The 62,927-nt window shown below is 57.0% G+C and overlaps 9 protein-coding genes across 65 annotated transcripts in view; 6 read left to right on the forward strand and 3 right to left on the reverse strand.

Moving 5' to 3' along the window:
- The window catches only part of ZBTB32 (zinc finger and BTB domain containing 32), a 12,483-nt gene extending 10,226 nt beyond the window's left edge, over window positions 1-2,257 (forward strand). For 2 of the 7 annotated variants that reach the window (XM_055240040.2, XM_063614121.1), the window contains exons 2-6: window positions 1-716; window positions 967-1,040; window positions 1,149-1,217; window positions 1,343-1,507; window positions 1,688-2,257. The exon at window positions 1-716 is cut by the window's left edge. In XM_055240040.2, the coding sequence (XP_055096015.1) occupies window positions 1-716; window positions 967-1,040; window positions 1,149-1,217; window positions 1,343-1,507; window positions 1,688-1,962 (1,299 nt within the window). In that variant the 3' untranslated portion in view covers window positions 1,963-2,257. Of the gene's footprint in view, window positions 717-966; window positions 1,218-1,342; window positions 1,508-1,687 lie in introns of all 7 variants that reach the window. The other 5 variants (XM_055240039.2, XM_055240038.2, XM_063614122.1 and 2 more) reach the window with 3 other exon arrangements.
- A 943-nt stretch (window positions 2,258-3,200) lies between these two features.
- KMT2B (lysine methyltransferase 2B) lies at window positions 3,201-24,117 on the forward strand. The gene is made up of 37 exons (XM_055236604.1): window positions 3,201-3,580; window positions 4,669-4,741; window positions 4,984-7,004; window positions 7,553-7,666; window positions 7,762-7,912; window positions 8,189-8,468; window positions 8,641-8,696; window positions 8,933-9,208; window positions 9,838-9,932; window positions 10,190-10,288; window positions 10,421-10,534; window positions 10,680-10,826; window positions 10,924-11,019; window positions 11,441-11,558; window positions 12,349-12,462; window positions 12,631-12,815; window positions 12,891-12,980; window positions 13,074-13,178; window positions 13,291-13,364; window positions 13,968-14,083; window positions 14,179-14,270; window positions 14,352-14,489; window positions 15,206-15,364; window positions 15,596-15,716; window positions 15,792-15,870; window positions 15,961-16,121; window positions 17,157-17,381; window positions 17,461-18,754; window positions 18,843-18,932; window positions 19,009-19,118; window positions 21,933-22,070; window positions 22,155-22,229; window positions 22,329-22,506; window positions 22,879-22,986; window positions 23,098-23,181; window positions 23,301-23,430; window positions 23,521-24,117. Exons 1-37 carry the CDS (start codon window positions 3,218-3,220, stop codon window positions 23,794-23,796), a joined length of 8,145 nt encoding a protein of 2,714 aa, XP_055092579.1. The 5' UTR covers window positions 3,201-3,217; the 3' UTR covers window positions 23,797-24,117.
- Window positions 24,118-24,488: 371 nt separating this feature from the next.
- IGFLR1 (IGF like family receptor 1) lies at window positions 24,489-28,039 on the reverse strand. Of its 9 annotated transcripts, none has more exons than XM_055236605.2 (5): window positions 27,946-28,038; window positions 26,564-26,763; window positions 25,924-26,108; window positions 24,951-25,329; window positions 24,489-24,865 (listed from the first exon to the last, which is right to left on the reverse strand). In XM_055236605.2, exons 2-5 carry the CDS (start codon window positions 26,718-26,720, stop codon window positions 24,519-24,521), a joined length of 1,068 nt encoding a protein of 355 aa, XP_055092580.1. In that variant the 5' UTR covers window positions 26,721-26,763; window positions 27,946-28,038; the 3' UTR covers window positions 24,489-24,518. The 9 variants fall into 9 exon arrangements, with proteins under 9 accessions (XP_055092580.1, XP_055092581.1, XP_055092583.1 ...); XM_055236606.2 differs by having other exon boundaries at window positions 26,564-26,768; window positions 27,946-28,036; XM_055236608.2 differs by having other exon boundaries at window positions 26,564-26,768; window positions 27,940-28,019.
- A 37-nt stretch (window positions 28,040-28,076) lies between these two features.
- On the reverse strand, window positions 28,077-31,009 carry U2AF1L4 (U2 small nuclear RNA auxiliary factor 1 like 4). 13 transcript variants are annotated; one of them, XM_055236896.2, is made up of 9 exons: window positions 30,887-31,009; window positions 30,664-30,751; window positions 30,165-30,231; window positions 30,033-30,082; window positions 29,865-29,963; window positions 29,554-29,687; window positions 29,351-29,446; window positions 28,728-28,942; window positions 28,077-28,353 (listed from the first exon to the last, which is right to left on the reverse strand). In XM_055236896.2, exons 1-9 carry the CDS (start codon window positions 30,928-30,930, stop codon window positions 28,148-28,150), a joined length of 999 nt encoding a protein of 332 aa, XP_055092871.1. In that variant the 5' UTR covers window positions 30,931-31,009; the 3' UTR covers window positions 28,077-28,147. The 13 variants fall into 13 exon arrangements, with proteins under 13 accessions (XP_055092871.1, XP_063470198.1, XP_055092879.1 ...); XM_063614128.1 differs by having other exon boundaries at window positions 30,664-30,726; window positions 30,887-30,957; XM_055236904.2 differs by lacking the exon at window positions 28,728-28,942 and having other exon boundaries at window positions 30,887-31,008.
- On the forward strand, window positions 30,644-32,508 carry PSENEN (presenilin enhancer, gamma-secretase subunit). Of its 5 annotated transcripts, XM_055236914.1 has the most exons (6): window positions 30,644-30,774; window positions 31,074-31,200; window positions 31,335-31,575; window positions 31,923-32,027; window positions 32,212-32,374; window positions 32,416-32,508. In XM_055236914.1, the coding sequence occupies exons 3-5, from the start codon at window positions 31,431-31,433 to the stop codon at window positions 32,349-32,351; spliced, it is 390 nt and encodes a 129-aa protein (XP_055092889.1). In that variant the 5' UTR covers window positions 30,644-30,774; window positions 31,074-31,200; window positions 31,335-31,430; the 3' UTR covers window positions 32,352-32,374; window positions 32,416-32,508. The 5 variants fall into 5 exon arrangements, with proteins under 5 accessions (XP_055092889.1, XP_055092888.1, XP_055092891.1 ...); XM_055236913.1 differs by having other exon boundaries at window positions 32,212-32,508; XM_055236916.1 differs by having other exon boundaries at window positions 31,335-31,491; window positions 32,212-32,508.
- Window positions 32,509-33,686: 1,178 nt separating this feature from the next.
- LIN37 (lin-37 DREAM MuvB core complex component) lies at window positions 33,687-39,977 on the forward strand. Of its 3 annotated transcripts, XM_063614131.1 has the most exons (10): window positions 33,687-33,850; window positions 34,012-34,241; window positions 37,649-37,724; window positions 37,907-37,957; window positions 38,277-38,306; window positions 38,387-38,472; window positions 38,560-38,726; window positions 39,477-39,617; window positions 39,706-39,779; window positions 39,853-39,977. In XM_063614131.1, the coding sequence occupies exons 2-10, from the start codon at window positions 34,208-34,210 to the stop codon at window positions 39,932-39,934; spliced, it is 741 nt and encodes a 246-aa protein (XP_063470201.1). In that variant the 5' UTR covers window positions 33,687-33,850; window positions 34,012-34,207; the 3' UTR covers window positions 39,935-39,977. The 3 variants fall into 3 exon arrangements, with proteins under 3 accessions (XP_063470201.1, XP_055092883.1, XP_063470202.1); XM_055236908.2 differs by having other exon boundaries at window positions 33,846-34,241; XM_063614132.1 differs by lacking the exons at window positions 33,687-33,850; window positions 34,012-34,241 and adding an exon at window positions 34,278-34,469.
- A 48-nt stretch (window positions 39,978-40,025) lies between these two features.
- HSPB6 (heat shock protein family B (small) member 6) lies at window positions 40,026-43,350 on the reverse strand. The gene is made up of 3 exons (XM_055236912.2): window positions 42,267-43,350; window positions 41,228-41,350; window positions 40,026-41,139 (listed from the first exon to the last, which is right to left on the reverse strand). The coding sequence occupies exons 1-3, from the start codon at window positions 42,462-42,464 to the stop codon at window positions 40,978-40,980; spliced, it is 483 nt and encodes a 160-aa protein (XP_055092887.1). The 5' UTR covers window positions 42,465-43,350; the 3' UTR covers window positions 40,026-40,977.
- Window positions 43,351-43,610: 260 nt separating this feature from the next.
- Window positions 43,611-57,424, forward strand: PROSER3 (proline and serine rich 3). 13 transcript variants are annotated; one of them, XM_055237562.2, is made up of 11 exons: window positions 43,611-43,678; window positions 44,814-44,910; window positions 45,227-45,429; window positions 47,434-47,561; window positions 47,669-47,772; window positions 50,215-50,297; window positions 50,395-50,537; window positions 52,000-52,328; window positions 52,441-53,455; window positions 53,545-53,626; window positions 53,794-57,424. In XM_055237562.2, exons 1-11 carry the CDS (start codon window positions 43,668-43,670, stop codon window positions 53,933-53,935), a joined length of 2,337 nt encoding a protein of 778 aa, XP_055093537.1. In that variant the 5' UTR covers window positions 43,611-43,667; the 3' UTR covers window positions 53,936-57,424. The 13 variants fall into 13 exon arrangements, with proteins under 13 accessions (XP_055093537.1, XP_055093541.1, XP_055093550.1 ...); XM_055237566.2 differs by having other exon boundaries at window positions 52,138-52,328; XM_055237575.2 differs by having other exon boundaries at window positions 52,138-52,328; window positions 53,194-53,455.
- Window positions 57,425-60,869: 3,445 nt separating this feature from the next.
- ARHGAP33 (Rho GTPase activating protein 33) overlaps window positions 60,870-62,927 on the forward strand; it is a 13,312-nt gene continuing 11,254 nt past the window's right edge. For 4 of the 13 annotated variants that reach the window (XM_063615056.1, XM_063615057.1, XM_055237445.2 and 1 more), the window contains exon 1: window positions 60,897-61,049. In XM_063615056.1, the coding sequence (XP_063471126.1) occupies window positions 61,044-61,049 (6 nt within the window). In that variant the 5' untranslated portion in view covers window positions 60,897-61,043. Of the gene's footprint in view, window positions 61,050-61,287; window positions 61,873-62,927 lie in introns of those variants that run through there. The other 9 variants (XM_063615058.1, XM_063615053.1, XM_063615054.1 and 6 more) reach the window with 6 other exon arrangements.

A 62,927-nucleotide genomic window follows, 5' to 3' on the forward strand; every position in this document is an offset into this window, starting at 1 on the left:
CGCAGGGGCCAGTGGGCTCTGGGAGAAGGCATCAGCCCTTCTACCTTTGCCCAGCTCCTGAACTTTGTGTATGGGGAGAGTGTAGAGCTGCAGCTTGGGGAGCTAAGGCCCCTTCAGGAGGCGGCGAGGGCCTTGGGAGTGCAGTCCCTGGAAGAGGCATGCTGGAGGGCTCGAGGGGACAGGGCTAAAAAGCCAGATCCAGGCCTGAAGAAACATCAGGAGGAGCCAGAGAAACCCTCAAGGAATCCTGAGAGAGAACTGGGGGACCCTGGAGAGAAGCAGAACCCAGAGCAGGTTTCTAGAACTGATGGGAGAGAACAGGAGATGTTGCACAAGCACTTGCCACCAACAGGCAGCCCCGAGATGGCAGGAGCAACGCAGGAGGCTCAGCAGGAACAGACCAGGTCAAAGGAGAAACGCCTCCAAGCCCCTGTTGGCCAAAAGGGAGCAGATGGGAAGCACGGAGTGCTCATGCGGTTGAGGGAAAATCCAGGGGGCTCTGAAGAAAGTCTGCGCGAGCTCCCTGGCCCCCTTCCCCCAGCAGGCTCCCAGCAAACCAGCATCACCCCTAGGCCCTCGTGGGCTGAGGCCCCTTGGTTGGTGGGGGGCCAGCCTGCCCTGTGGAGCATCCTGCTGATGCCGCCCAGATATGGCATTCCCTTCTACCATAGCACCCCCACCACTGGAGCCTGGCAGGAGGTCTGGCGGGGCCAGAGGTGAGTGGAGGGGTCTAGTGCTCGGCCTCCAGGCTGGGAGGGCGTGGCCCAGGAGGTGCAGCCCTGCTGGGTGGAAGGGCACCGCGTCTCTACTGCACAGTTCCTGAGCTGGGGATGAGACAAGAAGCTGCTGCCACAGGGCATGCCAAAGCCCAGCCCCCGGGGGGAGGACTTGGGATACCCCCTCTTCAGGAAGGGGCCAGGCTCCCAGGTTTAGCCAAGGCTGTAACTCTTCCCCATCCCATCCCAGGATCCCACTGTCCCTAAATGCCCCCAAAGGGCTCTGGAGCCAGAACCAGTTGGCCTCCTCCAGCCCCACCCCAGGTAAGCCCCTCACTGTCCTGCATACACCTGTAACACGGTGTCTTCTCTGGGGAGAGGCTCCAGGAGTCCAGCCTGAGCAGGGCCCCTACCTCCCACTGTTCCCTCCAGGTTCCCTCCCCCAGGGCCCCGGACAGCTCAGCCCTGGGGAGATGGAAGAGTCTGATCAGGGGCACACAGGTGAGTCGGGCGGGGGCACTCGTGCCTCAGCCCCACTGTAGCCCTTGATTTCCTGCCTGAATGGTACAGTGAGTTGGCACTGGGATTCCTAGCCCTGCCCTCCTTTGCCTTCTCTGTCCCCACAGGCGCACTTGCAACCTGTGTGGGTCATGAGGACAAGGCAGGCTGCCCACCTCGCCCGCACCCTTCCCCGGCCCCTCCTGCTCGGTCTCGGCCCTATGTGTGCTCTGTCTGTGGAAAGAGGTTTTCACTCAAGCATCAGATGGAGACGCACTACCGAGTCCACACAGGTATGGGCGCCCTGCCCTGTGTGAACTGTCGGTTTTCTTCCCAACTCCGCTCCTGAGTCTCCACCTGCGTGCCCGGTTCCCGCGCAATCCCCTAGCCCCGTGGCCCGATCCACCCCTAACTTGGCCAGCTTTCGCCCCCTTCTTCCTAACTTCACTGGCCTCCCCTTCCGACCGCTCTAGGAGAGAAGCCCTTCTCCTGTAGCCTTTGTCCTCAGCGCTCCCGGGACTTCTCGGCCATGACCAAGCACCTGCGGACACACGGGGCCGCTCCGTACCGCTGCCCCCTGTGCGGGGCCGGCTGTCCCAGCCTGGCCTCCATGCAGGCGCACATGCGCGGTCACTCGCCCAGCCAACTCCCGCCCGGATGGACCATCCGCTCCACCTTCCTCTACTCCTCCTCGAGGCCGTCTCGGCCCTCGACCTCTCCCCGTTGTCCTTCTTCCTCTACCACCTGACGGGGTGTCGGTAGCGTCTTAGCCAAGAGTCCAATTAAGAACGAAAAGCGGGCCGGCTCGGCTTCTGACCTGGTACCGCTGCTACGGCGGCCTAGCAAATTCCGCCCCAGAGGCGCCCCAGGAAGGGCGCTGAGTGCCCTCTCCTGGACGATCGCGGGTCGCAGAAGCACAGGCCCGCGAGCCCTACAGGGTGAGGACACTGAAGTGTGCAGAAGCGAAGGTTAACAGTAGGGGGGATTGTCGATCTTATCACCATAATAAAGAGTTTCCTGTGCCCTCCCTTCAGGACTAGAAAGCCGAGTTTAGTCTGTGCACACCCCCGCCCACGCCCCTTGTCCTGTAGCGGCCCCTGGTGGCCCTGCGTCCGCCGTCCAGCAGGGTGGACACTTCCACCCCCGAGGCGCCCCGTCCTCCCCAGGAGGCAGCCGGCCGCGAGGACTCGGTGTCCGGGCACACCTCGCGGCATGCCCGGACCTGGGCTGGTGGGGGCTGTGCGATCGCAAGTCACTCGCCCCTTCCACTGCAATCCACGGCGCGCGGAGTCTGATCTGGGAACGCACCGCCCGGGCGACAGAGGAACGCGTGCTCCGACCCTGCTTTCGGCCACCCGCCTCCTCCCCGAGACCGCGGCCTCTCCGGCGTCTTCCCTCCACACAGTGCCGAGCCGCCGCCAGGTCGCGCCTGGAACCCAGATTAACTATGCTTTCCACCGCTCCTTCTCCAGCCCACGCCTCCTGCAGCCGCGAACTGCATTTCCCAGGGCCTCGGGGGGGTCCCGGGGCCCGAGCCCGCGGCACCCTGGGAGTGGTAGTCCATGCGGGCCGCCGGCCTAGCCAAGAACAATGGGAGGAGCCTGGGGCTAGGACCACACCTCCCGGAGACCCGGCAACCCGCTTTCCGGGTCCTGGCCGGGAACCCCGCAGTCTCGGCCCTAGCGCCCTGGCTGCCGGCAGAAGAAGCCAAGCCTCCGGACTACATTTCCCGGAGGCCCCCGCGGCTCTCCCCTCTGCGGCCGCGACGCGGGGTCTGTGCTCCCCAGGCGCGGTCCGAGGGCGCCGGCCGGCCGCGGACTCCCTCTCCCGTGGTGCCCTGCGCGTGGCCGGCCCGGCCCCCGGCCTCCGGCGGCCCCGCGGCGGCGCTGGTTGTTGTCGTGCGCCGCGGCCGCCCCGCCCCGCCCCCGCTCTCTCCCCTCCCCCCGGCCCTGCGCACGGGCCGCCCCTCCCCCCGCCTCCCCGGCCCCTCTCACGGTGCCAAGATGGCGGCGGCGGCGGGCGGCGGCAGTTGCCCCGGGCCTGGCTCCGCGCGGGGCCGCTTCCCGGGCCGGCCGCGGGGCGCCGGCGGGGGCGGGGGCCGCGGCGGACGGGGCAACGGGGCCGAAAGAGTGCGGGTAGCTCTGCGGCGCGGCAGTGGCGCGACGGGGCCGGGCGGAGCCGAGCCCGGGGAGGACACGGCCCTGCTCCGTTTGCTGGGGCTCCGCCGGGGCCTGCGCCGGCTCCGCCGCCTGTGGGCCGGCCCGCGAGTCCAGCGGGGCCGGGGCCGGGGTCGGGGCCGGGGCTGGGGCCCGAGTCGAGGCTGCGTGCCGGAGGAGGAGAGCAGTGACGGGGAATCCGACGAGGAGGTGAGGCGGTCGGAGGCGTCCCCGGCGCCGGGTGGGGCGGAGGCCGGGGCTTCCAGGGGTCTGGGTTGCCCCGGGGGCGGCGTGGGCAGGCGGGGTCCTTAGGGTTCCTTCGGAGAGACGGGGCACGGAGGGAGAGCGGCTGCATGCAGCTTCCGGGGGAAAGGGCCTCTGGAAGTGGGTAGAGAAGCCCCGGCTGCAGCTGGGCACTCGCGCCCGATGTCGGTCCCGCTGAAGTGTCTTGGGCCGATCCTTTTCGGCAGCTGGCAAAGCTAGGGCGGTGGAGGTTTGGGCAAGGAGGCAGTGGGGACTGCATGCCCAGCCAGTCGTGGTTGACAGCGGCAGCGTGGCCTTGGCAGACAGGTTGGAGCTGTCTGGGCTCTTACCTGTGGGCCGCCCCGCCGGGCCTCGCAACCTCCTGGTTTCTCCAGGGCCCCAGTTCCTCTTGGCATCTCGGGTGGAGTGGTGAAGGGCTTCCTCTTGGGGCTCGGGTTGAACAGGAGTGGGATGAAGGCCGGGACTGGGCACTCTAGCAGGTCAGAGCTCAGCTCAGGATTTCTCCCCCAGCCTTTCAGAACAGGCAGGAAGGTGTGGGTTGCGTTACCCTGGACGGTTAATAACAATTTGAGGGCTCGCAGTGGAGCCTGTACGAAAGCCATCTGATGCCCTCCCCGCCCCTCCACTTGCGGGTCCCTGTTCCCAACTTAATTCAGAAATAAATTGTGGCCGGAAAAGGTGTCAGTGGAGGTCCCACTTTGGTCTGAGTTGGACTCTGAAGGAATCTGAGTATGGAGCCTGCTGCCTTTCCTGAGGAGACCCTGTCGTCTTCTCTCCTGGGCCAGTGAACCATGGCTTTGGCTGTGCTGGTGTGGTCCGGCACTGGGGATCGGAGTTCGAAATACCTGGCGCCTCCATCCCTAGGGAGAGACCCTGTCTTCCACTACCCATGACCTTTGAGTCGTTTTCGTTCTTTTTAAATAGACAGGGGTATGCTAAGTGGGAACTGGGGATATTCCTCGATACCTCAGGTGGAACGAGGGCTTTGGCACTGACTGCTGTTTCTCCCCTCCACCCCTGGTCCCCTAAATCAGGAGTTTCAGGGTTTTCATTCAGATGAAGATGTGGCCCCCAGTTCCCTGCGCTCTGCGCTGCGATCCCAGCGAGGTGAGTGACGGGGGAACTCCACCTCTGTAGTGTCACAGGAATTAATCCTCGCCCTTCGTGTCAGCTCTTCCCTGTTCAACTAGCCTCTGTCAGTTGCCGAATGTGTTCTGTGTTCAGAGTCCAAGCTAGTCTGGGCAGCGGGGGAAACACACAAGCAAGACTTAGTCCCTGCCCTCCTGGAGCGCCTTCCTCTGTCTGCAGGGCTGGCTTGATCCATCTTCCCACAACTATTCTCCTTTTAGGTCGAGCGCCCCGAGGTCGGGGTCGCAAGCATAAGACGACCCCCCTTCCTCCTCCTCGCCTAGCAGATGTGGCTCCTACCCCCCCAAAGACCCCTGCCCGGAAACGGGGTGAGGAAGGCACAGAACGGATGGTGCAGGCACTGACTGAACTTCTCCGGCGGGCCCAGGCACCCCCAGCACCCCGGAACCGGTCATGTGAGCCCTCAACCCCCCGGCGGTCTCGGGGACGGCCCCCAGGACGGCCAGCAGGCCCCTGCAGGAGGAAGCAGCAAGCAGTAGTGGTGGCAGAAGCAGCTGTGACAATTCCCAAACCTGAGCCCCCACCTCCTATGGTTCCAGTGAAACACCAGACTGGCAGCTGGAAGTGCAAGGAGGGGCCCGGTCCAGGACCTGGAACCCCCAGGCGTGGAGGACAGTCAAGCCGCGGAGGCCGTGGAGGCAGGGGCCGCGGCCGAGGTGGTGGGCTCCCCTTTGTGATCAAGTTTGTTTCAAGGGCCAAAAAAGTAAAGATGGGACAATTGTCCTTGGGACTCGAATCAGGTCAGGGTCAAGGTCAACATGAGGAAAGTTGGCAGGATGCCCCCCAAAGAAGAGTTGGATCTGGACAGGGAGGGAGCCCTTGCTGGAAAAAGCAGGAACAGAAGCTGGATGACGAGGGAGAAGAGAAGAAAGAAAAAGAAAAAGATGAGGAGGAGGGAGAAGAGAAGGAAGAAAGAGCTGTAGCTGAGGAGATGATGCCAGCCACAGAAAAGGAAGAGGCAAAGCTGCCACCACCGCCTCTGACTCCTCCAGCCCCTTCACCTCCTCCACCCCTCCCACCCCCTTCGACATCTCCTCCACCCCCACTCTGCCCTCCACCACCACCCCCAGTGTCCCCACCACCTCTACCATCCACTCCACCACCTCCTGCCCAAGAGGAGCAGGAAGAATCCCCGCCTCCTGTGGTCCCAGCTACGTGCTCCAGGAAGAGGGGTCGGCCTCCCCTGACTCCCAGCCAGCGGGCGGAGCGGGAAGCTGCTCGGGCAGGGCCAGAGGGCACCTCTCCTCCCACTCCAACCCCCAGCACCGCCACGGGAGGCCCTCCGGAAGACAGTCCCACCGTGGCCCCCAAAAGCACCACCTTCCTGAAGAATATCCGGCAGTTTATTATGCCTGTGGTGAGTGCCCGCTCCTCCCGTGTCATCAAGACACCCCGGCGATTTATGGATGAAGACCCCCCCAAACCCCCAAAGGTGGAGGTCTCACCTGTCCTGCGACCTCCCATCACCACCTCCCCACCTGTTCCCCAGGAGCCAGCACCAGTCCCCTCTCCACCACGTGCCCCAACTCCTCCGTCTACCCCAGTCCCACTCCCTGAGAAGAGACGGTCCATCCTAAGGGAACCCACATTTCGCTGGACCTCACTGACCCGGGAGCTGCCCCCTCCTCCCCCAGCCCCTCCACCTCCCCCGGCCCCCTCCCCACCCCCTGCTCCTGCCACCTCCTCCCGGAGGCCCCTACTCCTTCGGGCCCCTCAGTTTACCCCAAGCGAAGCCCACCTGAAGATCTACGAATCGGTGCTTACTCCTCCTCCTCTTGGGGCTCCTGAAGCCCCTGAGCCAGAGCCTCCTCCTGCCGATGACTCTCCAGCTGAGCCTGAGCCTCGGGCAGTGGGCCGCACCAACCACCTCAGCCTGCCTCGATTCGCCCCTGTGGTCGCCACTCCTGTTAAGGCCGAGGTGTCGCCTTACGGGGCTCCAGCTCTGAGCAACGGGCCACAGACACAGGCTCAGCTACTGCAGCCCCTGCAGGCCTTGCAAACCCAGCTCCTGCCCCAGGCGCTACCGCCACCACAGCCACAGCTGCAGCCACCGCCATCACCACGGCAGATGCCTCCCCTGGAAAAAGCCCGGATTCCGGGCCTGGGTTCCTTGCCGCTGTCTGGGGTGGAGGAGAAGATGTTCAGCCTCCTCAAGAGAGCCAAAGTGCAGCTATTCAAGATCGACCAGCAGCAGCAGCAGAAGGTGGCAGCTTCCATGCCGGTGAGTGTGGTCCCTGGGCCCAGCAGCACACCCAGCCATCCAGCCTCCATTCTTTGCAGCCCCCTAACCTCCCGCCTCCCTGGACACTTTCCAGCATTGCGGGGAACCCTCAGATCTCGCCTTTCGTGATGCCTCACCTTCCTTTGTTCCTCCCCAGCCCTGGCCCTTCTCTGTGCTAGTTTCCTGTCCCTATCTTTCTTTTTTTTTTTTTTTTTGAGACCGAGTCTCACTTTGTCCAGGCTGGAGTGCAGTGGCGTGATCTCGGCTCATTGCAGCCTTCGCCTCCCGGGTTCAAGAGATTCTCCTGCCTCAGTCTCTCGAGTAGCTGGGACTACAGGTGCCCATCACCACGCCTGGCTAATTTTTGTATTTTTAGTAGAGACAGGGTTTCACCACATTGGCCAGGCTGGTCTTGAACTCCTGACCTCGTGATCTGCCCGTCTCGGCCTCCCAAAGTGCTGGGATTACAGGCATCAGCCACCACACCCAGCTCCCTGTCCCTGTCTTTCTTCACTGTCCAGCCCCTGACCCTGTTTATTCCCTGCCAGCTGAGCCCTGGAGGGCAGATGGAGGAGGTGGCCGGGGCTGTCAAGCAGATCTCCGACAGAGGCCCTGTCCGGTCTGAAGATGAGTCGGTGGAAGCTAAGAGAGAGCGGCCCTCAGTATGCATCGGGAGGAGGGCCCTGAAGAAGACTGGTGGGAGGAGCAGGGCTGCGGGAGCGCAAGCTGCCCACACACACTCCTATTTCTCCCCCAGGGTCCCGAGTCCCCTGTGCAAGGTCCCCGCATCAAACACGTGTGCCGTCATGCTGCTGTGGCCCTGGGTCAGGCCCGGGCCATGGTTCCCGAAGATGTCCCTCGCCTCAGTGCCCTCCCTCTCCGGGATCGGCAGGACCTCGCCACAGAGGGTAGGTGGGGAGACTGGACAGCCATGTCAGGTTTGGGGATGACCCCACACTTGGGTGACATGCACCAAGAGCCTAGGAGAGAGGGAGCCAAGTCAGGTGCTCAGGGGTTAGGTGGCAAGTGGGCTGGAGTGCTAGGTCCTAGAGCAACTTCGTTTGGGGGCACCAGGAACCAGGCACTGTGAGAAAGCAAGAGCCAGATTGTGGGAAAGCAGGGAAGTGAGGTAGAAGCCTCGTGGCTTTGTGGCTCCATCCCCTCCTCCCTGCCTGCTGCAATAGATACATCATCGGCGTCCGAGACTGAGAGTGTCCCGTCACGGTCCCGGCGGGGAAAGGTGGAGGCAGCAGGCCCTGGGGGAGAATCAGAGCCCACAGGGTCTGGAGGGACCCTGGCCCACACACCCCGGCGCTCACTGCCCTCCCATCACGGCAAGAAGATGCGGATGGCTCGATGTGGACACTGTCGGGGCTGCCTACGTGTGCAGGACTGTGGGTCATGTGTCAACTGCCTAGACAAGCCCAAGTTTGGGGGCCCCAACACCAAGAAGCAGTGCTGTGTGTGAGTAGCTGGGGCGTGGCCTCGTTCCCGTGGTTGTTGGTCCCCTAGGCGTCCTGTCTTGCTTCTCTTCTGCCTGGCCAGAGCAGTGGGGTTGGCATTCTTGTGGAGAGCTTCCTCTCTTCCCCCAGACCACCAGTCCCCTACCCTGGTGACGTGCTGCTCCCCTCCCCAGATACCGGAAGTGTGACAAAATAGAGGCTCGGAAGATGGAACGACTGGCTAAAAAAGGTGACGAGCTTTAAGGAGCATTTCTTCTCAAAACCATATTAGAGTTTGTGCTGTGGAGGGAGCTGTGTTTCTTTGCTCTCCTCCCTTGCAGCTCACCCTCTCTGTCTTCTCCGTTGTGTGCTTTCATAGCTCCCGCGTTCATTCCCTGCCCTGCTTCTTTCTGGCTTCTCTCCCAGCGTCCAGTGTCCCGTGTCCCTGGCTGAGCTCAAATCCTACTAAGTCCCCTGTTCCCGCAGGCCGGACGATAGTGAAGACGCTGTTGCCCTGGGATTCCGATGAATCTCCTGAGGCCTCCCCTGGTCCTCCAGGCCCACGCCGGGGGGCGGGAGCTGGGGGGCCCCGGGAGGAGGTGGTGGCCCCCCCAGGGCCCGAGGAGCAGGACTCCCTCCTGCAGCGCAAGTCAGCCCGGCGCTGCGTCAAACAGCGACCCTCCTATGATATCTTCGAGGATTCGGATGACTCGGAGCCCGGGGGCCCCCCTGCTCCTCGGCGTCGGACCCCCCGAGAAAATGGTGCGAACTGCTTAATGCTTTCCCTGTTGATCATGTATTTAGTCTTGTGTCTTTTGTGTAGGAGGGGCAAGGCACCCAGACCCAGGGCTCTGTCAGTCTGATAGAGAAGGTGGCTGAGGGCAGAGGAGGAGGCAGTTTTTAGGTGGATGTACAGAACTGGCCTATGAGGTTCTCAGTCAGCCTAATGAGTGAGACTTAAGGGTCATCCTAGGCCTGGTGCAGTGGCTCACACTTGTAATCCCAGCGCTTTTGGGAGGCCAAGGTGGGAGGATCACTTGAGCCCAGGAGTTCAAGACCAGCCTGGGCAACATAGTGGGACCCCATCCCTATAAAAGCAAAAGTTAGTTGTATATGGTGGCACGCATCTGTGGTCTCAGCTACTCAGGAGGCTGAGGCAGGAGGATCGTCTGAGCCTGGGAGTTCAAGGCTGCAGTGGGCTATGGGTCACGCTACTGCATTCCAGTCTGGGCAACAGAGCGAGACCCTGCCTCAAAAAACAAGAAAAAGAATCGTCTTGGCAGGTCTTGGTTAGTTAAAGAAGGCCCTGGGAATCCAGGTAACATTTGGGGTTGTAGAAGAAGAGGGGCGTGGAAGGGGAGTGACCTCACTGCTCATTGTGTCTTGCCTAGAGCTGCCACTGCCAGAACCTGAGGAGCAGAGCCGGCCCCGCAAACCCACCCTGCAGCCTGTGTTGCAGCTCAAGGCCCGAAGGCGCCTGGACAAGGTCAGCACGGCCCGCTCCGAGAGCCCCTTCCCTCCAGGAGCTACCTGGCAAGTCAGAGTGACAGACACACCAGAGTGTCGTGGTGTGTCCACACGAGAGGACAGGCCCTGAGGGATGAGGCGGGCCTTGCCTGTCTGGAAAGCAAAGGGGTCTGGATCAGGGTCTGGGTCCAGTAGGCTGGCGGAAGGGCGGTGAGGAGAGGAGTCTGCATCGCAGCCAGACTGGCAGCTCTGAACTCCCCTACCTTCCCTCCCCAGGATGCTTTGGCCCCTGGCCCCTTTGCTTCTTTTCCCAATGGCTGGACTGGAAAGCAGAAGTCTCCCGATGGTGTGCACCGCGTCCGTGTGGATTTTAAGGTATGGCATTGAGTGGGGCGAGTCACAGAGCCTCTGGTTGGAAGAACCTCAATGACTGTGTCATCGAGAAGCCAGGTGGGTCTGCCTTGTATGCCTGGTGGCCCTCTGATCCTTCTTCCTCTCTTCCCCCAGGAGGATTGTGATTTAGAGAACGTGTGGCTGATGGGGGGCCTGAGCGTGCTCACCTCTGTGCCAGGGGGCCCCCCGATGGTGTGCTTGCTGTGTGCCAGCAAAGGACTCCACGAGGTTAGATCTCCGCCTTTCTTCACAGACCCCCAGATCTCTGTCGGTCCCCATGGCCTGATTCCTTGGGCCCTCTCAGCTGGGTCTCATCCCTTGGCCCTCTGGCCTCATGCTGTGCCCATCATTCACTCCCCTACCCTGTCCCCAGCTGGTGTTCTGCCAAGTCTGCTGTGACCCATTCCATCCATTCTGCCTGGAGGAGGCCGAGCGGCCCCTGCCCCAGCATCACGACACCTGGTGCTGCCGTCGCTGCAAATTCTGCCATGTCTGTGGACGCAAAGGCCGTGGATCCAAGGTTTGGGCCCAAGGGCCGGCCAGGGTGGGTGGAGACCTGAAGGTGAGGGCCTCCCTGTGCCAGCAGGTTTCGCCATCTCTGTCTCCACATCCAACAGCACCTCCTGGAGTGTGAGCGCTGCCGCCATGCTTACCACCCGGCCTGTCTGGGGCCCAGCTATCCAACACGGGCCACACGCAAACGGCGCCACTGGGTGAGAGATGAGGTTCACCCCCTTGCTTTGTCTCTAATGACTATCACCACCACCCTCAAACTTGCTCTAGGCTGGGGCTCTCAGGAGGAGCAGGGGTTGGGGCTCCTCTTAAGAATTTGATTAGTAATATTTTTTCTTCAAAAATTTCACATAGGTCAGATTTATATTCAGAATTTGTATGGAGTGGTTTTAGGGGCTTATGAATCTCACGTTCCATGGGCTCAGAATCCCCTGCTGTAGCCTGATGTCCTCTCCTGCCCACCTCATGTTCGTCCTCCGTGTCTGTCCTGCGTGTTTTCTCCTCTTACCCATCCCTCCTTGCCTGCTTCCTGCATATCCCCAATTCCTCCTCACCCGTCTCCCGCTCATGTTGCTCCAGTCCAGTGCCTGGCTTTCCCCTAACATCGCCCTGCTCCCCCAGATCTGTTCAGCCTGTGTGCGCTGTAAGAGCTGTGGGGCAACTCCAGGCAAGAACTGGGACGTCGAGTGGTCTGGAGATTACAGCCTCTGCCCCAGGTGCACCCAGCTATATGAGAAAGGTGGGGACCGGGCAGGGGAACTGGATGCTGGGGGCCACGGGGGAATGGCCAGGCTCTTCTACAGGCTTCAGCACAGACCCTCTTTTCTCATGGCTTTCCACCTTCTAGTTATGGGACTATCTCTGCAACTCAGGGAACTCTTCCACAGGAGTCCATCCAGTATGTAAAACGGACACATAGCCCCTCTGAGGGTGGTGGGAGTGGAAGGCGTGGGACCCCACTATCTTGGTGTCTGAGGTACTTGCTGGAACCTCACGTCTCCACTGAGCAGTTTGGAAGACTTATTCAGGCAGCACATTAGCAAGGCCCCATGTTCTGCAGAGTCTGAAAAGAGGCCTCATCCTAAGGCCAAGCACAGTGGCTCAAGCCTGTAATCCTAACACTTTGGAAGGCCGAGGCAGGTGGATCACCTGAGGTGAGGAGTTCGAGATCAGCCTGGCCAACATGGTGTGAAACCCCATCTGTACTACAAATACAAAAATTAGCCAGGCATGATGGCGGACACCTGTAATCTCAGCTACTCGGGAGTCTGAGGCAGGAGAATCGCTTGAACCCAGGAGGCAGAGGTTGCAGTGAGCGGAGATCTTGCCACTGCACTCCAGCCTGGGTGACAGAGCAAGACTCTGTCTCAAAAAAAAAAAAAGCCTCATCCTCAAGGAGCTGTTAGAGACTGGTAGGGGCCCAAAACGGGCATAACGGAGGCAGCTAAGATACTGCTAATCCCTGAACAGAGACGCTTAGGGCTGAGTGGGAGCTCCAGCACCTCTGACTCCTTCTCCCCTTCCTCTAGGAAACTACTGCCCGATCTGCACACGCTGCTATGAAGACAACGACTATGAGAGCAAGATGATGCAGTGCGCTCAGTGTGATCACTGGGTGCATGCCAAGTGCGAGGGGCTCTCAGGTGAGTCAGTGGAGCACCCGGGCTGCAGCCTCAACCCTGTGGGGACACCTACCCCCACCACAGGCCCCAAGAGGACTGGTGGGCTAAGGGTCTTTGCTGGCCTAGGGGCTGCTGGGAGCCCTCACATCCTCTGAAACCACTTTTCCCTTTCCCACTTGGCTATCCTAGATGAAGACTACGAGATCCTTTCAGGACTGCCAGACTCGGTGCTGTACACCTGCGGACCATGTGCTGGGGCAGCGCAGCCTCGCTGGCGAGAGGCTCTCAGTGGGGCCCTCCAGGGGGGCCTGCGCCAGGTGCTCCAGGGCCTGCTGAGCTCCAAGGTGGCGGGCCCACTGCTGCTCTGCACCCAGGTCTGGAGGGCCCTGGAGGCAGGATGGGCCGGGGCCAGGCCCACCCCCAGCCCTGCTAACTTCCCCGCTTTGCAGTGTGGGCTGGATGGGAAGCAACTGCACCCAGGACCCTGCAGCCTGCAAGCTGTGAGTCAGCGCTTCGAGGATGGCCACTACAAGTCTGTGGTGAGTGGTACACCAGGAGGAGCAGGTGGGTGGCAGGAGGAGAGGGCTGGGGTTGCACAGAGGGGACTCAGTCTCTGACAAACCCCCTTACAGCACAGCTTCATGGAGGACATGGTGGGCATCCTCATGCGGCACTCGGAGGAGGGAGAGACCCCGGAGCGCCGGGCTGGAGGCCAGATGAAGGGGCTCCTGCTGAAGGTGGGCTCTTCCGGGGACGCTTGTGGGGTGGGGGAGTGGGACCTTCAGACCCTGCCCTTGCCAGCTCTCCTGGGGAAGCCGGCTCTTCTCATCCTGTTAACCCACTCCCCAGCTGCTAGAATCTGCGTTCGGCTGGTTCGACGCCCACGACCCCAAGTATTGGCGACGGAGTACCCGGCTGCCAAAGTGAGCAAGGCTGGGTAGCAGGAGGGAAGCCGGGGAGTGAGGGCAAGGCCAGGGCATGCAGGGGCCACACTGGGCTGAGAAGAGATGAGCAGACGTAGGGTCTGGAGCAGAGCTGGAGAGGAGGGTGGTAGAACCCGGGTGAGATTCCGTGGTGGTTCTAGACTAGCAAAGCTTTGTTTCTGCTTCGCGCAGGGCAATGCTGGGGACAAAGCAGTGAGCGAGTCAGATTGGGCTCTGCTTAAAGAGCTCATTGTGGAGCCAGGCAGGCACTGAAGACCCAGATGGTCAGGGCAGTGATGGAGAATACCAGGGGGCGGTGGGGGCCCGGAGGGGGTACCTGCTGGAGCCCTGGTGTCAGGGAAGGCTTCCTGAAAGAGATGACATCGGAGCAGAGCTGAGGAGGAAGAGTATTCCAGGCATAAGGAGCAGCATTTCATATGTCCAAGGTGGCACAAGAGGGCCTGGCTTATTTGGTGGACTGAGAGAAATTCCACATAGAGAGGGAGTAGCGGGTGTCATGGCGAGTTCAGGCTGGTTTGTGGATGGGCCCCCGTTCAGCTGCCCTTGTTGGGCACATCAGCTGCTAACCCTGCCTGTCCACAGCGGAGTCCTTCCCAATGCGGTGTTGCCCCCATCCCTGGATCATGTCTATGCGCAGTGGAGACAGCAGGAACCAGAGACCCCAGAATCAGGGCAGCCTCCAGGGGATCCGTCAGCAGGTACTGGGAAGTGGGGGGCCAGAAGCCAGGGCCCTGTGTTGGTGGCCTGGCTCTGGATGCTGATTCTTAGACCTCCCTTCACATTTCCTCTCCAGCATTCCAGGGCAAGGATCCGTCTGCCTTCTCACACCTGGAGGACCCCCGTCAGTGTGCACTCTGCCTCAAATACGGGGATGCAGACTCCAAGGTGAGGGCTGCTGTGTGACGTGCTAGGTTGTGGGGCCTGTTCCCTGGCCCCCCACGTCATGCCACTCCTCTCCTGCCCCAGGAGGCAGGGCGGCTCTTGTACATCGGGCAGAACGAGTGGACACACGTCAACTGTGCCATCTGGTCGGCGGAAGTCTTCGAGGAAAACGACGGCTCCCTCAAGAATGTGCATGCTGCTGTGGCCCGAGGGAGGCAGATGGTGAGGGCGTGGGCCCAGAGAGGTGGGCAGCCCTCTGGCTCTCGGGGAGGCCTCCTCCGGTGCAGACAGCTCTTACTTCACATTCCCTACCTGGCATCCTTTCACTGCCAGGCCGAGGTCTCTTGGTTGCCCTGGGACGTTGATGCTGATGGCAGCTTTTTCCTATGTGGGCCCTCTGGCCGTAATCTGGGCCTGAAGTGTGGGAGTCTAAAAGTGAGAAGAGTGCCCGTTGATTGAACCTGGGCTGCATGCTTTCCATGCTGGGTGGCGTTGAGCTCTCACTACATCCCCATGAGGTTAGAATTCCCCCACTCCTCAGAGTGGTGCCTGGGCCAGGTACAGAGAGACCTCAAGCACTCTCGGGCGTTGGGATGGTAGAGATTTCCACTGCGGGAGTATCTGTGAGAATGAAAATAACACAACCTCTGCCTGAAAACTGTGTGACAAAGACGATCACACTAATGCCATCAGCAAGCATTAGTTGTCATTCTCGCTTCAAAGAACGAGAGAGAGTGTGGTGTGCACCTGGGCCTGGATGCAGCTGGGGAGAGGCTGCACCTGGGCCTGGATGCGGCTGGGGAGAGGCTGTGCTTGGGGAGAGCCTTTGCCGTGCCAGGTGCCAGGCTAGACAAGGACCCATGCAGACTCAGTGACAGTGGTGCCTGGCGCCCAGCCCCAGCCCTGGCTTCTCCCCTGAGCCACCCTCCCCTACGCAGCGCTGCGAGCTCTGCCTGAAGCCTGGCGCCACGGTGGGCTGCTGCCTGTCCTCCTGCCTCAGCAACTTCCACTTCATGTGTGCCCGGGCCAGCTACTGCATCTTCCAGGACGACAAGAAAGTCTTCTGCCAGAAACACACTGATCTCCTGGATGGCAAGGTGGGCCAGAACTGTGGGGCACACAGCTCCTTCCCCACCTCTCTTCCTGTTCACTTAGGGACCCCCGTGGCCCCCAGGCCTGGCCCTACTGCCTCTCAGTGTCTCCTCATCTGTTTTCCCAGAGGCCTTTAGGCCAAGCCCCTGACTGCTCAGACTTCGCTTATAGAGTTATCTCTGGCATCCACCTTCCCCACCAATGCAGCCACCTCACTTTGCCACCCCCTCTTCCAGGAAATCGTGAACCCCGATGGTTTTGATGTTCTCCGCCGAGTCTATGTGGACTTCGAGGGCATCAACTTCAAGCGGAAGTTCTTGACGGGGCTTGAACCCGATGCCATCAATGTGCTCATTGGTAAGCTGCCTGCTCTCCACCCTGTCCTGCTGCCCTGTCCTGCCTGCCTCTCCTGACCTCCGCTTTGCACCACAGGCTCCATCCGCATTGACTCCCTGGGTACTCTGTCTGATCTCTCGGACTGCGAGGGACGGCTCTTCCCCATTGGCTACCAGTGAGCGGTCGGGGTGATCCGTGGGGCCAGGGGACTCCATAGCTGGATCCCATTTCCCAAGCATCCTAACCGTCTTGTCCCACACGCCAGGTGCTCCCGTCTGTACTGGAGCACAGTGGATGCTCGGAGGCGCTGCTGGTATCGGTGCCGAATTCTGGAGTATCGGCCATGGGGGCCGAGGGAAGAGCCAGCTCACCTGGAGGCTGCAGAGGAGAACCAGACCATTGTGCACAGCCCCGCCCCTTCCTCAGGTGTGGCTTTGGCTCTGTCTTCTTCCTGAATACCGCTCTCCCTAAACAAAACCTACAGATCTCTCTTCCCCGCTCCCTTTTGGAAAGTCCAGGAGGCTTGCTCTTGCTTCATTTGCTGTAATGGCAGCTCGCTTACTGGCGTGCCTTGTGTGCCAGGGGCTGTGCCCGGCTTTTCATGGGAAGTGAGGTGGGGAGAGCGGCACGCTGCCTACTTGAAGGGGGTACCAGCTTTTGGACGACTGCAGGGAGCAGAGCACTTAACAGCTCCCTAACCTGGGGCTCTGTGCTCATGTAGTGCTCTCCAGTGTTGCCATACTACACCTTGAAGGGGACAGTGGCTGAACACAGTAACATGGTAGGGAAGCTGGAATTGGAACTGGATCTGCCCAGCTCCCAAACCAGCCCCCTTACAGCCACTCTGGCGGTGGGATGTGGCTGAGAGCTGGATGGCACAGGGCAAAGAATGGGCTTGGACATGGGAGAGAGGTTGTTGTGGGCAGAGCAGGAGGCGGAAGAGATTTGGATGGTAGGAAGGGCTTTATTCCAGGTTGGAGCATGACAAGAATTGGACAGAGGAGGAGGGTACACCCATCCCGTCGGAAACCAGGGAGTTTTGGGTGGAGGAGGGAGATCAGTTTGCAGAGGTTGGGTGGAGCCAGATAATGGAGAGCTGCCGGGCCGGGGCAGGCGGGAGCATCTGATGTGGCAGGGATGCACCAGGCAGGTAAGAAAGTGGTAGGACAGGCCATGCTGGAGGGAGGGCATTTCCCCATGGCGTGCAAAGCCTGCAGCAGAGGCAAAGAGGAGATGGCAAGGAATGAGTGGGGAGAGGCCCTGAAGGCCCCGTGGCCCAGGTGTGTGCAAGTTTTGCTGACTCCACGGTGGGCTTGGCCTGGGTGGTCACTGGAAACTGGGGCCTGTTGTGACTGGGTCAGGGTCGGGGGCCTGGGAGGCATAGTGGCTCAGGACGAGGGCATGTGGGCAGGCTTTGGTGCAGAGCCCCTACCACCCCAGTGCCGTTTCTCACCTCTTCAGAGCCCCCAGGTGGTGAGGACCCCCCACTGGACACAGATGTTCTTGTCCCTGGAGCTCCTGAGCGCCACTCGCCCATTCAGAACCTGGACCCTCCACTGCGGCCAGATTCAGGCAGCGCCCCTCCAGCCCCCCGTTCTTTCTCGGGGGCTCGAATCAAAGTGCCCAACTACTCGCCATCCCGGAGGCCCTTGGGGGGTGTCTCCTTTGGCCCCCTGCCCTCCCCTGGTGAGCACCGGGCATGTGGGGGTTGGGGATGGAGCCGGGGAGGTGGGAGCTGCTGGTAACACCGACCCTCCCCCCACAGGAAGTCCATCTTCACTGACCCACCACATCCCCACAGTGGGAGACCCGGACTTCCCAGCTCCCCCCAGACGTTCCCGTCGTCCTAGCCCTTTGGCCCCCAGGCCGCCTGCATCACGGCGGGCCTCCCCTCCTCTAAAAACCTCCCCTCAGCTCAGGGTGCCCCCTCCTACCTCAGTCGTCACAGCCCTCACACCTACCTCAGGGGAGCTGGCTCCCCCTGGCCCGGCCCCATCTCCACCACCCCCTGAAGACCTGGGCCCAGACTTCGAGGACATGGAGGTGGTGTCAGGACTGAGTGCTGCTGACCTGGACTTCGCGGCCAGCCTGCTGGGGACTGAGCCCTTCCAGGAAGAGATTGTAGCCGCTGGGGCCATGGGGAGCAGCCACGGGGGCCCAGGGGACAGCTCCGAGGAGGAGTCCAGCCCCACCTCCCGCTACATCCACTTCCCTGTGACTGTGGTGTCCGCCCCTGGTCTGGCCCCCAGCGCCACCCCTGGAGCCCCCCGCATTGAACAGCTGGACGGCGTGGACGACGGCACTGACAGCGAGGCCGAGGCGGTGCAGCAGCCTCGGGGCCAGGGCACTCCTCCTTCGGGGCCAGGAGTAGTCCGGGCAGGGGTCCTTGGGGCTGCAGGGGACAGGGCCCGGCCTCCTGAGGACCTGCCATCAGAAATTGTGGATTTTGTGTTGAAGAACCTAGGGGGACCTGGGGATGGAGGTGCTGGCCCTAGAGAGGAGTCGCTTCCCCCAGCGCCTCCCCTGGCTAATGGCAGCCAGCCCCCCCAAGGCCTGTCCGTCAGCCCAGCTGACCCCACCCGCACATTTGCCTGGCTCCCAGGGGCCCCGGGGGTCCGGGTGTTAAGCCTTGGCCCTGCCCCTGAGCCCCCCAAACCCGCCACATCCAAAATCATCCTTGTCAACAAGCTGGGGCAAGTATTTGTGAAGATGGCTGGGGAGGGTGAGCCTGTTCCACCCCCAGTGAAGCAGCCACCTTTGCCCCCCACCATTTCCCCTACTGCTCCCACCTCCTGGACTCTGCCCCCAGGCCCCCTCCTCGGCGTGCTGCCTGTGGTCGGGGTGGTCCGCCCTGCCCCACCCCCGCCGCCCCCTCCCCTGACGCTGGTGCTCAGCAGTGGGCCAGCCAGCCCGCCCCGCCAGGCCATCCGCGTCAAGAGGGTGTCCACTTTCTCCGGCCGGTCCCTGCCAGCACCTCCCCCATACAAAGCCCCCCGGCTGGATGAAGATGGAGAGGCCTCAGAGGATACCCCCCAGGTTCCGGGGCTTGGCAGTGGCGGGTGAGTGCGGGTGCTGAGGCTGGTAGAGCAGGCAAGGGGGCGGATGGGTGGGAGATGCGGCTCATCCTTCTTGGGCTCGCCCTCCCAGGTTTAGCCGTGTGAGGATGAAAACCCCCACAGTGCGCGGGGTCCTTGACCTGGATCGGCCTGGGGAGCCCGCTGGGGAAGAAAGTCCTGGGTGAGTGGCCAGGCCCCTCTCCCTGGAGGGTCTGGGACCTCTGTCCTTCCCCTTCCTGACAGGTCTCTTCTCGCAGGCCTCTCCAGGAACGGTCCCCTTTGCTGCCACTTCCGGAAGTTGGTCCTCCCCAGGTCCCCGATGGTCCCCCAGATCTGCTGCTTGAGTCCCAGTGGCACCACTATTCAGGTAGGGACCGGCCTTGCCCTCTCCCTCCTTGCCTGTGCTTGGCTCAGCTGGGTGACTCACAGATGCAAAATCAGTCCTCTTTGAAAACCAGTATCTACTCCCGGGGGCCAAGCCTGAGGCTCGGTGCTAGAGTTAGAGATGACCTTGGGGAGCCTCTGGCCTTGTGGGAGAAACAGACATGGAAATGACATTTCGCCTCTTCGTGGGATCCTCTTAAGGGTCTTTGTCCAGCATGCCCAAGAGCCTGGGGGAGGGCCTCAGAGCCTAGCCTGCCAGGAGCTAAGAGTTAGCTTCCTAGAGTAGCCAAAGGTGAAGTTCTAGGATCATCCAGAGAGAATGCAGCCCAGCTAGCACCCAGATGAGGGTCAGGGACAGTGGGAAGATCAGAAGAGTGGTGTCCCAGAGGCCCAGGGAAGGGAGTCGTCACATCTCAGCTGCGACAGAGACTGCCGGGCCTGTGGAGTCTAGGGTTGGTGTCCAGTGAGAGCAGTTGGCACAGGGTGGGGTGTTGTGTCAGAGTCCAGAATTGAGACCATGGTTGAGGAAGGCAAAACAGCCCAGGCACTTGGCCAGAGTTCAGCTAAGGATCAGGAGCGGGAGGTGGGCTAGCAGCGTGGAGATGCTTGGTGTGAGGACCGAGACAGCGGAGCCATGGGTGGCGGGGAAGGGCAGGCTGGGATGGAAAAGGCAGTGGGAAGAGGCCTCGTGGCTGGTTTTGAACTGGTGACCTCTGAGGTAAAGGAGAGGAGGGGAAGCAGGTGTTTATGCAGAAACTGTAATACACGGGGTGGAGGCCCCTGGAGGAGGCTTGGCTGATGGACTCCTTGAAGCTGGCGGTGGAGTGGTGGAGTTTTCTGTTGGTCCCTGAGGGCAGTGGCTAGGGAAGTGGCTGCGGCCAGGTAAGCTGGTGGTTGAGCAGCCTGAGGCTGGGATTTTGTGGTGGCCCAATCCTGTCCAGATGTTTGGATTTTCTCATGACACAGAGCTCAGTTGCTGAGCGGGGAAGCAGAGTGACATGGATTGAGAGTGCTTAACTCAGAGGCTGCTTATGTCTCAGAGATGACATGAGAATATGGCAGTGGCCTTGGGAGGTCCCTGTCCTTAGGGATCAGACCACATTTTGGTGCGGGACACAGACACATTAGCAAGGGCAGGTTAGAGTGGGCACTGAGAAAGCGAGCAGTGAGAGCACCTGCCAGGGTTCCTGTGGTCAGTCCTGCCGTGTTCGGGAAACAGTGGAGGTGAGGGTTGGGGGACACGGGGAAGAAGTTGTCAGAGGTGGACTCTGGGGCACTGAGGCCTGGAGAGGACAGGAATAACACGGCAGGAGTGTTGCTTTAGAGTCTCCCTTGGGGCAGGGGAGGTGGGGCAGGGTGGCCTGGAGAGGTGACATCGGGAGAGTGTGGCCATGTGGGTTTTGCCTCTCCTAAAGCCTGTTCCACTCAAGCTTTTGTGCCCCCAACCCCCAGTGGTCAGTCCCCAGCCCACACCTGCTTGAGCAGCAACAGCGTTTGGTGTAGCGGATCCCTCCTGCCGTGAAGCATTGTCTTCCTGGCTTCCAAGGCTGCTCCTGCTCTCACCTCTGGTCTTGCCTCCTTGCCCACAGCTGTCAGTCTAGATGTGTCCTGGGGCCCTGGCCTTGACTTCTCTGTATGCTCACTCCCAAGGGCTCCCTTCCTGCTTGGTGGCTGTCCTCCCGTCTGTGTTCTGATTGTCTCCACATTGCTCTCTCCAGCCTAGACCCTGTCCCTGAACTGTGGCCTCCTCCATCCCGTCCTGCTGCCTGCCCACCACCTCCACCAGCAGGTTGCAGGGGGAGGTTTCTCAGAGGCTTCTCAAAGTCAGCGTGTCCCAAACTGAGCCCTCCACCCGCACGCCAAACCCATTCTTCTTTTGCCTTCGCTGTCTCAGTCCATGGAAGTTTTATCCTTCCAGGTGTTCAAGCCCAGCATTATCCCAACCCCCAGCCCCCTTCTTCACATCCACATCTACGTCAGCACGTCTGTCTGCCCTGTTTAATCTGTTAACCCTCGAGAAATCCCCTAAATAGCTCATAACATACAGTGTACTTGGCTCTGTGCATTTGAGCCTATATAATAATATATTTGTAGCTGGGCACAGTGGCTCACGCCTGTAATCCCAGCACTTCGGGAGGCTGAGGCAGGCGGATCACCTGAGGTCAGCCTGGCCATCATGGTGAAACCCCATCTGTACTGAAAATACAAATTAGCCAGGCATGGTGGTGGGCGCCTTTAATCTCAGCTACTCGGGAGACTGAGGCAGGAGAATTGCTTGAATCTGAGAGGCAGAGGTTGCAGTGAGCCGAGATCGCGCCATTGCATTCCAGCCTGGGCGACAGAACGAGACTCTGTCTCACAAAATGATAATTTTATATTTGTAACAGTTACAGAAATTTGCTGCATCTAAAAAAAATAGATGTGCAAAATACAATTCTCTGGTATTTTAAATTTTGTGTGAGAAACAGAATAATGACAGGTAGATGGGATGTATGGTATACTGGGTTTGAGTGAGCCATAGGTGTGTCCTGCAGAGCCAAAAGGCCCCAAGCCTCTGTGGAATGCTCTTGTACCCGAGAAGTCCTGCAGAAGAGGAGCCGCAGGCTCCTTAGGGGAAGAAATGTCCATTCTGCAGGGCTCACTGGGTAACTGGAGCAGAAGGAGGGCCATTAGACCCTAGTATCTGTGTCTGCGCCTAGGGGTGGAGAGAGTGGTGTCTGCTGGGAGCACAGCGGGGCTCAGGGGCTTTTGAGTCCAGGAAGGGTGATCTTCACTCCAACCTGCTTCTTGGGACCAGGTGAGGCTTCGAGCTCTGAGGAAGAGCCTCCATCCCCAGATGATAAAGAGAACCAGGCCCCGAAACGGACTGGCCCACATCTGCGCTTCGAGATCAGCAGTGAGGATGGGTTCAGCGTGGAGGCAGAGAGCTTGGAGGGTGAGTGGGGGTGGTGCAGTGGCAGGAGGGAGAGTGTCCGTAAAACACCATCCTGACTCAGCTCTGGCTCTGCTGTCTCCCCAGGGGCATGGAGAACTCTGATCGAGAAAGTGCAAGAGGCCCGAGGGCATGCCCGACTCAGACATCTCTCCTTTAGTGGTAAGGGGTGGGCCCCACAGGGGGCGGGGAGCTGGATGTCTCCCCGAGGGCACCATGGGCCCTGCACATGACAGGTGTGTCCTCAACATCTCTCCTCAGGAATGAGTGGGGCAAGACTCCTGGGCATCCACCATGATGCTGTCATCTTCCTGGCCGAGCAGCTCCCTGGAGCCCAGCGTTGCCAGCACTATAAGTTCCGTTACCACCAGCAGGGAGAGGGCCAGGAAGAGCCGCCCCTGAATCCCCACGGGGCTGCTCGGGCAGAGGTCTATCTCCGGTGAGAGGTCTGGGGTGTGATGCCTGGGTCAGGGCGCCCCTATGAGAGCTCTTGAGGGTGGGAGTTAACTGTAGAGATTGAAAACTGAGGCCTGGGGAGGAGACACTAGGTCACTTCAAGAGTTATTTCTAGAGTTAGCCAGGCTCGGTGGCTCACGCCTGTAATCCCGCCACTTTGGGAGGCCGAGGCAGGAGGATCGCATGAGCCCAGGAGTTCGAGACCAGCGTGGGCAACATGGCAAAACCCCCTCTCTAAAATAAAAATTTTAAAGAGTTCTTTCTAGAGCTGACATCAGAAGAATGAACCCCACCCATTTCCCTGTTAGCTCTGTCTTCAATAGTATATTCCTCCTTCCCCTGCTGCCACCTGCAGGAAGTGCACCTTTGACATGTTCAACTTCCTGGCCTCCCAGCACCGAGTGCTCCCTGAGGGGGCCACCTGTGATGAGGAGGAGGATGAGGTGCAGCTCAGGTCAACCAGGTATGGAGTGTGAGCTGGGGGGCAGGTGGTGGTCTGGAAGGGTCTTAGTGAGCAGGGGTGAGAGAGGTCATTCTGAGCACCAGCCTGGGTGACACTGCTGTCCCTCACCAGACGTGCCACCAGCCTGGAGCTGCCCATGGCCATGCGCTTTCGTCACCTTAAGAAGACGTCCAAAGAAGCTGTGGGTGTCTACAGGTGAGTGGGGTTGGGGGGGAGGATGCCCCTTGGGTGGACGGACAGGTGCACTGGGTAGGGGGTACTGTCTGGTTTCTGTCCCCCTCCCCCCTGAGTTCCCTGTTCGTCCTGCCCTGCAGATCAGCCATCCACGGGCGAGGCCTGTTCTGTAAGCGCAACATTGACGCGGGGGAGATGGTCATCGAGTACTCTGGCATCGTCATCCGCTCGGTGCTGACTGACAAGCGGGAGAAGTTCTACGATGGGAAGGTGGGCTCCCAGTGGCTGTGGGAAGACAGTGGGTGAAGCGAGCCTGTCCACGGGGACAGAGCACCTGATCTCCCCACCTCATCCCTGCAGGGCATCGGGTGCTATATGTTCCGCATGGATGACTTTGATGTAGTGGACGCCACAATGCATGGCAATGCCGCCCGCTTCATCAACCACTCCTGTGAGCCCAACTGCTTCTCTCGGGTCATCCACGTGGAAGGCCAGAAACACATTGTTATCTTCGCCCTGCGCCGCATCCTGCGTGGTGAGGAGCTCACCTACGACTACAAGTTCCCCATCGAGGATGCCAGCAACAAGCTGCCCTGCAACTGTGGCGCCAAGCGCTGCCGTCGGTTCCTTAACTGAGGCCGTGGCCACCCACCACGACCCCTCACACCTCCTGCTGCCGTCGCTGCCATCTTGCCCCTAGCCTGGGGGCTCCCTAGCCCCTCCCAGAGCATCTCACCCCCACCCTCATGTTCAGGGTGGATGTGGGCATGCAGGCATCAAGGGCCCTGCCTCCACCCCTCCAGCCCACCCAGCAATCGCCCTCTTTCTGCCCTGGGGGCCCAGGATGTAGATATTGTACAAAGGTTTCTAAATCCCTTCTTTTCTATGCACTTTTTTATTTAAGAGGTGGGGTCCCAGGTGGGAACCCCCCCACAATAAAGTCTGTCAATGTTTGGAGAGGTGGTATTCCCATTTGTAGGCTATGGGGGCAGGTAGGAACCCCACTTCTACACACCGACCCATCATGACCCAAGGAAGTTCATCAGCCTCATCAGGTAGGTGAGGCCATCATTCAGAATTAGAAGTCAGTCGTGGGGTCTGTTAGGGCTTCAGAACAACACAACACAGCAAATGTCTGTAGCAGGGTTGTTTCCCAGAGGGGATTCTGGTGGCCCAGAGGCACCTGGGGTCAGCCCTCCCACATGTGGCCCTGTGTGTATGTTGGAATAGGCCCTTCTAGGGCGAAGAGCAGTGAGGATATCTGTTGGGTCTTTGCCCAATTAGGATTGTACTTCAAGAAGTACTTCAGTGCTAATTGTATACTGGGCTTAGTAGTCAGCAAAGTTCTTTATTGAGTGTTAAGCCCAGCAAACCCCAGATGAGCCAAGCTTGGACAGCACCCGCAATGCGTCTGCCCGCCCTAGCTGGGCGAGGTGTGTGCCAAGCTGGCCCAGAGAGGCAGAGGGCTCCCTTGCCACCACCATCTCAATCAGAGCCCGCAGCGGCGAGCAACTCGGCCTCAGCGAATAGGCAAAGGTGGACCAGGCAGCAGGCAGCCCATATCTGGCGGCCAGGTGTCGAGTAGTGCCATGCGCCATGCCCCCACCTGGCCCAGGCTCAGGGTCCAGCAGCACAATCAGCTCTTCCAGCACCTCCAGCTCATCCAGGAGGCGAGACAGGGGCTGTGACGCCAGACTGGGCAGTTCTGGAAGAAAGAGGGGAAGGGTAAAGGGGAGGAAGAGTGGGCGTCCAGTCCACCTTCCCTGCCCCGGGGCTCCTCCAGGACTAACCCCTGCTCAGGAGTGGAAGTAGAGAGGCCTCCTTCCATGTGTCGCCTGTCTCCAGGGCGCCTGGGGAGGACAGATGCGAGGAGGAAGGGGTGTGGGTGTTGGGGACTCCGCAGACCAAGCCAGGATAGGGATAGGGGTCGGCTTTCTCCTTGGGCCGGCAGAGGTACCAGAGCAGAATAAACAGGAGGATCGCTGTCACCGCCAAGGTCAGGAGCAGGACCAGCACCAAGAGCGGAAGGAAATTCGGCAAGGCCTGCTGAGGGACAGGCTCAGGGGTCCTCCAGGCAATGGAACTTGCTGGTGAGCTGCGCTCCTGGAAGCTAGGGGCGCCTGGGTTTCCAGGTGTGAGGGGGCAGTGCCCCTTGGCAGGGACCGGCCTCTGGGGATAACGGGTTGGAGTAAAGCTGGAGGCCACACTCCACTCCTTCCCGCTCCCAAACCTCCCAACTTTATATCCTTTAATGGGGCCACATCCCATCTGATACGGTATCTGATAAGGTAGTTGGGCCCCGCAAGGCCCAACTACCTTTTTTTTTTTTTTTTTGAGACGGAGTCTCGCTGTGTCACTCAGGCTGGAGTGCTAGAGTGCAGTGGCGCGATCTCAGCTCACTGCAGGCTCCGTCTCCCGGGTTCAAGCCATTCTCCTGCCTCAGCCTCTCCGAGTAGCTGGGATTACAGGCGCCCGCCACTACGCCCGGCTAATTTTTTATATTTTTAGTAGAGATGGGGTTTCACCGTGGTCTCGATCTCCTGACCTCGTGATCCGCCCGCCTCGGCCTCCCAAAGTGCTGGGATTACAGGCGTGAGCCACCGCGCCCAGCCCAACTATCTTAACCTAGGACCTCCCGACCCCTGCAGGCCAGCCACCTCCCGAAACCACGGCCCCACCCCTTACGTGGGGCTGCGCCGGCTCCCTACATCTAGGCCCCCCACCTCCGGCACGCCCTTGCCCGGCCGGGAGTCCCATCCGCACCTCTCTGCAGCGCCACGGGGTTCTGCCCCCGCCCGCGGCGGGAGTGGGGGTCACGGCTCCGCCGCTGCAGGGGCTACATAGCTCCGCGCCGTCGGGGTTGCACTGCCCAGAAGAACACTCTCGGAACGGGGGCGTTACGAAATCGCCGTGGTCATTGAGTCCGCAGTTTTCCCGGAACTCATAGTCTAGCGGGAAAGCTGCGCTCCAGTGCGGCCGCCTAGCCAGCCCCTGCGCAGGCAACGCCCTCTCCCTTCGCCCTATCCCAGCGTGCCCCGCCCCTTCAGGACGCTTCCAGCCTATCAGCGTGCGCCCCGCTCTTGTCACTTTTCTCCGGGCTCGCGTTTTCACCCCCCGCCTGCTCTGCACGAAGCTCCGCCCACTCCCGGTTTCTCTACATAAAGCCCATCCCTTCCACGCGGTCCCTATCCCGCCTCTCCAGCCATATCCCTTCGCTGTTGCCCTACAGTAGCCTGCACTATCTGCACAGGCTCTGCCTGCCATCCCTGTCTGATCTGCATAAGGCCCACCGCTAAGACCCCTAAGCAAGCCTCCCTGGCCAGTAGCCCACAGACATCGCCCCTTCTCCGCTCCCTATCACCTGCAAGCTCCGCCAAAGCAAGGCTCGGTCTCGGATTCTCACCCGGGCAGGGGGGCGGCCCGAAGCGCTGCAGGCAGCTGCTGCAACACTTGTTGTCTGGGTTCCAGTATTCAAGGCGGCCGCAGTACTGGGAGGCTTCCGGCGGTGGCGCCAGGGCCAGAAGCAGCAAGGCCGTCAGGAGGCATCGTCCAGGCCCCATCTGGGGGGCCGTGATAGCGGGACTTCCAAACACAGCGCCTCTGCTACACTTTCCGGGGAAATCGGGCAGAAGAAAGGACGCGGTGATGTGGGGGAACAAAATTCTCACGCCTCTTCGGAAGCCGGGAATCTACCCCCAGCCCTCATCCCCCAACTGAGCGGGTTATCAGAGAAGCCCACAAAGCCACAAGGGGACTAAGAGAGAGGGCTGCGGATCTAGATTGCAAGAATGCATATCCCACCTCTGCCATTTCCTCACCCACCCACCCACCCTCCCTTTCCCATCCCTAAAATGAGACAATAATAGCACCTGTCTCATAGGGTTATTGTGGAGAATTAGAACCGTTATTAGAAGTAAAGCAGGGGCTGGGTGTGGTGGCTCATGCCTCTAATCCCAACACTTTGGGAGGCCAAGACAGGAGGATCACTTGAGCCCAGGAGTTCGAGAGATCAGCCTGGACAACAAAATGAAACCCCGTCTCTACAAAAAAAAAAAACAGCACAGCACTTTGCCAAGTGCAGTGGCTCCCGTCTGTAGTCCCTGCTACTAGGGAGGCCAAAGTGGGAGGATTGCTTGAGCCACGAATTACAGACCAGCCTGGGCAACACAGCAAGACTTCATCTCTAAAAACAAAACCAAAAAAACTGGCCGCCACGCGCGGTGGCTCACGCCTGTAATCCCAACACTTTGGGAGGCCCAGGTGGGTGGATCAACTGAGGTCAGTAGTTCAAAACCAGCCTGGTCTACATGATGAAATACTGTCTCTATTAAAAATACAAAATTAGCCGGGCGTGGTAGCACATGCCTGTAAATCCCAGCTACTTGGGAGGCTGAGACAGGAGAATTGCTTGAACCTGGGAAGTGGAGGCTACAGTGAGCTAAGATCGTGCCATTGCACTACAGCCTGGGCAACAAGAATGAAACTCCTTAAAAAATACAAAAACAAAAACAAACTAAAGTGCTGAAAACAGCACCTCGCATATAGTAAACTCAGAGTTTAAGTGTAAGGCATTACTAACTCCCATCTCAATTCGGCAGGCATGGAGGAGCCAGCCCCATACTGGCTGGAGACCACCTCCCAGCACCTCACTTCACCTTTGAATCCTAATCTCCGTGGGGCTAGGACTCCTCCCACCTGCCACAACCGAGTCTCTCCCCCTTGAATAAGCCTCAGATGGAGGTGCTAAGGTTTTCAGCACAAAGGTGTCCCCCACCCTACCAGTACCGTTAGGGTCCTGGGTCCCAAGCTGGCCGTGCCAAGTTCCTCAGCTGAAGTTGTGGCCGGGACCCAGTCTTGTTTCCCCTTTTCGTCACATGTGTGGGTGGAGGGAAATGCCAAACCACAGCAAAAACAAGTTGATGCCGAAGCGAAACACGCAGCTTTATTAAGACAGGGGCAGTAGAAGAAGGTCTCTATGCTGAACAGATTACATTACGGAGCCCAGGAGCCTGGGAAGGATGGGGCAGGAGAGTGAAGGGGGCTTTGAGGAGAGGTCCTGCCAGGAACATCTGTCCCTGTCGGGGGTGAAGGGTAAGGGGGCCAGGGCCTCAGAAGCAGCCATGCTGGTGATCAGAGGAACGCCGATGGTTCCTCTCTCGGGGACGGTGGCCAGTATGGAACCTCGGGGGCGACCTGGGAATAGGAGTGTTGAGAGTTAGGTTAGAACCCTGAGGAGTGGTGCAGAGATCCTGCAGGCCTGCCTCTCTGCTCTGGGATGAGGCAGGAGGGTGCTGAAATAACTAGAGTTCTAAGACATGACCTCAGTGGCCAGTATCAGAGATACTCAGTGGCCAGTATCAGGGGTACTCAGTGGCCAATATCAGGGGTGGCAATCCAGGCTGGTCGTGGATTAGGGGTTCAGGCTGGTTTGGGGATTGGGACTTAGGTACTGGTCTCCAGATGGGGCTCAGAACTACTCTCAGGGTATAAGAGTCTTGGGAATGACCGGGCACGGTGGTTCACACCTGTAATCCCCACACTTTGGGAGGCTGAGATGGGTGGATTACCTGAGGTCCGGAGTTCGAGACCAGCCTGGCCAACATGGTGAAACCCATCTCTACTAAAGATACAAAAATTAGCCAGGCGTGGTGGCAGGTGCCTGTAATCCCAGTTACTTGGAAGGCTGAGAAAGGAGAATTGCTTGAACCTAGGAGGCAGAGGTTGCAGCGAGCCAAGACCGTGCCTTTGCACTCCAGCCTGGGGAAGAAGAGCAAAACTCTGCCTAAAAAAAAAAAAAGAGTCAGTCGGGAGTGGTCGCTCACGCCTGTAATCCCAGCACTTTGGGAGGGTGAGGCAGGTGGATCACGAGGTTATGAGTTCAGACCAGCCTGGCCAAGATGGTGAAACCCCATCTCTACTAAAAATACAAAAATTAGCCGGGCATGGCGGCAGGTGCCTGTAATCCCAGCTACTTGGGAGGCTGAGGCAGAGAATTGCTTGACCCCGGGAGGCGGAGGTTGCAGTGAACCAAGATGGTGCCACTGCACTCCAGCCTGGGCAACAGAGTGAGGCTCCATTTCAAAAAAAAAAAAGTCTTGGGAACGTTGTTACTGGGGCTTAGGGTCAGGTTCATCTGAGGATATAGGGACCTTAGGACATGAGGAGACATAGCAGGTTGGTCCTGAGGTACCTGCGCCTGGGTCCCCACCCATAGAGCTGCCTCCGGAGGTTCTGGGAAATGGGTCGCAGATGCATGAAGTTGCAGAAGCCACCTCGGGTACATTCCCTGCATAGAGGGTAGAGAGATGGAGGAGGACATTGTCACTGACAGCCCCTACCACGCATTCAAAGTCTGGGATTCCAAGTGCCCATCCCACCTTTGAACTACCATACCCCATCTCATACTGGCGACAGCATGACTCCCGGAAGTCAGTGACAGGAGACAGCTCAGCGTGCACAGCCTGCCCGTTGAACCAGCGGTTATTGAGTTCAGCCACGGCCCGCTCTGCATCCTCCTCCCTCCGGAACTGCAGGAAACGTCAGTCAGGGTCAGCAGGAGAACTCAGAGATCTTCAGGGGACTCATTAGCCGCTCTGGGGCTGGACTGGATTTAGTGATGAACTTCAAGCTGAGAGCCTACAGTGGCCACCATCAGACATTGAAACGCCTCCACTTCTGGGCCCTAAGTAGGGGACAGCAAGCACCTTGACATAGACGTTGCCCACGAGGTGGTCCCCAAGGTTGTCACACACATTCATCTCTTCAATCTCCCCATACTTCTCCTGCAGTTCTGTGAACACCTCCTGTGGAAGACGGGGAGGAACTCAGCTGAGCTCCCACAAGAAACCCAACCTACCCCTGCCAACCCTCACCTCGAAGAAGCTATCATAGTGCTCCTGCACCTCCACGTCGCTCACATGACCTAGGGGAGGGGGCAGGGTGGAATCAGAGCGTAGCCTACTGGGGGCTGTTCACCTTGCCCCCAGGCCTGGTCCCTTACTCACAGTGTGATCCGTCTGCAGTTTGGGCTGTGTTCTGTGGATTCCGGTACAGGTTGAGCAGCACTATGGTCTGCACAGAATTTAAAAGGGGCGGGGCCTGAGCTCAGAGGGCAGGGCTGCATGCAAAGAGAGTGAGGCATGAAGGTTGGGGGTGGAACCTTGCACCCCAGCCTAAGCATCATGAGTGCATCGGCGATCCTTTGCCCCTAAGAAACCAGAAACGGGATGGAGGGGACTGGCAAGGATGAAGAGCGGGATGGAGGGGACTGGCAAAGATGAACAGCCGCCGTGTGTAGGGTGTACGCATGGGGGCGCGACCAAGTTCCCGGAAGAAGGGCAGGAAGACTGGTGGGAGGAGCCTGCAGAAAGGTCCAATCAGAAAAAAAGCCGGGCGGTGGGGAGGGCCTCAGGAACCCGGAATAGGCGGGACATGGTGACGACGGCCCCAAAAGGGGAAGGGCCAGGGAGGCGTTAACTCCCAATGCTCCGTGCCGGGTCTCACCTGGCTGAATGTCGGCTTGTTGTGAAGCCGGGAGCACCGGTCCCCGTGCCGGCAGGCCCCGATCTTAAAGTAAAAAGAACAGTTAACCCTGGAAGAGGTGCAAAGACAAAGGTGAACCGAGGGCCGGGGAAGCGGGGCACCCCAGAAACACCGCCCCACCACCCAGGACCCCAGTACCCCGGCCCCGACCCCCCGGGAGTCCACTCCCAGCGCCCGTTCTCACTTGTCCTTCTCAGTCCCGAATATCGAAGCTAAATATTCAGCCATTTTTACCCAAGGCCTCCAGGTCTGGCTGCGCTACGTCACTTCCGTTTCTTAGGAGCGCTGGGAAGTGTAGTTCGTTGCCGTCTCCAGGCGCGCGCCCTCCCGGTAGACTCCCCGGCAGTTTTTTTTTTTTTTTTTTTTAACAGCGCATGCGTGCAGTGTTGCCTCGCCCACAGAAGACTACAATCTCCAGGGAAACCTGGGGTATCTCGCGCAAACGTCCATAACTGAAAGTGGCTAAGGCATCCCAGCCGGAGGAAGTGAGCTCTCCTGGTGAGTTGGGGATCGTTTCGCCTACCCTAGTAAATATAAAGAGCTCTTTAATCCAGCCAGCTTACTAGTGGGGGCGGGGATGCCCTGCTTTCAGCAAACCCACCTTTACGTTTATCTCTGATTTGTTGTAATAGGGGCGTGGTTGTTCGTGATCCTTGCATCTGTTACTTAGGGTCAAGGCTTGGGTCTTGCCCCGCAGACCCTTGGGACGACCCGGCCCCAGCGCAGCTATGAACCTGGAGCGAGTGTCCAATGAGGAGAAGTTGAACCTGTGCCGGAAGTACTACCTGGGTAAGGCAGATCGCTGGGGTCCCAGGAGAAGAGAGGGGACTGGACTAGAGCACCCGAGGGAAGAGGGCCTCGGGGCCTGGATTCGTAAGTCTAAGAGATGAAGCACCTGCGAACGCCGACTCCTGGATTTGAGCGGGGAGGGCCTGGGTCCTGAGGAATGAGGAAGCTGGGGCCTCAATTTCTGGATCCAAGAGAGGAGGGGGATTGAGGGCCTGGACTCTTGGGTCCTGCGAAAGAGATGGTTGAGGAATCAGATTCCTGGATCCCAAAGAGGAGCCAGATTCCTGAGTCCCTGACAGCAGAAATCTCCATTTGAACTTGGGTGTGGGAGAGTTTCTTGCAAATAGATCTTCTGGGTGGGAGTTGGAGAAGATCTTCATTGCCTTATGAGGTTTTGGGGTTTGTTTTTTTTTTTTTTTCTTTCTCCCTAGGGGGGTTTGCTTTCCTGCCTTTTCTCTGGTTGGTCAACATCTTCTGGTTCTTCCGAGAGGCCTTCCTTGTCCCAGCCTACACAGAACAGAGCCAAATCAAAGGCTGTGAGTCTAGAGCACAGAGGAGGGAGGCCAGTGGCAGGGGAGAGGGGGAAGCGGGGAGTCTTGGTGGGAAGGAACAATGGAGGATCCAAAATGTTGGGACTCTGGGTGAGAAGGGAGGGCTGGTCTAGGGAAGTCCAGAGAGCAGCCGGAGGCCAACCCTTCCAGCTTCTGTTTCCCATGACAGATGTCTGGCGCTCAGCTGTGGGCTTCCTCTTCTGGGTGATAGTGCTCACCTCCTGGATCACCATCTTCCAGATCTACCGGCCCCGCTGGGGTGCCCTTGGGGACTACCTCTCCTTCACCATACCCCTGGGCACCCCCTGACAACTTCTGCACAGACTGGGGCCCTGCTCATTCTCCCAGGACAGGCTCCTTAGAGCAGAGGAGCCTGTCCTGGGAGCCTCTTCTCAAACTCCTAAGACTTGTTTTCATGTCCCACGTTCTCTGCTGACATCCCCTAATAAAGGACCCTAACTTTCAATACTGACTTCCTGGGATCTTTTAGAGGTTGAGGCATAAATGATTATTAATATTTAAAAACATCTGTTGAGCGCTTTGTACGAGGCTTAGTATTTAGACATGATGTACATTTTTTACAGTGAATACTACTCATAATCTTTTGAACTAGGAACTTTCCTGCTCAGGAGACTGTTAGATGAGAAACTAAGAAAGGAATAGTGCTTCCATTTCTTTTTTTTTTTTTTTTTTGAGACAGAGTCTTGCTCTGTCGCCCAGACTGGAGTGCAGTGGTACGACCGGCCTAGTGCTTCCATTTCTAGGGGCTGTTATCCTGTACTGGTAGTCGTGAATTCAAAAACATAACTTTCCTACTGTGGGCTGCAGTGTTCTCATCAGAAGTGTAGATCACGATGCTGCTTCCTAGGATTTATCTGGACCAAGATGTGTGATAAATGGAAGTTTCCCGTTTTCTGAAGGAAGTGTTGTCTGCAAAAATAAAAGTAGTCAAGAGCTTTCTCAGAGAATCCTTCCTTGACCATCCATCTTATTTAAAATTCAATCACCACCTTGATATTCCTATGTCCCTTTCAGGCTACACTTTTTTTGTGGGTTTTTTTTGGGGGGAGGGGGGTTTGTTGTTGTCTTTGTTTTACTAGATGGAGTCTTGCTCTGTCATCCAGGCTGGAGTGCAGAGGTGCGATCTCGGCTCACTGCAACCTCCGCCTCCCGGGTTCAAGCGATTCTCCTGCCTCATCCTCTTGAGTAGCTGGGATTACAGGCGCATGCCACCATGCCCAGCTAATTTTTGTATTTTTAGTTGAGACGGGGTTTCACCATGTTGGCCAGGCTGGTCTCGAACTCCTGGTCGCAGGTGATCTGCATGCCTAGGCCTCCCAAAGAGCTAGGATTTACAGGCGTGAGCCACCGTGCCCCGCCCAGACTATATTCTTTCTCCTATTACATTTCACTTAAAATTTACTTGTTTACTGTTTATCTTCCATCGTTTAAAAGATAAGCTCCATTATCGCAGGGATTTTTGTCTGTTCTGCTCCTCGAGGTGTCTCCAATGCCTAGAAGAGTGCCCGACACAGTAATAAATATTTGCAAAATGAATGAAGTTGTACCTGCAAAGAGATTCACAGGTACCTGGCACCTAGCGAGTGCTCACCGAGAGGGAACCCAACGTTATTTTACATTAGTCTTTCTCTTAGGGATGAAGGGACCCCAACGGTTGGTTAAATCCGGTAAAGAGCTAAATTGGTGTTGCTCAACCCTTCTAACACTACAAGTCCCGGCAAGCCTCGCGGTGCCCTAATCCTTTGTTTCCCACCGTGCCCCGCGCGGCGCAGGCGCTGTTACTCAGGGTGAGTCTGGGAAGCTGGAACTACATCTCCCAGGAAGCTGGGTGGTCGGTGGTTTGTTTCCGGAAGCAAAGCCCCAGGAGGGTGGGACCTAAAGCTGGGAGACTACGGAGGCAGCTCTCAATTGGTCAGGATGCCAGATTGACGGCTGCATTAACTAATAGGAACAAGCTACTGCCGAAGGGGCCCGCCCACAGAAGGGTGGTGGCCACGGTCCAGGCTGGACACAACCAAAGGCGGAGGACCCGTGGCCCACGAAACTCATCTTTGAACTGTCCCCGCCCGCCTCCCGCCTTGATTTGTGACCCTAGGCCCTTTGGGGCTCCTCTGACCCAGCTAGCGAGATCCCGGACCCAAACCATGTTCCCCGTGAAGGTGAAAGTGGAGAAATCAGGTGAGGACCCTGACGTCGGGGGCCTGTTGGGACCATCGGGTTGACAGGGTGTGGAGTCCCGGTAGAAGGGAGTATCGCGGAAAGGGGACTGCACGACTTTTCCCTGCAGCCCACCTGACAATCGCTGTATCAGGTAGCGACCGTTGCCTGCCACCTTCACACCCTCCCGGTCTGCGCTTGAAGTCGCTTTGAGATTGAATGGTGGTGGCTCAGGCAATGACGTGCGTGGTAAGACATGGGGAATCCTGAGCCGGTAACTCTGAGAAGGGCCCTTTTCTTTCCTCTTTTTTTTTCATTTAAATTTTTAAAATATTTAAATAGAGACGGAGTATTGCTATATTGCCCAGCCTGGTCTCGAACTCCTGGCCTCAAGCGATCCTCCCGCCTTAGCCTCCCAAAGTGCTGAGATTACAGGCGTGAGTCCCCGCGCCCGGCCGAGAAGTTCTGTTTTCTTGGCTCCCCCCCAGTTTCCCCATTTCCAGCAGTGATCAGAGTCACACATCTTGCTGTGCGCCTGAAGTACAGGCACTCTTAATCCTCACAGTCACTATATTCCAGTAATCCTAGAAAATAGGAACTGTGGTCAATGGGGAAACTGAGGCTTAGAAAGAGGAGATAATTTTGGGTTGGGGCAGAGCTGACCAGATCCCAGGCCTGGCATGGTAAGGGCAGTGGGAGGGGTGCAGAATTTAGACAGAAAGATAATAGTAAAATGATGTAGGATGTCCCATGGCAAAAGTGTTATTAAAACAAAGTGGGAGGCTGGGTGCGGTGGCTCACACCTGTAATCCCAACACTTTGGGAGGCCAAGGCTGGCAGATCACTTGAGGTCAGGAGTTTGAGACCAGCCTGGGCAACATGGCGAAATGCTGTCTCTATAAAGAAAAAAAAAATTAGCCAGGTGTGGTGGCACAAGCCTCTAGTCCCAGCTACTCAGGAGGCTGAGGCAGGAGGATCGCTGGAGCCTGGGAGGCGGAGGTTGCAGTGAGCTGAGATCACACCACTGCACTCCAGCCTGGGTGATAGATTGAGACCCTGTCTCAAAAAAAAAAAAGAAAGAAAGAAAAGAATAGAGAAGTGGGTCTGACCACAAATGATGATGAGGGAAGGTGTACACCTGTGAGTACCACGCTGAGGAGTGCAGACTCCACCCCTGGGTGCTGTGGAGTCATGGAAGTTTCCAAGCAGGGGAAGATCAGGGTCAGGTTTGTTATTTTTCGGGAAGATTCCCCTGGCTGCCTTGTGGAGGGTGTATCAGAAGGGGACACTGAGGCAGGGAGCCCAGGGGGAGCAAAGGACAGGACCAGGTTGGGTAGAGTAGGGAGGAGGTGGATGGGAGAGACACTCTGGAGGCCTAGTGGACAGGCCATGAGGTCGGTGGGCTGGGTAGGGGAGGGAGAGGGGTATCCATGGTGAGGTACAGGGAGGGACTTAGGGACAGTGAGGCGGCCCTTGAGAGGGAGGCTTCAGGCCCAAGTCGGGGGTTCAAGAGAGAAGCTGGGCCTGAGGAGAGCTGTGGACGTGATCCGTACCCTCTGCATCCGCCCAAGGCTTTGCTGCAATCTCAGCTACCCCGTTCCCCACTCTCACTCTGTCTCTGCTCTGAGCTGTTTGAATCCCTGTGTCTCCTGGGCTTCTCAGGAAGTCCCTGGACTGGTCAGGCAAGTTCCCAGGTGTCCCCTCCAGGCTCTGAGCACTAGAGCCAGAGCTCCCACCAGTCAGAAAGGCAGAGCAAACACGTCTCAAAGGTAGGAGGACAGCGTAACATCATCACTTTCTCAAGTTCCGTGATGATGGGAGGCAGCCACCGGCTAACTGGGCAGGAAGGTGGGCCTAGATCTCATTTCCTGAGGGGAAAAAAAAAGCCCAAACAGGATGTTTTAGGTGAAATCTCCCAATTTTGGCTGGGCGCAGTGGCTCATGCCTGTAATCCCAGCACTTTGGAAGGCTGAGGCAGGTGGATCATGAGGTCAGGAGTTTGAGATCAGTCTGGTCAATATGGTGAAACCCTGTCTGTACTAAAAATACAAAAATTAGTTGGGCATGGTGGCATGCGCCTGTAGTCCCAGCTCTTTGGGAGGCTGAGGCAGGAGAATCACTTGTACTCAGGAGGCAGAGGTTGCAGTGAGCCGAGATCGCGCCACTGCACTCCAGCCTGGGTGACAGAGCAAGACTCCATCTCACAAAAAAGAAAATAAAGAAATCTCCCAATTTTTAAACGTCGGCTCATTCAGATTGAATTCAGATTTAAAATTATACCACTGTTGGCCGGGCGCAGTGGCTCACACCTGTAATCCCAGCACTTTGGGAGCCTGAGGCCAGCGGATCACTGAGGTCAGGAGTTTGAGACCAGCCTGGTCAACGTGGTAAGACCCCATCTCTACTAAAAATACAAAAATTAGCCAGGCGTGGTGGCGGGCACCTGTAATCCCAGATATTTGGGAGGCTGAGGCAGGAGAATCGCTTGAACCTGGGAGGTGGAGGTTGCAGTGAGCCAAGATTATGCCACTGCATTCCAGCCTGGGTTACAGAGCAAGACTCTGTCTCACAGAACAGAAATACATTAATTAATTAAAATAAAATTATACCACTGCCTCAACCAGATTCTGCACTCAGGTTGAGCCTCTGTCTCATAACTTCAGCTTTGGAACCAAACAGCCTGGGTTCAAATCATCAGCTCTGCAATTTCTTTGCTGTGTGCCTTTGAGCACGTGGCCTAACATCTCTGTGGCTCAGTTTCATCATCTTTAAAATAGGAATAAAAATCATATCTATCTGAGCTGGGCTCTATGGCACGTGCCTATAGCCCCAGCTACTTGGGAGGCTGAGACAGCAGGACCACTTGAGCCCAGGAGTTCAAAACCAGTCTGGACAACATCATGATATCCTTTTTCAAGAAAAAAAGAAATCGCATCTACCTCTAAGGGTTATTGTGATAATTCAGTGGGTTATTATGTGTAATATATAACATATTTAAACCTTGCCACTGGGACAGGGACAGTGGCCCATACCTGTAATCCCAGCACTTTGGGAAGCCGAGATGGCTCACCTGAATCTAGGAGTTCAAGACCAGCCTGGTTAATATCATTAAGACTCCATCTCTATACAATTTTTTTGTAATAAATTTATATCATATTAAAACACATTTTTTTAAAACCCAAAAGGCTCATAAGGTAAGGTGATTGGCCTTACCTCCTGTCACAGAGCGATCATGTGGGACAGCTCTGGAACTCAGAGCTCTTGGCATCACTCCAGCCATCTCTGCCTGTTGCACCCTTTCAGGCTGCCTGAGCCTGGCTCTGAGATTGGCCGGGGCAGAGAATACGCATGCCCTTCCCTGGCCCAGTCAGCTGCCCACCTAGCTGGGGTCTGGGAGCTGACTCCTGCTGGGTCCCCTCTTGCCCCAGAGCTGGAGATGGCCAAAGCCCGGAACCAACTGGATGCTGTCTTGCAGTGTCTGCTGGAGAAGAGTCACATGGACAGGTAGGCCAGCGTGGGGTCACAGGGACGGGCACCCTGGCAGGTTGGGCCCTCTGATTCTGGGTGGATTGGGTGGGACCCCAGAGGCTGACTTGGGGAGGAAGGTGCTTAATGGGGAGGCTGCTCGATGCCTTCCTTCTCTGGGGCCCTGGAACCCTGAGCTGAGAGATCTCTTCTGCCTTTAGGGAGCGTCTGGATGAGGAAGCTGGGAAAACACCCTCAGACACCCACAATAAGTGAGTTTTTCTGATTGGATTTGGAGCTGAGGGTTCGTGGTTGGTAACTTCTTCCCTTATCCAAGCCCTGACCGCTCAGCCCAGCGCTACCTCCATCGTGGCCCTGACCACTCCACCTGTACAAAGACCCTGTGGCAGGAGAAGCTTAGGTCCCCTCGTAGTTGCCACCTGGACCCCCACGGGTATGGGTGGGACGAAAGGCACAAGAGTCAAGTGGGGTTCATGTGAGCATCTCAGGTTTGATACTAGTATCCCCAGGGTGCCCTCTGCAGGGTTTTGCACAGGCGTTTGTCTGAGGGTCAACTGTCTTTCCCCACAGGGACTGTTCCATCGCAGCCACTGGCAAAAGGTAAGGTGGCAGGGTCCCAGCCAGCTGACTAGAGGCTCCCAGCTCCTACCCCAGTCCTGACACTCCCTCTCCCTACACAGGCCATCTGCCCGCTTCCCCCACCAGCGGAGGAAGAAGAGGAGGGAGATGGATGACGGGCTGGCTGAGGGAGGGCCACAGCGATCCAGTGAGTAGACAGTGGCCCTAGAGGGTCGGCAAGGAGCCAAGGGGCTATGTGAGGATGCTCACACAACTCCCGTCCCCACCTTCCCAGACACATATGTGATCAAGCTGTTCGACCGGAGCGTAGACTTGGCCCAGTTCAGCGAGAACACGCCACTGTACCCAATCTGCCGCGCCTGGATGCGAAACAGCCCCTCTGTGCGCGAGCGCGAATGCTCTCCCAGCTCACCCCTGCCGCCGCTGCCTGAGGATGAGGAGGTGGGATGGGTAGTGGGCCCTAGCCCAGCAGCCTGGTGCCAGGGCAGTGGGTGGATAGGCTCAAAGGATCCTGCCCCTAAGCTAGTGGGGTAGACAGACACAGGTCCCTCACATGAATCCTGGATCAGGCCGGGCACACAGATGTGCACCCTTAGGTTGGGGTGTGGATCGAGGTCCCTAGGGAAGACATACATAACCACCTGGCCTGGGAGACAGGGAACAGGGTTACCCTGGGCAGTTAGATGTGGACCTCCAAGATCAGGGTTTCCCAAGAGCTGAGGGGCTAGACAAGGTCCTTAGTACAGATAGAAGTGGCCACCAGGCCTTGAGCAGATGGGCTGGGCAGGAACGGATGGGGGTCTATAAGCCATCTGGCCCAGGAGGGTAGACAAGGGTCCCCAGGACAGACATATAGGACCCTTCACACTGTCAGAAATGGACAGAGCTTCCTAGGTGGCACAGATGTGACCCCCTAGACAGGATTCCCTGAGGCAGGCAGACATGACTCCCTGGGCTGACAGGTGTAGATGGAGTCTCTGGGCTGGATAGGAGAAGACAGGGGTCCCTGGGGAAGGCAGACTTGACCCCCTGGCTGGTTGAGGTGTCTGCCCTTCAGACATGCCTCCTGTCTGAGTCCCTTAGCGAGCCCCTCATGCCATTTGTTGCTGGGAAAGGCAGGAGGGATGAATGTGGATTCCCAGCCCCTCTGCTTTGACTGTCTTGGGCCTGGCATGGGGCCCTTGTGTCCAGGGCTCAGAGGTAACCAACAGCAAGAGTCGTGATGTGTACAAGCTGCCTCCACCCACACCCCCGGGGCCACCCGGAGATGCCTGCAGATCCCGCATCCCGTCTCCACTGCAGCCTGAGATGCAGGGCACTCCTGACGATGAGGTGAGTATGCCAGGCTGGCCCAGGGTTATGGGGCACATGCGGTGGGGCTCAGGAATGGCCACTCAGCCTGGCCTGTCTGTCCATGCAGCCCTCTGAGCCCGAGCCCTCACCCTCCACTCTCATCTATCGCAACATGCAGCGCTGGAAACGCATCCGCCAGAGGTGAGCGTCCCCCAGCCTGCTTGCCCCTCCTTGTGCCTTTTGCAACTGCTGAGTCTTCCCTCTGCCTCCCCAGGTGGAAGGAGGCCTCTCATCGGAACCAGCTTCGTTACTCAGAAAGCATGAAGATCCTACGAGAGATGTACGAACGACAGTGATGTTCCCAGGTCCCCCCACACCAGTAAACATCCCCCAACTCCACACTGGTGTCTGCTCAGGTCCCTCCTTCCTGGCCCAGACACAAAGCAGTTGGCAGAGGTGTAGCACATTTATTGGGAGAGTAAGCCTGGGAAAGACTAAGGGAGTGGTAGCAGGGAGAAAGGCTGTGGGGAATCAGAGCGGGTGCGCAGTTGGGTCTTGAAGGAGAAGAGGAGGAGAGTGGGAGGTGGGTTGCCGAGGATATCTGGTTGAAGGCTTGGGGGTCAAGACAAAGGGACTTAGGGGGACGGGGTCTGGTTAGAGTTGGGGAGGGGGCCTAGGACATCCGTGCAGAGTCTGGGGAGGTTGGGGTGGGAGAGTCTGTACAGTTTGGTGTTGGGTGTTCTGGTTGGCCTGGTGTCCAAGAGTTGGGGCGGTCGGAAAAGGGTTCCAGAGTCTGGTGTGGCTGGCTGGGGTTTCACGGCAGAAAATGGGCCAGAGGGGGCAGTTGTAGACGTCTGGTTGCAGGGGAAAGATCGGGTCTTGGGAACCAGGCCTGGATGGTCTGGAGTGGGAGGTCTGTGCAGTCCAGGACGTTTGGGGGGTAGGGGGATTGTGCCTGACTGGCCTGGGGTTGGGGGAGGGCTGTCTACACCATAATTTGGTGTCAAAATAGGGAAGGGATGGAAATGTAGTACCCGGATGTCTTTGTAGAGGACTCAGAAGGAAGTAGAGGAGGGGTCTTAAGTGGGGCTATATGCCAAGAAAGTGGGTCGGTGGGGCTGAGGCTGTCGGCTGAGGGTTAGGGTAGTGCTGGTAGGGTCTGGAAGCCAGGGAGCTGTCGGTGTGGGGTTTGAAAGCTGGAGGGGCTGTGAGAGCGAGGGTGTCAGTGGAAGGGTCTAGGTTATCAAGGCAGTGTCCAGGGTGGAGGTCAGGGCAGAATCCAGGAGTGAGTGAGAGGACAGTCCTTGGCGCACTCGGGACATCTGGCTGGGCGGAGTCAGATCGGCTTTAACAGAGGGAGCCTGAGAAGGTTCCCGGGGTGCGGGCGCGGCCCAGCCCCCTACTTGGCTGCTGCTGGCGATGGGGCCTGGGCCGACGCTGGTGCGGCCTGGATGGACAGGACGCCCTCGGGGGACAGCGCGGACGTCACGGCAGCCGGATCCACGCCAGGCGGCAGGCGGTAGCGGCGGTGGAACTCGCGCGCGACGAATCCGTGCTCATCCTGGAGGGGAGGGAGGCTTGAGCGGCCCCGCCCCTCCGGCCTGGCGGCGCGCGTACCCGCTCCAGCCCAGCCCCCCGCCGCGGCTCACCGGGCGCTCCTCGTGGCGCGCGTGCACCTCCACGTGCTCGCCCACCACCTTGACAGCAATTTCCTCCGGCGAGAAGTGCTTCACGTCTAGCAGCACCGAGAAGTGGCCGGGGTCCGTCGGCACCTGCGCGCAGCGGGCGCGGGCGGGACTGTCATTGGGCCGGGCCAGGCTCGTGGGACCCACGCAGGGAGACCCCACCCCCGTCGGTTCCGTGCCGCGGCTCACTCTGGCCTCCAGAGTTGAGCAGTCAGCTTTCCTACTGGGAGTCACCCAGGACCTCTTCACCCTGAATAACTGGGATACGCCCTCCCCCTGCAATATCTGGGATTGCCCTCTCCCCCCGCAGTGATAAGGCTCCCTTCCCCTGCAAGGTCAGGAACCTCTGCTCTCCCTCGGTGTCAGCGAATCCGAAGTCATCGTGCCCCCCAGGGCACTGATTCCCCAGCTCCCTCTTCAGAGCCCCGGGTCCCTTCTCCCCCAGCCCCGCCAAACTCGCCAAGATGCCCCTTCCCCCGTCTCCAGGGTCCTCTGCTTACTTTCCCATTCGAATCACGGGACCTCGGCAGCTACTGGTAGCCTTCCCCCACTTCAGAGTGGCCAGGAACCCTTCCTCAAGTCGCAGGGCCCTCCCCTCCTCTTCTGGAGGTATCAGGCCACCGCACACAGTCTCTCAACTCTTCCCCGAGACTAAGAACATTCCTTCCCCTCAGGAGTCTGCCCGCCTCCTTTTCCCCAGATTTCGCTGATCACCAGCCTCCTTCAGAGTAAGCAAGACTCACCTTAGAGTGACCCAGGCCTTCCATTCTCTGGAGAGCTGAGAGCCCCCCAATCCGCCCCCCACCTAAGAGCGACGGGGACCTCCCACGCGCTGCAGTGAGCGGGCCTCTGAGATTCCCAGGAACTCCGGAAGCCCTTCGGAGCTGCGGACTCTCCACCCCGCCCAAGGCCAACGAACATTCTGTCACACGTTCCCACCCCACGCTGCCCCAGACCCCTGGCAATGGAAGTGGTCGAGTTCGCCCCTCCCCAGGCCTGGCACCTGGGCGACGGGCAGCGCCACGCTGGGTGCGCGCAGGTAGTAGGGGGCCAGCGTGGTGGGGCAGAGCGCAGCCAGCTCGGCCTCCAGCAGCCCCTCGCCGAAGCGCTGGTCAAAGAGGCGTCCGGGCGCCGAAAGTCCGGGCAACGGGGCCGAGGCGCGGCGCAGCCAAGACGGCTGCACAGGCACCGGGATCTCCATCCTCTCCTCCGCGTTACAGTGCCCCTGCGTGCGCAGCCGCCCATTTATAGTGCGCACTGTGCCGGCCCCTCGGAGGGCTGCCCAGGGACACTGGGACCGTGGCCAGACCCGGCCATTAGGAGAGCCTTATTTAGAAACCCAAACAATGACTTGGCCATTTATTAAGCGCCTGCTGGATGCCTGGCAAATGCTGTCAAGAAGGTGTCATGAAGATTCCCCAATTTCCAGAAGGGGACTAAGGCTGAGGAGGCGGAGCCTTGCGGTTGTGGGGAGCACAGCGCGGTGATTGGGGCCCAGGGCCCAAGAGGCCCACGGAAGAGTTTCCAGTCCCTTTAATCCACTGCCTCCCCGCTGGCAGCTCTGAGGATGACGCAGATGGAGGTCTTAGGAGCAGATTCCTGGAGAATGCGGTAGCCCGGCCAGGATGTCAGGAGGACATAGAACAGGCCCTCCCTACCCTCATCCTCAGCCAGGCCTTGGGCCCAGTCCCCCGGCAGGCCGGGCCTAATTCTGTGCCTCTGACTCAGCCTCTGGTGCGCAGCGGCCAGGGGGCGCGAGCATGAACAGTTCAGGCTGGCCCCCCGGGGGCCGCGCGCTGGAGCTCGAAATAGCTCATTTTGATCCCGCTACCTCGGCCAGGAGCCCAGACCTGGCAACTGATGCAACCAGCTGCTCTTGCAGCAAGAAAGAAGTTAGATGACCGTCGGGACAGACGGATTGACCCAACTGATGGAGGAATAGCCGTTAGAGAGGGGGCAGAGCGCGCCCCCCCAACCGCCCCACTGCTCCTGCAACAGAAAGAATGGTAGTTAGACCGGGGTCGGGACAGGACTTTTGCAGCAAGAAGGCGCTTAAAAAGCGGGACTTTCAAGTGAGGGTACTTTGGACCACCTCTTAACCGCAAGCCCAGCCTCAGATCCTTCCCATTGGTGCACGGTCTTGCCAATTACTGCTACACGCGGCAGATTCTCCAATCAAACACGTTCTTTCGGACAGGCAGTCGTCCCAGCCAATCCTGAAACACCTCCCTCCGGGTACTTTTGTTTCCTCTCTTTCATTGGTCGCCTTGGAGGCCGCTCTCTTCCTGCGAGCGCGGGCACAGAGAGGGGCGGGGCTGATAGGGCGTTGCTAAGCGACGGAGATGCACGCAGGGCCTGTTAGGTGAAGGAGCAGAGCGGCCGGAAGCGCGGAGGGAGCCGCAGGATGGACCGCAGGTGAGGCCGATCGCTCTTCCAGGGACTGCAGGAGGCTGGGGAGGACCAAGGGCGAGAGCAGCACAGCCTGGGGACGGGCTGGATAGGGTCTGGAGTCGCTAGGACTCCACAGCACTGGAACTACAACACCCAACGTGCTCCACAGCGTTGGCCGCTCCAGCCGTAGCCTTTAGCATCTTGGGGGTCCCCTAAGAGTCTTATGTTCCTCTCTGAGTGGCCCCCAAGGAATTATTTCCTCTAAAGGTGTCCAAGGAAGGCTTGAGATCTGAATTTCTTAATTTTGAAATGGCACCCAGACACGCCTGGGCGTTGTCTTTGAACTTTCTCGCGGAGGCGGAGCCCAGTGGATCCTGGGGCTTGTAGTCCATCTACCCTTTGCCTTCGTGTCCCCCAGAATTTATGGGAAATGCTCGGTGATATAATCCAGCCGCGATTCTTTTTCTTTTTTTTAGACAGAGTCTCTCGCTCTGTTGGCCCAGACTGGAGTGCAGTGGCACAATCTTGGCACACTGCAACCTCTGCCACCTGGGTTAAAGCAATTCTCATGCCTCAGGCTCCCAAGTAGCTGGGACTACAGGCATCTGCCACGCGCCTGGCTAATTTTTTATATTTTTAGTAGAAACGGGGTTTCGCCATCTTGGTAAGGCTGGTCTCGAACTCCTGATCTCAAGTGATCCACCCGCCTCGGCCTCCCAAAGTGCTGGGATTACAGGCGTGAGCCACCATGCCCGGCGAGCCGCGGTTCTTAACCTGAACTCCACTTCGCAATCACCTGGGACGCTGCGGAAAAGACACGGAGGCCCAGCCCCACTAATAGATATTCTGATTCCGTTGGTCTGGAATGGGAGCCGCGTGTCTGTAACGTTGAAAAGCCCCTCCTAGACTGGATCCAGGGTTGAGAACCACCGGCTGCCAGTTCTGAGTTGCTTCCTGTTAAGACTGCTCCAGGGGTGGGCTCCCAGGACTCACCCTTCCACTGTCGCTATCCTGAATGTGCAGCGGTGCTTCATGGGAATGACAGTCCCTCTCCTCCAGGAATCTATGGGAATTGTCTGGTTCTGCCCTCCTCTAATGTCCCCCTCCCCAGGGCTGCGGCAAAACCATGTGCTGCCTGAACCCCACTTTCCTCTTGCAGCCTGCCAGTTTTCTCCATTCAAGATAGTCCCTTTGGAGATGCGCCTCTGGGTCGAAGCCACTACTGGCCATCCCGGAGCCAGACCTGGTGTCCCAGGGTGAGGACACCCCTCAAAGAGTGCTGAGTGCCAGCCCAGTAGCAAGAGAATGACCTTTAGAGGGTAGGAAGACATGTGATGAGAGATGGGGATGAGAGATTTAAAAGACAGCCCCTTCTCCCCTCCCCACGGCCCTGCCCTTGTCCCCTCTCTACCACCTGGATTCCCCATCTGAGCCCCCATCACACTAGGTTGTTATCATTACAGGATGTGTTTCCTCTCCTCTGGACTGAGACTTTGTCTGTGTCTTGGTTCCCCTGCAGGGATGACCCATCAGACCTCACATTTTTCTTCTTGTGCTCTTCCCTGATCTTAGACCCTGAGCCCATCCAGATCTCAGAGATCCAGGATCCCACAAGCTCCCAAGGCTCTAGCCACAGGTCCCAACTCCCCTCAGCTGTTTGAGGAGTCCTGGCCATCCAGTTCAGGGACCCCTTCCCCGCCCAGCACCACTGAGGGACAGATGGGGGCCTCCCCAGCACCCACCCTGATTGACAGCGGGGACTCCGTGGTGGCCAAGTAAGTACCAGCATCCCTGGGGGAAAAGGAGGCTTTGGGTTAGAGGGAGGGAGAAGGCATGCAGTAATAATCATCATGGCCAGAGCTGTTTCTGCAGCACTCTTTTAGGACCAGGCAGTTTATGTGTGTTAAGAACTCTGGTGCTAGACTGCCTGAGTTCAAATCCCAGCTCTGTCATTTAACTCTCTGTATGATCTTGGCCTCTGTTTCTTTATCTCTTTTTATTTATTTATTTATTTATTTGTTTAGAGACAGGGTCTCGCTCTGTTGCTCAGGCTGGAGGTCAGTGGTACAATCACAGCTCACTATAACCTCAAACTCCTGGGCTCAAGCCATCCTCCACCTCAGCCTCCTGAGTTGCTGGGATTCCGATGCATGCCACCATGCCCAGCAAACCTCCCACCTTGGCCTCCAAAAAGTGCTGTGATTACAGGCTGGACATACCATGCCCAGCCTCAGTTTATTTTTCTCTAAATTGGGTGTTTTGTTTTGTGTTTTTGTTTTGATGGAGTTTCACTCTTGTTGCCCAAGTTGGAGTGCAGTGGCATGATCTCGGCTCACTGCAACCTCTCCCTCCTGGGTTCAAGCGATTCTCCTGCCTCAGCCTCCCAAGTAGCTGGGATTACAGGTGCCCACCACCACACCTGGTTAATTTTGTGTATTTTTAGTAGAGATGGGCTTTCACCATGTTGGCCAGGCTGGTCTCAAACTCCTGACCTCAGGTGATCCACCTGCCTCAGCCTCCCAAAGTGCTGGGATTACAGGTGTGAGCCACTGCCAGGCCTAAACTGGGTGTATTAATAGTACACATCCCCTAGGGCTGTTTTGAGCTTTCAGTGAGTTACTATATCTAATGATCTCTAGCAATGCTTCTCACATAGTGACCACTTAGATTTGTAAAATACAGGTTCAGCTGCTGTAACAAAGAGTCCCAAATTAATTATGGCTGAAACAAGATAGAATTTATTCCTCCCTCACCTGCAGTCAAGGCAGAAGCCACCAGGGATGACGTGGCAGCCCATAGTTGAGGTGTCAGGGACACAGGTTACTTCTGTCTTGTTGCTGTCCCAACTCTAGGCTGTTGCCCTTTCCTTCATGGTGCAAAATGGCTTCCAACCACATCAGCTTTCCAAAATCACATTTCATACCCTGTTTGTCAACAACTTAGTCACGTGGCCACAAGGCTACAAGGGTACCTGGTAAATATAGTCCATAGGAGAGCGGCTGTGTGCCCAGCTAAAAGTTACATTCCTGGCCGGGCACAGTGACTCATTCCTGTAATCCCAGCACTTTGGGAAGCCAAAGTGGGAGGATGCCTTAAGCCCAGGAGTTCCTGACCAGCCTGGGCAACATGGCAAGACACCGTTTCTACTGAAAATACAAAAATTGGCAGAGCTGTGGTAGCTCAGGCCTGTAATCCCAGCACTTTGGGAAGCCAAAGTGGGTGGATCACCTGAGATCAGGAGTTTGAGACCAGCCTGACCAACATGGGGAAACTCCGTCTCTATTAAATTAGCCAGGCGTGGTGGTGCACACCTGTAATCCCAGCAACTTGGGAGGCTGAGGCAGAAGAATCACTTGAACCAGGAGGCGGAGGTTGCAGTGAGCCAAGATCATGCCATTGCACTCTAGCCTGGGCAACAACAGCAAAACTCCATCTCAAAAAATAAACTAATTAATTACAAATAAATAAATAAAAATACAAAAATTAGCCGAGTGTGGTGGCATGCACCTGTGTCCCAGCTACTCAGGAAGCTGAGGAGAGAGGATTTCTTGAGCTCAGGAGTTGGGGGCTGCAGTGAGCTATGATTGCACCACTGCCCTCCAGCCTGGGTGACAGAGCAAGACCCTGTCTCAAAAACAGTTATGTGACTACATAAGAAAGAAAAGCAGATATTGAGGGATAGCTACCAGGCTCTGCCATGGTGCTTGGTAAACGTTGGCTGCTATGATTATTCTTATTATTATTTGGCTCTCCTCACTCCTATCCCCTGATGTTCACAGGTATATAAAGAGGTTCCGCCAGGCTCAGCCCACCAGTCGAGAGGAGCGCCAGCCTGCAGCCCCAACCCCAGCTGACTTTTGGTGGCTGCAGTCTGACTCTCCAGACCCCAGCAGTCAAAGTGCAGCAGGTACCTCTTTCAGTGCCATCCACCACTCCCACCCCTAAACCTTTGCTGATCAATGCCCCCAGCAGCCACTCCTCCTGGCCCTCATACCCTCAACTGGGGCTTCTCAGCAGGAGCCAACAAACCAGAAGGAAGGCCCCATACAGCTGTTCCTACTGTGGCCAAGGTGACCAGTGCATCCCACGCTGTGGCTCCCCTTCAAGAAATAAAGCAGGTGATATCCCCATTCACTCCCTCCCTTGTGTGCCTGAACTGACAACACCAGCCCTGGGATAGAATTAGAAGATCAGGAGCAGTGGCTCACACCTGTAATCTCAGCACTTTGGGAGGCCAAGGTGAGAGGATTGCTTGAGGCCAGGAGTTCAAGACCAGCTTGGATGACATGGTGAGATTCTGCCTCTACTAAAAAAAAAAAAAAGAGAGAGCCAGGTGTGGTGGTATGTACCTGTAATCCCAGCTACTTGAGAGCCTGAGGCTGGAGGATGGCTTGAGCCTAGGAGTTCAAGGCTGCTGTGAGCTATGATCGTGCCACCGCACTCCAGCCTGGGCAATAGAGCAAGACCCTGTCTCTATTTAAAAAAAAAAAAAAAGGCTGGGCACCATGGCTCACGCCTATAATCCCAGTACTTTGGGAGGCTGAGGCAGGCAGATCACGAGGTCAAGAGTTCACGACCAGCCTGACCAACATGGTGAAACCCCGTCTCTACTAAAAATACAAAAATTAGCCGGGCGTGGTGGTGCACACCTGTAATCCCAGCTACTCAGAAGCCTGAAGCAGGAGAATCGCTTGAACCCGGGAGGTGGAGGTTGCAGTGAGCCGACATAGCGCCAGTGCACTCCAGCCTGGCAACAGAGCAAGACTCCATCTCAAAAAAAAAGAATTAGAGCTGATCCCCATTTCAAGGAAGCTAAAACAGAAAAGGAGGATTTGCTGGCTAAGGTAATTGAGAAATCCAAAAGTAGATGTTTCCAGATATGCCTGGATCCAGGTGTTTGAATAATGTTGGGAGAGACCCAACTCTCTCTGGGCTCCATGCTCTTTTTTTTTAGATACAGAGTCTCGCTCTGTCACCCAGGCTGGGGTACAGTGGCGCCATCTCAGCTCACTGCAACCTCCGCCTCTCAGGTTCAAGCAATTCTTCCGCCTCAGCCTCCCGAGTAGCTGGGACTACAGGTTCATGCCACCACACCCAGCTAATTTTTTTGTATTTTTTTAGTAGAGATGGGATTTCACCAAGTTGCCCAGGCTTGTCTCAAACTCCTGAGCTCAGGCAATCTGCCCACCTCAGCCTCCCAAAGTGCTAGGATTACAGGCGTGAACCACCAAGCCTGGCCTTTTTTTTTTTTTTTTTGATGGAGTCTTGCGCTGTCACCCAGGCTGGAGTGCAGTGGCGTGATCTCGGCTCACTGCAAGCTCCGCCTCCCGGGTTCACGCCATTCTCCTGCCCCAGCCTCCCGAGTAGCTGGGACTACAGGCGCCCGCCACCAGGCCCGCCTAATTTTTTTTGTATTTTTAGTAGAGACGGGGTTTCACCATGTTTGCCAGGATGGTCTCAATCTCCTGACCTTGTGATCCACCCGCCTCAGCCTCCCAAAGTGCTAGGATTACAGGCGTGAGCCACCGTGCCCGGCCTTTTTTTTTTTTTTTTTAAATTAGATGGGGTCTTACTCTTAGGCTGGAGTGCAGTGGCACAATCATGGCTCACTGCAGCCTTGAACACTTTGCAACCTTCACCTCCTGAGTACCTGGGACTACAGGCATGCGCCACCATGCCCAGCTAATTGTTTGGTTTTTTTGTAGAGATGGGATCTTACTTTGTTGTCCAGGCTGGCCTCGAAGTCCTGGGCTCAAGCAATCCTCCTGCCTCGGCCTCCCAAACTGCTGGGATTGCAGGCATGAGCCATCACGCCCACCTCTGTGCTCCTCTTTTTTGGGCTCAGTCCGCTTTCCCCTCACAATAGCCAGGATGGTCCTGGGGGTCTCTAGACTCCCATGGTCCTGGCAAGTGACTCCAGTGGAAAGTGGGGGCTTTTCTAATTGCTCCGTCAGAAGCCCCAGGGCTCACTGTGATTCAACCACTGTGAACCAGAGGATAGAATGCTCTTATGAGTCAGATCTGATCTGGGAGGTGGGCTCCATCCTACTCCAGCCATGATTTGTCCGTGAAAGGTGCTGATCCGCCGGGCGCAGTGGCTCATGCCTGTAATCCCAGCACTTTGGGAGACTGAGGTGGGTGGATCACCTGAGGTCGATAGTTCGAGACCAGCCTGACCAACATGGAGAAGCCTCGTCTGTACTAAAAATACAAAATTAGCTGAGCGTGGTGGCGCATGCCTGTAATCCCAGGTACTTGGGAGGCTGAGGCAGGAGAATTGCTTGAATCCAGGAGACGGAGGTTGCTGTGAGCCGAGATCATGCCATTGCACTCCAGCCTGGGCAACAAGCGAAACTCCATCTCAAAAAAAAAAAGAAAAAAAAAGGTGCTAATCCAAAGGGGAAAACTGGGTCTCTCCTCCCTGAGGAGGAGGAGCAGATCCTAAGCTGGCATGTGAGGTTACCAAGGGCGGTACAACCTGCATTCCAGGCCCTCTGTTTAGAACCCCTTTCCCAGCAGCCTTTGGGTTGGGGCTGGCATCTGACCCTGTCACCCTGCAGAACCTCAACACATGGAACTCATCCCTGCTGGACCTGGAGACGCTGAGCCTACAGAGCAGAGCTGCCAGGCTGCTCAAACGCAGGTGACTGTACCCCCGCCCCCATCACCCTTCCTACTGCAGCTCCATGTGGCTCAGGTCTCGAGACCTCCATTGCCTCACTCCTGCCTTCTCCCTGCAGCAAAGCCTCCATCTCCTCCTCCTCCTCCCTCAGCCCCAGTGATGCCAGCACTTCCTCAGTCCCCACCAGCTCCGATGTCCTCTCTCCCTTCTCGGAGACCTTCATCCCTGACTCCAGCAAGGGCCCTGGCCCCAGGGCACCCGGTAAGGGCTGAGAGGCAAGGACTGAGGGAAGCCTGGGTGCAAATCCCAGCTCTGCCACTGACCAGCTATGGGACCTTGGGCCTCTCTGGGCCTTGTTTCTCCAGCTGTAAAACAGGGATAAGGCCAGGCGCGGTGGGTCAGGCATGGAGGTGGAGGCAGGCAGATTGCCTGAGCTCAGGAGTTGGAGACCAGCCTTGCCAACTTGGTGAAACCCAATCTCTACTAAAAATACAAAAATTAGCCATGCGTGGTACATAGTGGTGCATAGTGGTACATGCCTGTAGTGTCAGCTACTCAGGAGGCTGAGGCAGGAGAATCGCTTGAACCTGGGAGGCAGAGGTTGCAGTGAGCCGAGATTGTGCCATTGCACTCCAGCCTGGGTGACAGAGAGAGACTCCATCTCAAAAATAAATAAATAAATAAATGGTGCCATCATAGTCCAATTGCTGGGCTCAAGCAGTCCTACAACCTCAGCCTCCTGAGTAGCTGGGACTACAGGCATGCACCACTATGCCCAGCTAATTGTTTTTATTTTTTTATTTGTTGAGGTGGGGGTCTCACTATGTTGCTCAGGCTGATCTCGAACTCCTGGGCTCAAGTGATCCCCCCACCCCCTTGGCTTCCCAAAGCACTAGGGTTACAAGAATGAGCCATTCATTATGCCCAGCTGGTTGTTGCAGTTTTCAATAGGGAAACCCGGGAAGGTGACCAAGATCTGATGGACAGGAAAGAATGCACCGTGCAATACATGAAGGAAGAGCATTCCAGGCAGAGGGAACCACAGGTGTAAAAGGCAAAGCCTTCGCCTTTTACGAGGAGAGAGGTGCAGCCAAGGGAGGGTTCTTAAGTACAAGAGGCCTGATCTGACTCAGGTATTCACAGGCTCCCTCTGGCTGAGAGTAGGGAACAGATTTGGAGGAGAGGAGAGAGACCAGGGAGGCTACTTGAGAGTCCAGGTTGGGTGAGTGGGGCTGGAGCAGGGCGAGGGCTGTAGGGGGTGGGGAGTGGGTGGATTCCGGGGAATATGTCTTCTGGTCACTGCTGTAACTCCAGTGTCCAGAACAGCTCAATAAATATTTGTTGAATGAAACCAGCCACTGTGACTCGCGCCTATAATCCCAGCACTTTGGGAGGCCCAGGTGGGACGATGATGGCTTGAGCCCAGGAGTTGAGACCAGCTTGGGCAACAAAGCAAGACCCTATCTCTACAAAAAAATAAAAATTGCCCCCGTGTGGTGGCGCATGCCTTTTGTCCCAGCTACTCAGGAGGTTAAGGCAGGAGGATCGCCTGAACCCAGGAGGTCGAGGCTGCAGTGATCGCATCACTGCCCTCCAGCCTGGGTGACAGAACAAGACTATATGTATATATATAAAATGAACAAAGACTTGAATGATGACAGATGGAGAAGCCCAGGGGTGCTCGCTCCCCTGACTTTGACCCCTTCCCCTCTTCCCACCCCAGAGAGAAGCTGGGACAGTATCTGGAGAGCCTGTCTGATTAGCCCGCTGCACAGTTTGAGGGCGTGTGTGCAGGCTGTCATGGGGTTGCTGATCTCCCTGGCCCCTGCCTCCACCCTCTCCTCTCTACCTCTCCCTACAGCATCCCTAGCACCAGCCCAGGCCCAGACCCCCACCCCTGCTCCAGCCCCAGCCTCCTCCTCCCAGGCACCCCTTCGGCCAGAGGATGACATTCTGTACCAGTGGCGGCAGCGGCGGAAGCTTGAACAGGCTCAGGGAAGCAAGGGTGACAGAGCTTGGGTGCTGCCTCTGACCCCTGCCCTCTGCACTCTGGTGAGTCGAGGGAGGGAGGAGCCTGGGGGGAGCTGGAGGAGGGGCTGGGTCTGAGGGGGACTGAGGACCCTCCACCCTCTCTCTATCTCAGATCTCTCTTATCTGTCCACAGACCTCTCCTGCTCCAGTGGAGACCCTCAGTTCTCTGGGGACCCAGCCTAACCATGTCCCACTGTGGAGTGGTGTGGCCCAGCCTGGTCCACCAGAGGCCTTCTATGTGGAGAGGCCTCCTTTTCCCTCAGTGTCCTCTCCACACATCTTTTGGGCCCCCAGCTCTCAGGGGTTCTTCTGGGCCCCACAATCTGGGCCTTGGGTATCCCTCGGGGCTGTTCCTCCCACGCAGCAGGCCTCCACCCTAGCACATCTGGGCTCCACCCTCGCGCCCTCAGCTTCCCTGGCCTCTACCCTCGAACCCCCGGCCTCCACCCTTGCACCCCTGGCCTCCACCCCAGCTCCCCTGGCCTCCACCCTTGTACCCCTGGCCTCCACCCCGGCTCCCCTGGCCTCTACCCCTGCACCTCCAGCCTCCACCCTGGCATCCGCAGCTGTCCCCCAGGGCCTGCCCATCCCTGAGCCAAGCAGCTGTGCCCAGCCTAAGAGCCTGGGGCCCAAGTCTCAGAGGAGCAGAGCCCCTCGCCTAGAGGCTGCTGAGCAAGTCCCTGCAGCTGGCCAGGGACCTGGCCCTCAGCTCAGGGGTGTCCTGGGCCAGGTAGTGGCAGCTCGGCTGTTCCCTGACAGCCTGGAGGACACACCTCCTCACTTGGAGGGCCCGCCTCCACCCAAGGCTGGATCTCCGAAAGTCAAGGTCACACAATCCCAAACCAAGGTCACTCCCCTTCCATCCGAATCCCAGTGTCGGGCCAAGGCCGAGTCTCTGAAAGCCAAGGCCTTGCCACCCGCAGCGGGGTCAGTGATATGGAAGAGCGAAGCCACTCCTTCCCCTGGAGCCTGCCTGCAGCTCGAGGTCCCACTCTCTCCAGCTGAGCAGGCATCCGCAGTCAAGGCCTCGCCGCCTTCCTTCCAAGTGGGGTCTCCGGAGGCCCCGGCCCCGCCCCCGCCCGCTGCTGACCACGCCCCCTCGGAGGCCCTGCTCGCCCAGGCCGCCCGGCTGCTGCAGGCTGCAGAAGGTGATGCCCGCGCCCTCCTGGATGTTGGAGGTGGGCCAGCCGCCTAGGAGCCCGGCCCCTTGGAGCTCATTCTTTCCTCCCCCGCCCAGACTCCGACGGCAGCGACTTCCAGGACGATCCCGTGCTGCAGGTGCTAAGAGCCCATAGGGCAGAGCTGAGTCGGCAGAAAAGGTGACCGACCCTCCATCCCCAGAGTCTGTGACACTGGGCCCCCGAGACCTCTGAGACCCGGTTAGGCACCCAGCCCTCCTCATCCCCTGTCCCAGCAGTCCGTCCACAGCCCCAGATCCTAAGCCTGAGCACATACCCCAGCCTCTTCTCTCCCGGCCTTTCTCCAGGGAAGCGGACGCCCGATTATCGTTCCTGTTGGACCAGGCCGAAGACCCGGGATCTTGGTCCCCTCCAGCCGGGTCGCCCTCTAGGTCCCCAAGGAGGCTGCTACGAAGGGAAGGAGCTTCCCTGGAGGCCAGACGACTTTGAATTGTACAGATTCTATTTTACCCACTAAGGCTTTTTTTTTTTTTTTTTTTTTTTTTTTTTTACGGTTACTGGTTATCTGTGAGAAAGGGGTTGTTTGGAAAGGCCAAGGGGTCGTGCCAATTTACGGAAATGCCCCCCATCCTCCACTGCCCCGTGGCTCTGCCCTGCCCCCTACCCCTTCCTGACCACGGAAACAAGATCTCCTTTCTGATTATATCTTCCTTGGGGCAGAGGGAGTTTCAGACAAGACTTCTGGCAAGACTGGGACCCCCCTTTATCTGACTTCACTCAGGAGCCCTGGCTCAAATGGACCAAAGGACTGTCCTCCGGGGAAGAAGCTACTAGGGTCATCAGAGTGTTGGATGATGGTCAGGCTGTAGCCCACACCGGCTTGAGCAGCAGCAGCATCTGGTGCAGCTGACCCCTCCCTCCTTGAAGCACTTTCTCTCCCTGTTTCCAGCACTTCTCTCTGCACCTCTCTGGTCAGGCCTCGTCACTAGCCCAGCATGTCAACTTTGGCATGACCCAGGGCCATGGCGTTGACATCTCTATCTACACCCATCCATAGGTGCTTTTGTCTAGCTTAATGACTCTAAACCCCGTCTCTATTCTGATAATCCTCAAATTTCTGTCTCTAACCCAGACCTGGCCACAAAACCTTAGGCTCCTACCTCATCACCATTTCTACCCAAGGGTTTAAAAGACATCTCGAATTCCATAGGTCCTAAACAGAGTTTCCAGTCTTTCCCCCTAAGCGTGCCTCTCCCCAGCTTTCTTTTTTTTTTTTTTTTGGACAGAATCTAGCTCTGTCGCCCAGGCTGGAGTGCCGTAGTGTGATCTTGGCTCACTTCAAGCTTCGTCTCCCAGGTTCATGCCATTCTCCTGCCTCAGCCTCCCGAGTAGCTGGGACTACAGGTGCCCGTCACCATGCCCGGCTAATTTTTTTGTATTTCTAGTAGAGACGGGGTTTCACTGTGTTAGCCAGGATGGTCTTGGTCTCCTGACCTCGTGATCCACCTGCCTCGGCCTCCCAAAGTGCTGGGATTGCAGGCATGAGCCACCGTGCTGGGCCTCGCCTCCCCAACTTTCTTCAGCTCTGTCCTTTGCTGCTCAGACCAAAAACCTTAGAGTTGTCTTTGACTTCTGTCTTTCCCTTCCACCCACAGTTAACCAGCAAATCCTGCCATCTCTGCCTTTATTTTATTTTATTTTATTTTATGTTTTGAGATGGAGTGTCACTCTTGTTGCCCAGGCTGTAGTGCAATGGCGTGATCTCGGCTCACTGCAACCTCCACCTCCCGGGTTCAAGCGATTCTCCTGCCTCAGCCTTCTGAGTAGCTGGGATTACAGGCACCTGCCACCACGCCCAGCTAATTTTGTATGTTTGTTTGTTTGAGACAGAGTCTCTCTGTGTCCCCCAGGCTGGAGGGCAGTGGCACGATCTCGGCTCACTGCAACCTCTGCCTTGCAGGTTCAAGCTATTCTTCTGCCTCAGTCTCCCTAGTAGCTGAGACTACAGGCGTGTGCCACCACGCCTGGCTAATATTTGTATTTTTAGTAGAGACACAGTTTCACCATATTGGCCAGGCTGGTCTCAAACTCAGGACCTCATGATCCTCCTGCCTCAGCCTCCCAAAGCACTGGGATTACGGGCATGAGCCATCATGCCTGGCAATTTTTTGTATTTTTAGTAGAGACGGGGTTTCACCATGTTGGCCAGGCTGGTCTCAAACTCCTAACTTCAGGTGTCCCACCCACCTCGGCCTCCCAAAGTGCTAGGATTACAGGTGTGAGCCACCGCACCCGGCCTCCACCTTTAAAATCTATCCAGAATTCAACTGCTTCTCCCCTTCTACTGCTTGCACCTCAGTCTAGGCTGTCATCACCTCCTATCTGAACTGTTGGAAAACTTACGGTTTTTATAAACCTGATATTCTTTGATACACTTGCCATCAAGAGGTAGAGTCTATGTCCCTTCATCTTGAAACTGGGCCCTTCAACAGATAAAATGCAGAGGAAGTGATGCAGCTTAACTTCTAAAGTTCAGTTAGAAGAGATGATTTCTCAGCTGGGCATGGTGGCTCACGCCTGTAATCTCAGCACTTTGGGAGGCTCAGGTGGGCAGATTACTTGAGGTCAGGGGTTCAAGACCAGCCTGGCCAACATGGTGAAATGTCTCTACTAAAAATACAAAAATTAGCCGGGCATTGGTGGTGGGTGCCTGTAATCCCAGCTACTCGGGAGGCTGAGGCAGGAGAATTGCTTGAACTCAGGAGGCAGAGGTTGCAGTGAAAAAAAAAAAAAAAAAAAAGATAATTTCTCTCTCTCTCTTTCTCTCTGACACTTGCTTTAGAGGCTACATTAAAAAAACTAGTTGCCATGCTGGGGAGGAGTTTGGGTTACACAGGTGTATGCACTTATCAAACTTAGTGAAGTGTGCGAATTTCATTGTATGTAAAGTTTACCTCAAAAGAAAATATTGAACGCCAGTTAAAGATACGCCTGTAATCTCACTTCTTTGGGAGGCCAAGGCGGGAGGATCACTTGAGGCCAGGAGTTTGAGACTACCCTGGGCAACACAGCAAGACCTGTCTCTACAAAAATAAATAGCCAGATGTGGTGGCACACGATTTGTAGTCCCATTACTAGGGGTGGGGAAGGGCGCTGAGGCGGGAGGTTTACTTGAGCCCAGGAGTTCAAGGCTATATTGTAGTGAACTAAGCTCATGCCACTGCACTCAGCCTGGGCTACAGAACTAGACCCTGTCTTCAAAAGAAAAGAAAAGAAAAGTATGTACACTGAAATATTTAGAGAACAATAAACCAATGTTGACAATTTATTTTGAAACACATCCAGAGATGAGTTGGGTTGATGGATAAATAGGGTAATAGGTAGATGTGAGATAAAGCAAATACAGCAAAATGTTCATGGTAAGATCTAAATGGTGGATATGCAGGTGTCCACTGTAAAATTTTTCAACTTTGCTGTAATTTACAAACTTTTCATGGCCGGGCGTGGTGGCTCATGCCTGTAATCCCAGCACTTTGGGAGGACAAGGCGGGTGGATCACGAGGTCAGGAGATTGAGACCATCCTGGCTAACACGGTGAAACCCCGTCTCTACTAAAAATACAAAAAATTAGCCGGGCGTGGTGGCGGGCACCTGTAGTCCCAGCTACTCAGAAGGCTGAGGCAGGAGAATGGCATGAATCTGGGAGGCAGAGCTTGCAGTGAGCCGAGATTGCGCCACTGCACTCCAGCCTGGGTGACAGAGCAAGACTCCATCTCAAAAAAGAAAAGAAACTTTTCATAATAAAATGATGGAGAATATATGATTGGGGTTGTTTTGATATCTGCATTTACAAAACGGAGGGATAAGATGGATTTCTAGTAACTTCTGTATGTCACATGGTAAATATTTGTTTCCAACCTTTCTTTCTTTCTTTCTTTCTTTTTTTTTTTTGAGATGGAGTCTTGCTCTGTCACCCCGGCTGCAGTGTAGTGGTGCAACCTCGGCTCACTGTAACCTCCGCCTCCCGGGTTCAAGTGATTCTCCTTCCTCAACTTCCCGTAGCTGAGATTACAGGTGCACGCCACCTCACCTGGCTAATTTGTGTGTGTGTGTGTGTGTGTGTGTGTGTGTGTGTGTGTGTGTGTGTGTGTAGTAGAGACAGGGTTTCACCATGTTGGTCTGGCTGGTCTCGAACTCCTGACCTTATGATCCACCTGCCTCGGCCTCCCAAATGAGCCACCGCACCCGGCCTGTTTCTAACCTTTCTAAGCAAACCATACATTTAAATGAAATCAGAGTGGGCACACTGGCACAGGCCTGTAATCCCAGCACTTTAAGAGGCCAAGGCGAGCAGATCACTTGAGGTCACGAGTTAGAGACCAGCCTGGGCAATATAGTGAAACTCTGTCTCTACTAAAAATTAGCCGGGCCTGGTGGCGGGTGCCTGTAGTCCCAGGTGCTCGGGAGGCTGAGGCAGGAGAATTGCTTGAACCCGGGAGGCGGAGGCTGCAGTGAGCTGAGATGGTGCCACTGCACTCCAGCCTAGGCAACAGAGTGAGACTCCATCTCAAAAACAAACATACTAACAAAAAAATAAATGTAATTGACAAGAAAAATAGCTGTTTAGATATAAGGAGAAATAAAAGATGCTATAGTAGCACAACCTGATCTAGCTGGGTCACGGGTGGGGTCTAGAAGCATTCCTGAGGAAGTTACACTTAAGCTGAGACAGGTAGAAATTATCTAGTTAACAAAGGGCTGTCCTAATTACTCTAGTTGGATAACTGCTCCCAAAACTTAGTGGCATAAAACAATTATTTTATTATGCTCATGGATTCTGAGAGTCAGAGGTTTGGACAGGGCTCAGTTGGGGACAATTTCTGTCTCCTCCATGATGTCTGGGGATTTACTTGGAAAGATTCAAAGGTGACTTGATAGACTTGATGGCTGTGGAGTGGAATCCTCTGGAACATCTTCCGTGGTCTTCTCCCAGTCTGACTGGGACTATTGACTGTAATGCCTATACATAGCTCCATTGGCTTGGGCTTCCTCAAAGCATGTCTGCTTCAGCATAGTCACACTTCGCAGATGATGCACCATGGTTCTACAGCTCATTCCAGTGGACAAGAACATTGGTCAAGAAGCTGCATTGCCTTTCATCGCATAGCCTTAGAAATCGCCGTGTCACTTCCACCGTTTTCTATTGGTTGAAGCAATCCTAGTCCCACCCAGATTCATAGAAAGCAACCATAGACTCCGCGTCTTGATAAGAAGAGTGTCAGAGAATTTGCAGCTGTTTTAAAATCACTGCAGGACCCCATTCTCCATGATGTGATTATTACACATTGCATGACTGTATCAAAACATCTCATGTGCCCCCTCAATATATATACCTAAATATACCTATTATGTACCCAGAAAAATTAAAAAATAAAAAAAATCACTGCAGGGGTTGATGGGGAAACACTAGACAGAAGGAATATCGTGTGGGAAATCCCTGTGGTGAGAGTGAGGTCAGCAAACTTAGTACATAAGTAACTGCACATTCACCCCTCCCTCAGCACTCCCTTTCACCAGCCCTTGCTTAGTTATTCTCCATAGAATGAATCACCTTCTAATATTCTTTTTTTTTTTTTCAGACAGAGTCTTTCTCTGTCTCCCAGGCTGGAGTGCAGTGGCAAAATCTCGGCTCACTGCAACCTCCGCCTCTTGGGTTCAAGCAATTCTCCTGTCTCAGGCTCCTGAGTAGCTAGGATTACAGGCACATGCCACTACGCCTGGCTAATTTTAATTTTTGTATTTTTAGTAGAGACGGGGTTTCACCATATTGGCCAGGCTGGTCTCGAACTCCTGAACTTGTGATCCTCCCGCCTCGGCCTCCCAAAGTGCTGGGGTTACAGGAGTGAGCCACTGCCCCCAGCATTTTTTTTTTTTTTTTTTTTTTTTTTGAGACAGGGTCTCACTTCAACACCCAAGCTGGAGTGCAGTGGCGCCATCTCAGCCCACAGCAAACTCTGCCACCTGGGTTCAACCCATTCTCTTGCCTCAGCCTCCCAGGTAGCTGGGATTACAGGCACGCCCACTGCCACACCTGGCTAATTTTTGTATTTTTAGTAGTGACGGGGTTTCTCCATGCTGACCAGGCTGGTGTCGAACTCCTGACCTCAAGTGATCTGCCCGCCTCGGCCTCCCAAAGTGCTGGGATTACAGGCGTGAGCCACCATGCCTGGCCTAATATTCTATATTTTGTTTAATGTTAATTTTGTTCATTGTCTTCTCCCAGTAGCTTTTGAGCTCCAATGTGGGCAGGGTATGTTTTCTCCTGGTTTGGTTATTGATGTATCTACAAATTGATCAGAGTTTGAGTGAATGAATGAATGAATGAACAGACCAAGACCCTCTGAGGTGAGAATTTGTCGAGGGCTTGACCAAGGAGAGGCCCTCTTGTGAAGGGCGTTATTACAGTGTTATCTGGGCATGCTCAGTAGTAGCAGGCTCCATTGGGATTGGCTTTATGGGGGGCATAAGCATGCTCTGGCATTTCCCCCTAAACTTTCCTAGAAAAAAAAATCAAGGCTGGAGATTGGCCCGTAATAAGCAGTAGAAGGGGAAACAAGAAAGTGTCCAGTGGGCAGGGGAAGGCCAAATCGCAGAAAGCCTCGGGTTATGTCCTAGGCAAGGTGTATGAGGCAATGAGAAAAGTCCATGGGCGGAGCGTCCTCGGCATTATGTGAGCGGGGTCGGGATCAGGACTGAAAAGGTGAGACTTGGGACTGGGACTTTGAAAAGCTGCTTAAGGAACTGGGCACTGCTCTGAGGCCATGGGAGAATCCAATTAAGACTATCAGGGGCTGGCGTGGTGGCTCACGCCTGTCATCCTAGCTCTTTGAAAGGAGGCTGAGGCGGGAGTATCTCTTGAGCCCCAGAGATCAAGACCATCCTGGGTAACATAGTGAGACCCCCCATGTCTAAAAAAATTAGCCAGGCGTGGTGGCGCACGCCTGTAGTCCCAGCTACTTGGGAGGTATCGCTTGAGCCCAGGAGGTTGAGGCTGCAGTAAGCCATGATTGCAGGACTGCGCTCCAGCCTGGGCGACAGAGTGAGACTCTGTCTCTTAAAAAAATAAAAATAAAAAAGTCGGAAGAATGGACACTGGGAGGGGACGAAGGGGAGGGTCCATTGCTTGGTGTTGGAAGTGTCGGAAGCAAAGCATAAAGAACCTGGGGGCGTGTCTCAGGAGGGCGATGACAGCCAATGAAAAGCAGTCATGGGCGTGGCGCTGTCAAACTTCGCGGGGCGGGACCGAGGACACAGAGCCGGGTCGGAGCCCAAGGTGAAGCCAATGAGAAGCCTCCGGGTGGGCGGGGCATCGGCCTAAGCCAAGGGCGAAGCCAATGAGAAGCAGCGCCGCGTTCCCGCTGCCCCCCGCCTCCGTGGGGCGCGCGCCGGAGCCACGGGCAGCCGTTAGGGGCGGGGTCTGCAGCCGCCCGCGCGCGGCTCGCGCCCTCCCCTTTGTGTCGCCATGGCGGCGGCAGCGGCGACGAGAACGGCGAGCGAGGGGTCGAGCGCGGCCGGGGCCTGAGGAGGCTACGCGACCATGGTGGTGAGGGTCCCACGCGGCCGTCAGCCTGTCCGTCCGGGTGTCAGTCTGTCCGTGCGCAGCCCCGCCCCGCGCGCCCCGCCCCCGGCCCCGCCCGATCCCGCGGCCTGTGCTTCAGCCGTGGTCCCTCCCGTCCTGCGGCCCCATCCCGGGTCCCAGCCCGTACCTCGACCCCGCCCCCTCAGCGCGCATCCCCGTCTTCCACGCCCTGTATGGGGTGACAGGGACGTAGGGCCCGGGCTGGGAGGAGGCGGGGCTGGTCCAGGAAGGGACCCGCGCCACCCAAGTGGCCCCTGCAGGGGCCTCCTGAGGCTCCTGGGTCTTTCCCCAGCCCCCATCCCAGCACCTTCCTCGGCATCCTTCTGCCAGCCCTCAGCCCTCCCCAGCGGAGCCCCCTCCTCCTCCCCACAGCCCCTTTCTCATTCCTGAGCCGCACCCCCCACCTGCTCCATCCCCAGCCTGACCCTTTTCTTCTCCTTCTCCCTCATTTTCACCCCATCCCGGTTCCTCTCAATCCCCCTCGCTCCGCATCAGTCTGAGCCTTTGCCTCGTCTCTCCAGCCACTCCCTCCTTACTCCACCCCAACAGGCCAGCACTGTACCTCCCTTGATCCTCGGGTCTGCTCCATCTCCTTGTCCTCATCCCCCTCCCCCACCATTTCCCTCTGCCACCATGCTGCTCCCGCTCATTCATCCATTCATTCCCTCACTTAGCAGACATTCACTGAGACCGCCTCTGTGCAGGCCCCATGCTCCAGGCACAGAGAGAGTCAGCTCCCATCCTGCCTTGGGGAACCTCATGGGCTGGAGGGGTACAGACCCTGAGGGTGAGACCCTGAGGGTGACTCGGGGTTGCAGGGACATGGAGGAGGGAAATGCTACAGCCCAGTCTGGTGAATCTGTCTGGCAGCTGGTTAATTTATTCATCAGATTTTACCCAGCCCCTGCTGCGCCACTGGGCTGGCACTGGGGACCCAGAAAAGAATCAGGAACAATCCTGCCTGAACACCAACTCCATGCCCAGCTCTATGCTGGGGAGCTCAGTCTGGGGCCCTCCTTCTGGGAGGCCGGTCACAGTCCAATGAGAGAGATGAACTTGTCACCACCAGTGCCATCTCAGAGTGATCAGAGCTGTGAAGGGAGAAGCTCAGGTCGAGGCATGGAACCTGGGATGGGGGAACCTCAGGGGATGGAGAGTCCAGAGATGCCAGGCGCAGCCTGAAAGGTCAGGGAGAACTTCCTGGAGGAGGGCACATGTGAGTTGGGACCTGAGGGGTGGGAGTGAGGATGAATGTACCCAGGGAAAGGTGGGGCGAGTGTTCCAGGCTAAGGGAACAGCCTTTGCAAAGGCCTAGAAGGAAATGAGAAGAGGGTGCTTTTTTTGGACTCTTAGAAGTTCAAGAGCTCTGAGAGTGGGGGCAATGGGAAGAGATGGGACTGGAGAGGTAAACAGAAATCAGCTCAGGGAAGTCTCGATTATCAGACCAGAGAATTCAGACTTCATCTTGAAGACAACAGGGAGTCATTGAAGGCCCAGGATCTATGGAGAAACAGAGCCAGATTTGTGTTTTCTGAAAACGATCCAGGCTATTGCGGAAAAGCTGGCAGGAGGGGAGAGGCTGGAAGCAGGAAGGCTGATGAGATGGGAGCTGTGATTGTCCAGACAGTGGTAGGAGATCACTGTACTCTGCAGGGGCTACGGAAGGGTTTTCAGCAGGGAGAGATAGGATAAGCATGCTCTCCATCCTGTTGCCCTGCCTCACGTCTGGCCCCTGCTTCTCCAGTCCCCCACCCCAGACCACACACGAAGAAGCAGTCTTGTCCTCAGCCCAGCCCTCACCTCCCCCGACCTGCCCTCCTGCTTCATGCTCAGGGTGGTGTG

Source organism: Symphalangus syndactylus, chromosome 13 (assembly GCF_028878055.3).
Source record: "Symphalangus syndactylus isolate Jambi chromosome 13, NHGRI_mSymSyn1-v2.1_pri, whole genome shotgun sequence".
NCBI classification, from domain to species: domain Eukaryota; kingdom Metazoa; phylum Chordata; class Mammalia; order Primates; family Hylobatidae; genus Symphalangus; species Symphalangus syndactylus.

Coding starts and splice junctions, on each gene's coding strand:
- KMT2B (XM_055236604.1), top strand. CDS start 3,218: ATGGCGGCGGCGGCGGGCGGCGGCAGTTGCCCCGGGCCTGGCTCCGCG. Junction 4,742..4,983: donor TGCGCTGCGATCCCAGCGAG/GTGAGTGACGGG, acceptor TTCTCCTTTTAG/GTCGAGCGCCCCGAGGTCGG. Junction 7,667..7,761: donor CTAAGAGAGAGCGGCCCTCA/GTATGCATCGGG, acceptor TTTCTCCCCCAG/GGTCCCGAGTCCCCTGTGCA.
- IGFLR1 (XM_055236605.2), bottom strand. CDS start 26,720: ATGGGGCCTGGACGATGCCTCCTGACGGCCTTGCTGCTTCTGGCCCTG. Junction 26,109..26,563: donor CGGGCCGCCCCCCTGCCCGG/GTGAGAATCCGA, acceptor CTTTCCCGCTAG/ACTATGAGTTCCGGGAAAAC. Junction 24,866..24,950: donor ACTTCCACTCCTGAGCAGGG/GTTAGTCCTGGA, acceptor TCTTTCTTCCAG/AACTGCCCAGTCTGGCGTCA.
- U2AF1L4 (XM_055236896.2), bottom strand. CDS start 30,930: ATGGCTGAATATTTAGCTTCGATATTCGGGACTGAGAAGGACAA. Junction 30,232..30,663: donor ACAAGCCGACATTCAGCCAG/GTGAGACCCGGC, acceptor AATTCTGTGCAG/ACCATAGTGCTGCTCAACCT. Junction 29,688..29,864: donor TGGGCAACGTCTATGTCAAG/GTGCTTGCTGTC, acceptor CGTTTCCTGCAG/TTCCGGAGGGAGGAGGATGC.
- PSENEN (XM_055236913.1), top strand. CDS start 31,431: ATGAACCTGGAGCGAGTGTCCAATGAGGAGAAGTTGAACCTGTGCCGG. Junction 31,576..31,922: donor GGGCCTCGGGGCCTGGATTC/GTAAGTCTAAGA, acceptor CTTTCTCCCTAG/GGGGGTTTGCTTTCCTGCCT. Junction 32,028..32,211: donor ACAGAGCCAAATCAAAGGCT/GTGAGTCTAGAG, acceptor TTCCCATGACAG/ATGTCTGGCGCTCAGCTGTG.
- LIN37 (XM_063614131.1), top strand. CDS start 34,208: ATGTTCCCCGTGAAGGTGAAAGTGGAGAAATCAG. Junction 38,727..39,476: donor CGCTGCCTGAGGATGAGGAG/GTGGGATGGGTA, acceptor CCTTGTGTCCAG/GGCTCAGAGGTAACCAACAG. Junction 39,618..39,705: donor AGGGCACTCCTGACGATGAG/GTGAGTATGCCA, acceptor CTGTCCATGCAG/CCCTCTGAGCCCGAGCCCTC.
- HSPB6 (XM_055236912.2), bottom strand. CDS start 42,464: ATGGAGATCCCGGTGCCTGTGCAGCCGTCTTGGCTGCGCCGCGCCTCG. Junction 41,351..42,266: donor TGGCGCTGCCCGTCGCCCAG/GTGCCAGGCCTG, acceptor CGCTGCGCGCAG/GTGCCGACGGACCCCGGCCA. Junction 41,140..41,227: donor CGCGCCACGAGGAGCGCCCG/GTGAGCCGCGGC, acceptor CCTCCCCTCCAG/GATGAGCACGGATTCGTCGC.
- PROSER3 (XM_055237562.2), top strand. Junction 45,430..47,433: donor GGGGACTCCGTGGTGGCCAA/GTAAGTACCAGC, acceptor TGATGTTCACAG/GTATATAAAGAGGTTCCGCC. Junction 53,627..53,793: donor GAGCTGAGTCGGCAGAAAAG/GTGACCGACCCT, acceptor GCCTTTCTCCAG/GGAAGCGGACGCCCGATTAT.